Here is a 72089-nt window from a genome sequence, read left to right on the forward strand (position 1 = left end):
ACTATATCTCAATTATTTATGAAACTCACTGTAAAGCTTGATGTTTAAACAAGATATGGCCAAATGTAAGAATTTAAAAAGGTGTTTTTTTTTTATCCTTTAAGTTCTCAATTTGCACAAGTATGCATATCTCAGGTGATTTTGTCCCAGTTTCCTTTACACTAAAAATATAACTAAAAACTTATCAAGTATTATCAGACTAAAGCAAACCCCACAGCATACACTAAAATGTAATTCTCTACAACACACTGCAATTCATGACAACTAGTATGACTTTTTAAATATGCAGACTAGATAGCTGGTAACTGAAGTCTTGAAAAATTGAAATGAAAAATTTGCTCTAATACACAGCCCTTTTATAAATGACCTTGGATAGGATGGGAAATTCCAGAAAATAAACAGCACTAGTGTTGCCATACAAGATGTCAGAAAAGAATGTCATGAGAGTACAGTATGACATCTACATCTTGACGGATAGCTGACTGAGAGAGGAGCCCTCGCTGACAAAAATTTCTTGATTCTAATGCTTGATTCTTTCCCACATGATAAAAAATCAAAAATTTTAAAAATAATTTGTATTTTTCATAACTAACAAACCTGCGGTCTTAACATTAGGATAAATCTTCTAGTGCCAGCTGGAACCGGTAAAAAATTCAATAGAACTGTATATGCAAGAACTGGTGGCATCTGTCCTCCGTCCGAGCTAGTTGGAACAACCGCCAACCCAAGCTGGGACTCGTGACGTATCGGTATTCTTCCAACCCAGGTTAAACTGTCAGAGGGGTGGTTAGAGGTGGGCCTTCAGTGTTAAGACGGAAGGTTTGTTAGTTATGAACAATAAAAATTATTTCAAAAATTTGTGATTTGTTCATACATGGAACAAACCTGGGGTCTTAACATTAGGATTGACTTACTCTTGGTGGGAGGTAAGTATCATTAACCGACTGGAGGTTTGCCACATCTGGTCATTCTTATTGTATAAGAGAAATCTAAGAAAGACGACCTACACCTCTGAACCTTAGATATGTGCATAATTTAGGTTCAGAACTTCTAAGTTTCAATACAGTGCCCAAGTTCATTGCATTAGCAGATGAAGAGCTATCTGTTCAAATAACGAACCAACGTAGTGACCTATGTAGGTCATCCCTCTCTCTCTCCTTGCTAAAGAGAGGAATGTTCTGCCATTGAAAGGTAACTTCATTCATTAATGATTACTCTAACAGCATGGCCACTGCACTCACCTGTATCATGCCTGTTCAAGCTCATGATGGAACAAACTCCACACTGCCCCATAGGTACAGAAGAAGGCAGAAAGGAGAAAAGAAAAGAGCCCAGTCATCTCATTCATTTCACTTTCATACCATCATCTTAGGCTATATACAAACTGTCCTGCCAGGGGCACTGGATGAGCTACACATTTTATTGAGCAGTCACCACTGGACCCAAGAAAAAATTGTCCAAGGACCTATGGGCAATATCCTTCAGGTAGAAGGAAGTGAAAGTGGTTTGGCAATGCCATGAATCAGCATTCAAAATTCTATGAACAGATAAATTCTCCTTGAATGCTAAAGAGGAACTCAACCCTCTAACATCATGTGCTCTTGCAATCACGCTATTGGCTGAAGCATGAAGGATGATGAATGCGTTCATGATCGTTTCTTGTAGCCAGAACAAGATTGTATTCTTGGACACTTCTTTCTTGACTCAGCCTGCAATAATAAAAAATCTTCAACATCCTGGTCTGAGATGTCGAGTCCTTTTTAGATAAGCACGCAGTGTTCTGACAGGACACAGCAACATTTCGTCAGGGCCATTGTCAACAAAGCCTCCCAAACGTACAGAAAAGAAGAATCTCTTATCATAAACTGAGGGATTTTGAGTCTTGGCAACGAACTCCAAGACAAATTAAAAAACTATTTTCCTCCAACCCCTGGTATGTTTGACATCATAAGACAGACCATGCAACTCGCTAATGGTAATAAAAACACTGCTTTCAGGGTCAAAAGTCTATATAACCCCCCTCTAATCTCTTCCCACTCTACCGACTTTTTGTTTGTAACTATTTTATTCCTAATGGTGTGTTTGTAACTGTCTATCAATTTGAAATTATCTAGCTTTCTGTTGATGGGTGTAATAGAGTTGTTTTCCGGGACTGTAATTACCTTCTTCCCTACCAAATGTTCCTTTTCTATCCTTTCCCTCTCCCCAAAATAGTTTTTCCTTGCTTTGATGTGTGCCCACTCCCACCAATACTTAGGGTAGCCTAATCTCATAAACCTCTCCCTCAGGTAATCCAGCTCTTCGTCTAAAAATTCGGGATTGCAAATCCTATAAGCCCTGATGGCCAACCCTGTCATTACTCCTATTTTTATTTCTTTCCTATGACTGGAGAACCTATGTATGTATGAATTGGTGTGTGTCTTCTTCCTATATACCTTGAATTTTAAATTTTCCCCTTCCCTCTTAACCAGGACATCCAAGAAAGGAATTTCGCCCTCCTTCTCTTCTTCTATTGTGAACCTGATGTGTTCATTTAGTTTATTTATGTTTTCTTGGAGCTTGTGTAGATCTTCCCTTTCTCCCTTGTAAGTAATCAAGATGTCATCCACGTATCTTACCCATTTTACGATATTTAAGTTCCCTTTATTTACTTTGCTCACCTCTTTCTTTTCAAACCAATTCTAGCTAATATTTTTATAGAATGGTAATTATGGTAATAAATGGCATTTACGACTGCGATAAATCGCTTATCGAAGCTGATAAATTGTCTACAGAGACTGATACACCGCCTACCAACACCGATAAACCACTTACTGGCACTGAAAATCTGGTTAACGACGTTGTTAGCCAAGCGTCGTAAAACTGAAACACTGTTAACTGATGCAGCCAATAAGTGGGGACTGCCTGTATATATTAAATATACAGGCAGTCCCCGGTTTATGACTGGCATTCCATTCCGACTATGTGTATATACATTATATATATACTGTATGTATATATGTATATATATATATATAGATACATACATACATACATGCACTGTACAGTTGCCAACTTTGCAGAAAAACTGCTAGATTTGGCAGATTCTCAGTGCTCTTAGCAGATTTTAAATAGCCACTGTGGTTAGTGAGGAATTTGGTGGTATTTGATTAACTTTAAGGGATTTACAGCTGATGGGCAGAAACAAATAAAATTTGTTATATATCACTATGAAATTAAAAAAAGATTACACCAATTCAAGGTTAATTAAAACTTTATAATATGCTAATTTCTGAGAATGCTTTTATCCAAAGTTATTTCAGAAGAAGGGACTGTCTTGAGATATATATATATAAAGGAAAATGAAAATTTGAGATGAATAGTATGAGAACGTCACAGAAAAGTTAGGAATCGAACATGAAATACACATGTTCATAGCAGAACCTGGCTGTTCATTCGATTAACTTGAACGAAGTTTCCTCAGTTCCTTACCGGTAGTTGTACTAAGTGAATCGGTGGTACATGCAATCTTACTTATTAGTCAAGATGAGTCCAAAGTACACTCAGTCTTACAGGAAAACCTGGGAAAATTTAACCGAGTTTAAAGACTGGCTGAAGGCAGTAGAGACAAATATGAGTAAAGCATACTGTTTGTTTTGCAAATGTGAAAAGATAGCAAAGTTGAGTGACTTGCGTAATCATGTTCGGAGTGCTAAACATGTGAAAGCTTCGGAACCATTTTCAAGTGCTTGGCAGCTGAAAATAAGTTTCTACAAAATTGACGATAACTAGAAATGTGCAATCAGCATGCTGAGGGAAGTTTTAATTATTTGTTGCACAGCATACGCCGTTTAAAGCTATGGATCACCTTGTTGAAGTTAGCGAGAAAGCTTTCGGTGACAGTAAACTAGTGTCCAAAGTAAAACTGCACAGAAAATGCAAGGAAATGATAGTAAAAGTGATGGGTCCTCATTGTACTGAGTGCCCGCGAGATGACATTGGTGATACTAATTATAGCTTAATTATTGATGAGTCAACAGACATAAGTGTGATTAAGTTACTTGGTACGATAATCAGGTATTTCAGAATAACACGGCAGAAAATACTGTCAACATACTTAGGACTCATTGAGACTGAAGCTGAAACTGCAGATTCCATTGTTAATGCTATCGTGAAACTTTTAGAGGAAGTAAACCTTGATCCCATTCGATTCAATTGGCCGAAACTATGCCAAGAAATATTGATTTTCTTGTAAGAGAGACTTATACCTGGTTTGGTCACTCATCTAAAAGGTAGGTGATTTACAAGCAGCTATTTGCAGCTCTCAAAGCTGGAAAATGTCCAATTCAAATACCAAGAATATGTGATACGAAATGGCTTTCCATTGAACCACCTGTTACTCGCATTTTACCTCAGTGGGAAGAATTAAAGCCCCACTTCCAGACTCTCAGGTCGTCAGAGAAGTACTATACCAGCAAATCATTATTTGAAATGCACAGTGATCCAGTTAATAAACTGTACCTTTTGTTCATGTGTCCCATTCTACAAGAAACTCAACGAACTTTGAAAGCCTTTCAGGGAGAAAACAAGGAGCCAACAAAGTTTTTTCTTGACTTGTCAAATCTTATCAATGCATTGTGCAAGAAAGTAATTGTCCCTACAGCTATGTCGATCCTTCCACAACTGATATTACTTCCTACATAGATCCTAAGGCATACTTGGCGTATGAATTTTAAAAGTTTGTAAGAATTCAAAGACTGCTAATGAAACTGGAAATAATAGTTGCATATCATTTGTTGTTAAGCTGTGCAGTGAGCTATGAAATAGACTTCCTGATAACTCTGAGATACTGCGGAAAATGTCCCTTCTTTCCATCTATGAAAGCTTAAACCAGGTAAAAGATCCTATCAGTGACATTGCAGAGTTATTTCATGATGATGTTGAAGATATTGAGAAAATTGAAAATCAGTGGTGCAACTTAACTATTGTCACTTCCTCACTCGAATGCAGAAGTTGAGAGGCTTTTCTGCCAGCTTAATATTGTTAAAGATAAACTTAGAAACAGACTTAATCCCAAATCTATTATTGCAGTGCTTTCAATTTGAAGTGGTCTAAGAAGACTAGAAAAGGACTGTTATACATATAATCTTGATAAAATCAGTACCTTGGCTGCATATAGTGTTCAGCAAGCAATTCCAGAAAGTTCAACAAGCACATCATACATAGAAACATTGGAGGAAGATTTCTAAAGTTATTTCATTGGGGTGCCAGCTGTGCCAAGGTACATTTTAAAACAACGAAAAAGGTAAGTAAACAGTGTTATGTACTTATCTGAAGTGTGAAGTGTGTTACTTTCATTATTATCTTATACTGAGATTTGGTGGATTTTGGGGGGAAAAAGCAGATTTTGAAGGTCTGTCTAGCAGATTTCAGGTTGTCACATTTGGCAACACTGAATACACATACATAATCACATATGTATTACTCTGGCAGTAATCAAGCTGTAGTCCTAAGAAAGAATTACTGAAATCAAAGGTACTTCCAGCTCACAAGTAGGCCAAAGTACCTTACAAATTAGAGGAGTCTTCTCTTCCTTGGTCCAAGAACTTGAAACTTGCAAGTTGAACAGAGGAAAGGAAAAAACTTACATTGTATCCGAGTCCTAACCCAGCTCTAAGCAGCTTCAAAAACTGGAAATAGATACAGTAGCATCCGAGAACTAGCTTTAAAGGATACACTTCCAAGATTGCCTCTGTTGTTTAGATTAAGTCAGCAACACGCTGGCACACTGCCTAGGTTGGTTGGTTCCTAAGAGCTCACTGTACAAACACAATTGCAAGTACAGTATACTGTTCGTGTTAGGTGCAGAGCTATTTAGCACTACAGTAAACAGTTTCCTAGCTTTCTTTTTCGACTGTTCATCCATTTCCCCCCGGCTCTGCTTCCATGATAACACACCTTACCATAATCGGTGTTAACTTCTTACTTGTTTAACAGAAGCCGAGGTAGAAGTAAACTAAAGAGTGCCAGTCAACGGATTTATCTCCAGTAAAAGGAAGTGAAACAGAACAACGCGAGCTAAGCACTGCTTAAATACTAAAGGAGAATCAACCTAATCACAGTTAAAACCCTAAAGTCTAAGCTGAGGAACGGAGATGGAAGGAAACGGCAATCTACAGACAATAACAGTAAGGTGAAAAAATGCCAGAGAAGGTGACATACCACGAAACGTCAGCAAAGATGTCACAGAATCCCGGTAGTAACTACTGGACAGCTGAGAGAGGGCTGGCAGGGTGGGGAAGGTACACGGTTCTTGCAGCCACCAGAGCCATCTGCACAATGCTTAAGAGGCGACTGCTGAGAAGTGAGAGCCGTTCTATCACCAGGCTACCTCACTCTAGATAGTAAGTGGCAGAGGAGGAAGCGCTGCTATCATGAAAGGGAATAACTGTCACAGGGTGACGAATTTGAGGTAATAGAGGGAAAAACTGAGTAACACGGGGGAGGCTACCAGGTAGGCTAATGGAGGACAATGAGAAGCAACACCATAATACAAAAGGAAAAGACTGAGTAGGCTTACGATGCGCCCTGACGAATTTTCTGTGTAATCTATCGGCCTCTAGCATCTTCCAATATGTCAGCTATATGTTAGGTAAGCTAACATATAGGCTACGTGGCCATGCACAACCGGAACATTCAGTTTCCACACACTCTTTCCAATACAGACTAATGCTTTCATCTCTGCCTGTTGTAGACGACATAATCCAAAAACAGAAAAGCACAATATCGCACAGGAGAAAATCAGCCAGATATCATCAAAATTTTTACTAATGCCAATTCACACCACCTGCATTAGGACACGGCATGAAGAATTCTGACAAGAACGGAAACATTCCTGCGCCACCTGGTGAGAAACAGGTGATTACAAAGACAGTACCAGCACGTTAGCCAAGCATTACTTTTTTTTTTATTTTGAATGTCAATCGCACCTAACGGCACGAAGATAAAAGCTAACTTGAACAGTAGGTAAGATTCATTCCAAATAATTCAATACAGTATATGGTCTTTGTTACTTATCAGAAAGGCCAGAAACCCAAACACATCTGTTATTAGTTATCAGGAAGGCCAGACCCCCAGACACATCTGTCAGTGGTGAGCTGTTACAAAAAGCACATCACCTGATGCAGATGAGACAGGCAATACTCTGCAGCATGGTACAGTACAGTATAAACAATTTAGGAAACATTGAGAAATGATAGAGCAGACACCCACATGCAGCAGAAAGGTGGCCCCCTGGTAGGGTACTGGTGTCATGCCCATGGTAAAGAATTGTAATGTTGACAAAGTACAAGGCATCTCAAAAAGGATCATTGTTCATGTGTACTTTTTCCAATTAAGGGTGAGATAAATGAAGAAAGGTGGCAGTGCCTTGGATGCTGCACTGCCTTACTTGTATCAGCTCCTAGCAACATAAGAGCAAGGGTATACATCCTTTGCAATGCTTCTATGGGGTGTTGATCCAGTAAGTAATAATGCCAAGCATCAACCAAGCACAAGTATAGGTCAGTGTTAGAACCCTGGAAGAAGAGACACCAACTCATATACTAATGCATGGGACAATGCACAGTGGTGTATAGATGACTGTGGTATAGTCCTCAAAACATGTGATGAATCCATCAAATCTTCTAGCGTTGGAAATTAAGTGTGAGTTATTAAAGCTCTACTTCACTGCTTGTGGTATGTGACAAGGGATAATTTGTCATACCCCAACCCCCAACAAAATAATTTCAAAATATTATAGTGTACTAGGAAGACAACATAATGAGTTTCCCAATGTGGACAAACTAGGCACAAGCATAAATTCTGACATAAGCCATACTGGGTACAAATTATACTGCGTAGGCAGTATAATTCGTACGGTCCTTCACCCGTCCAGAAAAAACTGAGCAGCAAGCTGGTTAGTCTTGTATGGATAAACCCAGATCAATGATTGAGTAACCAAGAACAATACTGGCCAAGAGCACAATGACCAACAAGGGAACGAGCTCTTCATGGCCATGGGCAGTGCATGAGCTAGGCAGTGTATGATTCAAGCAATAATAAAATTGAGCAGTATAAAGGTACTAAAGTGTATGGGTGTAACTGAGAATGATACTTTCCTTATGGTCAGTATCATCTACAAACACCCTCAGACCTTGTGGTCCAGGACTATAAGCAGATAAGAGGACAATAAGCACCCACGAATTACAAACACCCTTCAAGATACATTCCTGAGAAAGGCTTCTATTCCCAGCATGGAACCATTCAAAAGACCATTCCAGTGATAAAATGGTGAAAGAATAATACCTGTCATAAGGGCTGGTGGTGCAGGGACACAGGCTGTGCACAAACCCATATAGTATACCAGCACAATAAAGCAATAACTACAGTCACCATAATGAACAGTAACCAGCTTAGAGAAACCCCATGAAAAAACCAGAGGCTAACAAATTTTAATGGTCTAGTCATGGGTAGGACCTGACCTTCCCATAATACCAAGGCAAAAACTGGTTTAACATGCATGAAGGTGAGCCTTGGTGTACGGACGAGCAATCTTGAGTACACCAATAACCTTTTCTGGTGCTTGGTCTCTAAAAGGCATAAAAGGCAGCAAGATCACTGTTACTTTAACTGAAAGCTCACACCAAAGAAATCCTTTAGTAAAAGGTAAAAGACTCCTGAACCCATCCCTGTCTTAGTGGACCACAGGTTGGGAGGATAGAGGGTGGGAAGGAGAGGAAGAACTTATTTCTTCTTCTCACCAGGCTGCCTCTCATTCAACCTACAGCAGAACCAGCGAAGATGTGTACGTCAACAGTAGGAGCAGCAGAAGGATTCACTGCTGAAGCTGGGACCTGACAGAAAGGGCTTTTGACTAGAGCCAGGAGACCCCTTAATAGAGAATTTTTGGTCTGCCCAATGCTGACTGGAAAAATTCCAACTACAGAGACTGAAGAGGAAAATCATAGGGTCTTTGCAGGTAAATGAACAACCCTGCTGGTTGATTAACTAAGAATGCCAAGACACTTCGATGCTTTACAAAAAACTTCTCAATGCAATGGCCATAGCAAGGAGAAAGTCGGGCACATAAGATTGGTCCTCTAGAAGACCATGATTAGACAAAGCATAACAAGGCTTGTGATTTAGAGTAGGAAGGGGATGATTAAGTGTACTTGCACTCTTTCATCCTTTTCCACCAAGATCCTCTCCTAATACTCCCAGAACCTCCACGGATAAGGGGGAAACCACTCTGAACCTCCCATGGAAGTCTGGCCGACAGTCAGTCATGAACACTTGTAACACAACCAACAGCTTCTCCTAGTACTTAAGTTCCAGCAAGGGAGCAAAGCCTGGAATCTCTTCCACAGAAGAAGGGATGCTCATGGGAAATGCCAAAAGATAACCCGGAGGAAAGACTCCCAACTGGCCCCTCCCCCTTTAAAACAATCCAAAGACAGAGAAGGAAGGTGAGGATGGATGACAGTATCAGTGGGGAGCTCCTACTAAAGAACCACTCTTGCAAAAATACATAATGTATGAGAAAACTGCAAAAATACATATTGCCTGAGAAAACTCATAATTACAGATTTTGTTTTTCCAGCATACAAAGCTTAATATCTTGCATAAACAAGCATATAATTTATATAATAAGGCAAATCTGAAGATCTCAAATTGGTGTAACTTATATAATGCAAGGACTGCTGAAACTAGAGAAACATAAACAAATGCTCAAGTCAGTTCTAGTATCCCCAACATATGCAGCAACCATGACACTCAGTATATAAAAATTAAAAATCTATCTATAGATCTAACAACAGAAGTTGACATCTATGAACACAGCAGCAATGGACAAGTCTTGAATCAAGTACAGCCAACAAAAAATGGGGTGTTGTGAGTCCGGTGAATGGGTGATAACCATACACCTCACCTCCCAACCACTAGTAAATTACCTTCTTATCAAGCTTCAAGGACCAAGCCAGCTTGTACTCCCTATAAAAGATGAAAGTCCAGATTCTCATATTAACAAAAGATAATTAAGCAGATTATAAAAATAAGTGAAATACAGGAACAAATACATGGGTGAGGTAAACATGACTATCACCACTTTTCCAGTGTTGAAAGGAGCTGCTGACCGGAGGACAGGATTAATGGAGTTATAATAAAACAAAGATGCACAAAAAAGGAAACAATAAGCATTAAACAGAGAAGTAGGAAAACACAAACCAGCATTTCATACACACACACACAACAAATGAGAGAGTGTAACACGATGGAATTACTTCTCTGCATTAACTATGAAGCAATTTGTTTACTATCTAGTATACAAAAATACTACACACAAATGAAGCTGGAGAAAAACCTGAAAATACTATACCCTCCCCCCTCCAAAAAAAAAAAAATCACTGCTACATGTAGAATCTGTCATAACATAAACTTGCCATAATGAAAACTATGCTTACACTTCAAAAAAATAAAAAAGGAAAAGGTGAAAGTGAGCCGAAAAAAGCATGGTTAGCTAGTAAAGAAGTGAAATGATAGGAAAATAATTCAAAATGAACACTGGTGACCCATAACTGTATATATTATCAGGCAAACACCTTGGGAAACACTAACATGGTAACATTGCTACAGGCAGTTAATATTTTACAGTCAATTCCAATGGTACAAGCGTAACAAGCATTCTTCTGTTTGGAAGACTACAGACAAGTATCTCTGAGGACATTCTAAACTATGAATATGACCAATGGGGTGGTGATGAAATGTAAATGGTTACGATTAGGTCTTTAGGAAGCCTCTGAACACATTCATTTCACATTTAAACTTCTGCCATAAGTTATTCTTTTTTAACTAAGTTCTTTTTAAATATTTTAAAATTGATGGTCCTTGAACATTTTTTCTCTTCTTTAGCAATAATTTAGTTGATTTTGTTGGACTTACTGCCTTCTTGTACACCCCTTCTGTCTCCAATATTTCTTTCTGTAACTCTTTGGGAAGTTCTCTGAACACACCACAGTCAATACCATCCGGTAAATGACCACTGACCTGTGTACCACTTTCTGTATCTGACTCACATATCTCAGCCTTAGTAGGAACACAAACGCTTTTCTCTCTAACATATAGAGTATTTGAGCTGTAACTACATGATGGACCACTGTCACGCACACTATGGTTACTACTCGCTTTCTTCTGAAGACTTTCATTCTCTGGAACACTTTTGTTGACTGGTACCAAATATCCCTCTATACTTGCAGACTTTTCTGTCTGGCTGCAGATTTTACTATGCTGACCTTTAACTGTGCTGGAAAATTTACTAGTTCTGGTGTCAAAATTTCTATATGACGAGAGAATTTCATCTTGGAGTTCTTTAGGCAATGCATTATAAACTTCAAAATCAATATCGCTAGGTAAAGAAAATGAACCATCGTTCATGCCCATTAAATAATCACTACCGACCTGATCTTTGCACAATTCATTGTCCTCAGTAGCAACTTTACAATGTGGTACATTTTTTGTTTTAGTGTTTATCATCTTAGAACAAGATTTCATCTGTTTTCTCTGTTTTCTGGTGTCTTCACTTTCTTTCCCAATTCCTAATAACACAGAAGACCTTTGTTCAAAATCTCTATCGTTTGATGTGCCATCTCCATTTCTAGATGTTGACTCTTTCAACTCTGAATATCCTTCTGACATATCAGAATCACTACAACTGAGTATTTTTCCAGAAATTTGTTCCTTACTTTTGTAACCTTGTCCTGTCTGAGAGGTAACTGAGGTGCTCTGAAAGAACTGAACGATGGACTTTGAATGCGGTACCTGATTTACAAACTTCGTCATAGCAAGCCCAACCATTGTAAGTTGAAAAGGCTTATTAACATCTACTAGTTTCTGGAAAGTTTTGATAATTATCTCCATCATTGCTGATTTTGCACTTTCACTAATATTTTCAACACCTTTTGAGAAGAAAGACGATGACAGGGGAACCTGCTTTGTATCTCGATGACCATACCTCTTGCTCAAGTCAAACTTCCGAGCAGAAACCTTCATAACAGACGGTTCCCGACCATCAGTGGCTACAAGTTTCAAAAGCCTTTCTAACAAAACTTTATATTTAACTTTAACTTTTTCAAAGGAGGTTTCTCTCTTAAATGCATCTTCCAAACCAATACTTTGAGGAAGAACTGTGCCACGAACTGGGCTCTCATCAATACCAAAACTCCAGTCCTTTAATTTCTTAACCATTTCAATGTCAAACTTTGTTCTTAGCGTTTTCAATGTGACACTTTGAAGTTCCTGAACCAATGATATGCCTAATTCATTGAGACCTTTGCTTGTTACAGTTCCTATTCCTGGTATTGATTTTACTGACTTAAGTGAATTCATGAGATCACAAACCTGCCATGGAAAAATAAGGGTCTGATCATTTGGTTTGTGATAACCTGACACTATTTTTGCTATCAATTTATTGTGTGCAATGCCTGCACAACAAGTTATTCCTGTTTTTTTATAAATTGCCTCACGCACTTCTCTAGCAATGTGGGAGCCAACAATCAATCGTTCATAGCAACCACAGCCACATGGATCACACTTTGGCATTTGGTTTTCCTCTTTATCTCCATACAAATGTCCACATATTTCTTTCCCATATTTATCTAAACACTGACTCACTCTCTCCGTGACATCCAGAAAATTTTCATCAAGTCCTAATCGTTCCACATAAGTTGAGAAATTCTGCACAATTTTGGATATGTCTGTAGAAAACTGTCTATAATGTGTCAGATCTGAGCCATCAACAAGTATCAACTCTGGTAACAACTTAAGTGCTTCACTTACAAACATACTTTTTTTTACTCCAAGCGATCTAGCGATATAATTACAGGTGATCATGATATTTTTTTGTTTGATGCCAACAGGCTCCCCATGAAGACTTGGATTCCGCACCATTTCCACCTGTGCGTAGAAACAGTCAATATCAATGTGCAAAATTGTTCTTTGGTGTTGTTCAGGGATAAGTGCCCACTCATCATCCAGACTATCAAAATTCTTGTCCATCTGAAATAGCATCAGTAACAAATTGAAATAAAACACACTACTTATCCTGGGCCTTAAACCTACAGTACAGTGAAGCAGCATATATTCAACTCTTCTTCCATATTATTATAAATTGCTTTACATATTAGTTAATGCAAAATGAAACAATAATCAGATTCCAAACAACTTAAAAACAATACTGTACAATGGAAAGGACCTATTTTGCACAGAAGAATCAAATGTCTTTACAGGGTACTGTATTACAAAAATCAATTGCATACACTCTATCTAGGCAAAAGATGCAAAAGTTATAAAATTTCAAGAAAGGATATGGCAGTCTGTTAAGGATTAACAAATTTTTATGTAAGTGTATAAAATTCTTATAGTGTACAGTATTTATGTTATACTGTCCAGTACAGAGATGTTACCCGAAAACCAAGTCATCAACAGAAAAAAGGTCTCGAGTCTTCCTCAATAGAAAGTTCCATTTATCACTGTCTCTCATAAGTTGTTGCTGCCTTAATAAACCAGAGAAAACCAATGAAAGGTTGTTTTTAACACTGGCATATAAAAATACAATTTTTTTTATCCATTTAAAGGACAAACCTTTTACATATTTTCTCAGATTTATGACTTAATAGAATGATGTCCATTTCTGACAAGATTACCAGATGCCTAGCCTTACACTTAAATTTTAGTCTCAAAATCTCTCTACAAGCTATTTGAGCAAGCTTTGCTACAGAACTTTATTGTCATAACCATTTTCCCTATAACCTGTGTCCACCTACTATGACCATCGATGAATAACATGAAATACCAGCTACCATTACATATCCCAGTAACTGGCAGTCAGTGAGATTATTTTCATTGTGATTCGTTGATTGATATGTTTAGTGGATGCAAAAGCTTGAGGGATGACTCTTTGCGATCAACAAGTCCTGCACCAGGGCCTGCTCAAGGAACTTGTATGGCGATTTTGTAAGACTTCATGGGACAGGCATAAAATCCCATTTGGGAGGGGGAAGTTATGACAATATTATAACTATCAATTACTGAAAAGAAGCCTCAATTCTCGTGAATTTATAGGATTCAATCTGAGGAAGATCTTCAAAAAGAGCTGTTTTATAGCCCCGGGCTGATGTAGTATGGTGTAATTTGTGCAATCCCTTGATGTTTCAGTATCATCGACATCTTACCAGCAACTTGCAACATAACTGAGTCCACAAAAGACTCAGTACCAGAATTTGCAGTAACCTCAAAATGCATTTCCCCTTCTCAATAATGCTGGTCTTGCACAAGTTTATGACTGAAGCTTAACAAATAGCAAATACTCATATGTAGCATACCAAGTTGTTCCATACTGGACACCTGCACATTAACAGCGGTAACTGCCAATCACCAGCTTCCTGAACACAGGTCAGTCAACAACAACAGGCAACTGGATACAGAAGAATAATATGTTTACTTGCAGATGGCCGCACATCCTGAGCAGTATTTATACACATTTCCCAGGTTATGATGGTTTGCCTCATGATATTTTGACTTTACAATGGCAACAGCAATAATGCATTTTCAGTAGAGACCATATTTCAAATTCTGAATTTAAATTTTTCCCAGGCAAGCAACAGACAGTACAATACTCTCTCGTGAATGCTGGGCATCCAGACAGCATCAGCACTTCTCATCTCCCAGTTTGCTATGTCATCACTAGTGTATACATTAGATACTCTTAGTTTTTTGTGTTGCTATGTTTTTTTTGGATACCCTTGTATTTCTACATTGTCTTTTTCAGCATCCATAATAGCTAAAAAAATTGCCCATCTGCCTCCTGCTACTGGTAAGAAGAGGAGGAAGGCAATTACCCTTGAGGAGAAACTAAAGATAATTGCCAAACACGAAGGCAGCATGCCTGTAATGCCCATAACACAGGAACTCAGACTTTTGCGATTGAAGATCTCGACCATCTTAAAGGAAGAGTATTCTTCACACATCCTTCCAGCCTGCAGTGCTTTCTTATGTGTACCTTATTGGTGGGTACCCTTACAACCATTCTGTTTTTCACTTTCAATATAATACATAAAACAACCTCTCTGAATCACCTTGCCCTACACCAGGGTAATGCAAACATTCTAAGCATATTTAGATTCACTAGCCTAGGCTAGGCCATGTTGTTCTTTAGGATAGATGTATCCACATGCAATTTCAACTTTCATTATTTTTACCTTACTACAGGTTTATTGGAATATAACTCCATCATAACTCTAGGAATGGCAGTACATTGTGAGAACTCAGTCTGGATATGAGACTCCATCATGCATGTTGCTCTTGCCTAAAAAGTAGTTGAATACAATTACTACAATACTGAGTATTTGAATCTGGAGTCCGTGCTTAAAACTAAATCTGAATACTTTACACAAAACTAATGTTATCCCTGCCCAGTTGGAGTTTATGACATGTTGTGGTCTGCCATATTTCCAAAGAATTTTTACAGAATAAGCTCAAATTTTTCCCAGATGTGAAACAATCTAGCAGCATATTTCCCGCAGGACAATTTTGCATGTCTCTTGGGAACATGTGCTTTTGCCAAAGTATATTTACATTTCAGGGGTCTATGCTTATATAACAGCATAATGGTATACAGGCAGTCATGATTTATCGGGCGGGTTCTGTTTCTGAGGGTGTGATGATAACCGAAATCGCTGCTAACCAAAAATCAGCGTTTCAGCGATTTTTTGGCGATTTTCGGGGTTATCGGCGCCAGCACCGATTTTCATTATCGCGCCTCTGTTAGGTATGCGTATTGGCGCCAATACCCAATTATCGGCGCCGAGATGGAAATCGGCAATTTTTGGCACCGAAAATTGCAGATTTTCGTCGCTAGACAAGCCCCATAAAACAGCATCGCTGTTAACCGAGCCCGCCGTTAACCGGGAACTGCCTGTATTGTAAATCAAAAGTCTCTGCTTCTGTTCAGCATCCCGACATGCTTAAGAAACTTAAATACAGTGGGTCTTGGAAATGTTCGCTATAAAAAGGGAAATACATGTATCAAGAAAAACAGGTAAAAATTTGTGAAATTCTCCACTAGGACAAGTTTAATAATAATTATCCTTGAATAGCTGTTACCAGCATAGGAGATAAGAGATAAACCATGCCTGCCCTCTCCAAGCATTATCCAAGTACTAACAGCATCAAAATATTTTTTTTTATTTCTACAGATATCATTTGATATCTTCCGAATCTCAAGGGATGAAATTTGCAAGACCATTTGAAGTTATCATTCTGAAAGGACTAATAATATTGAATCACCAGAATATAAAATACACCCAACTTTCAAGTGAGAAAAGCTAGGATTATGAATTTGGAAAGAAAAATCAGCAAAAAAATTAAGGCTGAGTACAGTGTATCAGGACAGGACATAATTAAGGAAGAAAAATATTTAAAACCATCCAGGCAAAACACAAAACTAATGATTCATGAACTTCATGAGAAGTATACAAAATACAATGATAACATTTTATTCATAGAATCTCTACAAATTAATCAGAGGCCACAAGTGGTAAAGCCCTTGATTCTTCTCTCTCTTGTCATATACTATCAAAGTAACCAGAATTCTGCTAATATACTAGCGTATTTGAAGAAATTATCAAATAAAAAATCAATATATCCATTTCATACAGAAAATATGAAAAAACAAGAGATAAAAATAATGAATACTATATCTTATAAATAGCCAGGGCTGTAATGATATTTGTGACATACAGAATAATGGGCTCCCTTCAGAAATAGTACTCAGCTTGAGGGAAGACATAAGATTTCTACTGATTATAGATGACCATGTTACCAAACACGCCATTCACACAATGGATGTTTCCTCTATGTATGGCTGCATACATATAGAAATATTAATCGACAATATAAAAGAACTTCTCCAGTAGCACACACCTCGCACTAAACCAGGTATAACAAATTAAATAAGCAGTATCGTAAATAGTTAATTCTGATTTTATTCAACACACCAATATTAATATAATAAAAAAAACCTGAGGGCTAAGAAAATGTATCTGATTAACAGTGGAAATTTGCTCATAACAATATGCCAAAATGTTAACCTCCTCATAATGACTAAATCTCAAAATTTATGAACATGGAAAGCTTCATATCTTTAGAACAAAAAAATCACTTCACAAATACTGTAAGGGGTAAAAATTAATGAAAAAAAAAATCAATAATTGTGTCAATTTCTCAGCTATATTTTCTTAAAGTATTTCAAAATAGGGGAGGACTGAACATTTCTTTGGGTTGTAGATTGTAAATCAACAGCTCTTTGCAAACCTGAATTAGTTCTTTGGCTTCTCTTCTCATCTAAAATTTCCTTTTGTAACTCTTCTGGTAAAGCATTAAATACATCATAGTCTACAGAGTCCAGTAATTCACGGTCAGCATCATTAAATTTTATGTCTTCTGTAAACTTCTTAAAAGATAATGGGGAGTGTTCATTTTCAGGATTCCTTTCATTTCCTAGGTAACTAGCTCTAGAACTGCAAGGACTGATTTTAGTAATGGCATCTTTTTTTTCTTCCCTTGGATTCTTTTGCTTGTTGTCAGGTAAAGCATCACTAGAATGCTGTTTAATTCCTTGCATGAAATAACTCTCAAATGATGACCGATTATTACCCTTCTTATTATAGGGAATGGTCACAGGAAGTTCTGTAACAACTGTTTCACTTTTTACATCCAAATTACTGGTTGCCTTATAGTTAACTAGAACCTCTTCTTGAATGTCTTTTGGTAAAGAATTGAAGACATCGGGGTCAATAAAATTATTAGAAGACTGCGAATGGATTCCAAGTTATTTAATCTATCTGATGATGAATTTGAACTGCTGCAATCCCTGCCTAGGCTGTGACTCAATAAACTGCTATTATTGACAACCAAAGTCTTTTCTTGCGCTTGTATGTGGCTTTTGGATGCTACATCCATACTGCCACCATTGACCGCCTCAGTAAATTCTCCATCAGTATGACGATTCTTATTAATCATACTTTTCCCTACATTTGGTTCTTGTAATTTACTTCCTTCCACAGAAGGAGGAACATCATTCTTGGGGAGTTTAACCTGCTTTTGTTCCTCACTTTCAATCCTGGTTTCTTCTGAATGGTCATGGGGTCGCTTCTTAAAAAACTGTGCTATGGATTTATTTTCAGATGGCTGTTCTATCAACTTTGTAAATCCTAGCCCAACAAGAGTAAGGCAAAAAGGCTTATTTGTATCTACCATCTTAAGAAAGGCACTAATAATCAAATTATATAATGAAGACTTTGTATTTTCACTTATTATACTTACTCCTTTTGAAAAAAATGAACCAGATAGTGGAATTTGCTTTGACTCTCGAGGTCCAAACTTTATTATGCCATCTGATTTACGTACAACTACTTTCAAAGATAATGGGATTCTGCCATCATCAGCTAACAATTTAAGAAGTCGTTCTAAAAGTGCTTTATATTTTGACTTTATTATTTCATATGAAGTAACTTTTGTTACAGTAAATGCATCTTCTATGCCTAAACTCTGAGGACGAACACTTCCACGCACAAGTCCTTCATCTATTCCAAAACTCAGGTTCCTCAATTTTCTACATGTCTCCTCATCAAATCTGGTTCTCAAGATTTTCTCATTTGCCCTTTGTAAGGCTTGGACAGAAGAAATATTCAGTTCTTCTAGAGTTTTACTTGTAACACTTCCAATACCTGGTATACTTTTTACATGATCTAATGAGTTCATCAGTTCACAAACTTGCCAAGGAAATATAACAGTCTGCTGATTTGGTTTATGATAACCTGATACCATTTTAGCAAGAACTTTGTTGTGAGCAATACCAGCACAACAAGTGATACCTGTCTTCTCGAAAATCTCCTTCCGCAAGTCACTTGCAATTTGAGTACCAACAATGAGCCGTTTGTAACACCCACAACCACACGGATCACTTTGAGTCACATTACTTATTTCTTTATCACCATAAAAATGTCCCACTATTTCACCGTTACATGACTCACATGATTCTCTAACTTTATCCGTTATATCTATGAAGTTTTCATCTAAACCCATTCGTTCTACATGTGGAGTGAATGTTTGAGCAATAGACGATATTTCATTTGAACACTGCCTGTAAGGTGTGAGGTCTGAACCATCAATAAGTATCAGTTCTGGTAAGACTTTCAATGCTTCTGTCACATACATTTGCTTTTTGACACCAAGTGCTCGAGCAGTGTAATTGCTGGTGACCATGAGAAACTTTTGCTTGACTCCCATTGGTTTGTTTCGTAGCTCAGGGTTACGCACCATTTCCACTTGTGCATAAAAGCAATCTATGTCAATGTGTACAATTATTCTCTGATGTTGCTTTGGATGGAGAGTCCAATCAAGTTCGGTTGAGTCCAAGTTTTTATCCATCTGAAAAAGATCATCCACTTGTTAAAAAAAGCTTATACTAATGTAACATCTTTTAAGACTAATGTTTTGGGTAAAACATTTTCAGTCAGCCCATCATCCTCTTCACCTTCGACATTCAGACCTCTGCCTCAAGTATTTTCTTATGCTGTTATTGTTGCTTATTTTAAGCTACGCTTGTGCCAGCACTGGCTCATGCTCCCAGAGATGCCTGCATTTCAAAGGTTATACAACCTATATTTCTTCAAGAGGTAAGCCTAGCATTATTTTGAGACATTAGTTAATCCACACCATTATGCAATAAAATGTCATTTCTCACTTTCTCAGAAACCAGGACAGATTTGAAATACTTAAGAAAAAATATTTCCAAGATTTCTTTACTTAACATATATAATTAATCTCTATATTATCCAGATTGATAGAGCCAAGGCCCTGTTGGATATGGGCGAAATCCAGATAAAGGTCAAGTAAAAAATTCTATGGTGTAACACAGCAACTTGTAGCCTTTCTCCCCCTACCTTGTCAACACTGTGCATAACCATAAATACTCAATATACTTGTAAATAACAACCATCACATGTTAAACTAAAAACTTTTTGATAGCGCAGTCGCCTGTTTCATCCTCAAGGAGTTACCCTTCCATAGTCCACCAGAGCTCCATGGTGACCAAACTAATATCAAAGAATTCTCTTTTAGCTGGTCTCGTGGCCGCGTTGTGTCGTAGTGATAAACACTACAACACACGGAGTATGTAATGGACTCAAAGATAAAGGGGCACTTTCCCAAATCTTACAGTGAGCCTGTATACCCAGGTTCTTCCATCACCAAAACCTGCTAGAGAAAGAAGTGTTTACTATGCATGCGCCGCCCGCCACACTGTCGACAACACACTGACACAAAGACCAAACAACCATTATTCTTCGTCGGTGATCCAAAAAATTAGACTTTTTTCTCCGTTTTCATTGGCAAGGATCATGGAAACATCTGAAATAGCAAGCTAAGTACTTAATTTTAAGTTCCAATTAAAGTTTTAGTTTTAAACTTTTGAAATTAGTACTGTAATCAATTTGTATGTGAAAGCTGGAACCCGGCATTTCTTGCCAACACATGGTTGGCACTTACTCATGATCGTTGATTGCTAGTTTTGTAAACCGCAAATCATTTTAAAGAATTTGTCCTAACTCAATGTTTTAACTAAAAGATATGTTCCACAATTTATAATCAATATAGAAAATCCTTTCAGATATGACATCTACAATAATCTAGGCAGTAAGTGAGAATAATATAGACTAGATTAATAATGGACATTGTCTGTAGCCTATAACCTAGGATTACATATCCTAAAGTGGCCTAGCTTAGACCAAGGACCCTAGGATTATATAATAGCAAAATAAATCGGTAGTCCAGCTATATGGCTACATATTAGTCAAATATTTTCCTTTTAATAGGCCTAGAATAGTCAGTGGCCTAGAATAGGTTAACAAGAACCTCTAAGAAATCCTCTAATATTAACCTAACCTAGATAAGAAATCCTCTAATATTAACCTAACCTAGATTATGTTAGAAGCATTAACCCTTAAGGAATGGGCTAATTATATATCATGCAAACCCCCCCCAGACCAGGCAAACTTTAAGGCTGGCCAATTTAACTAAAAACACATCAATGGAAAGTGGAAGATATGCAAATGCACATGGTTTAAGAAAAAAAATTCTAAAAAATTTTCCCTACCTTCCTCGGGAAGTTTGAAGTGACAAGCCTGTGTGGGGCCTCTTTGACAAAACACTCATAAATTTTACTAAGTTATACATGTTTTTTCTAATAATTTATTTTATCTTATTTTGTAAAATTATAATTACAGCTCACACAGTATCATAACAGATAAGAACTAAAACCAGTAACAAATTCTGGGTATATTTACAAAAATTTACTGAGATCGGGAGATGCAGTAACTCTTTTGGGGGTATGCATGTGTTTTCTAATATTTCTTTGCAAAATTACAGTTATAATTGACATCATATCTTAAAAGATAAGAACTAAAACCGACAGCAATCCCTGGGCATATTTATGAGCAAATAAATAAAAAGACATCATGGGAGAGAGAGGATCAATACAATCCACCATCAAGTCATGAACAATACTGATCTCCCTGAGATGCCAACTGATTGAGCTGAGCTGAATTCTAAAGTTGCCACAATTCATTTATGGGCCACTGAAGTGAAGGAAACTCTTTCCCACTCAATACAGTTAAATTGTATGGCACGTAATATTAATACTCCTCAGAGGGGATCCGTCTACCACCCAAAACCTGTTTTAGATCCTCTCACGAGGGGATCTGTCCACTTAGGGTTACCCTATGCCATATGAAACAGTAGCTTGGGTTAGTTAAACAAATTAGTTTATAGCCGTGAGTCTGAATGGCATGACATTCAAAATTAAATTTCACACAGCCCTTGCAAACGGACTAACTGTGTATAAGTAATACAGCTATATACTGGTGTCAAAGCTAACATAAATCTTGGAGGGTTTAAGTTAACATAGATATTTAATAAAATGTATTACAGCTACACATTTGTAATCAAATTAGCTTGTAGTATTGAATAAATTATCTATATAAGGACTACAGTCAATTAATACTAACTAGTTTTCTAATAACAACATACAAGTTACTTTTAATTCAGATAGGTAGATTATTACGCATATCATTTACTGCTAAAGTAAACAGTGTGCCACTAAGGATGCTTCCTTGTGGAACAACATTTTCAAGTGGAAATGTACTTGACAATACATCATCAATCCTTGTGGAACACCATTTTCATGTGGAAATGTACTTGACAATACATCATCAATTCTATCTTGAAAAGTGCGATTTGTCAGAAAGTTTTGGATAAACCTAAGTAAATGTCCACGGATGCTGTTTTTATGTAATGTTTTTAATATTGCATATCTGCATGTAGTATCATATGCCTTTTCAGTGTCAAAAAAGACAGCTATAGTAATCTATTTTCGTTCAAATCCTCTTCGGATGTGGTCTTCCAAGTTAGACAGAGAATCCAGTGTAGATCTGTTACACTGTGACCCAAATTGAGTGGGAGTCAAAATTTTATTTTCTGACTGTGCCACATTAATTGAGCATTTACCATTTCTCTAGTAATCTGCATAAACAACATTGAAAATTGGTCTGTAACTGTTTACATTGCTGGGATTTTTCAGGTTTTGGGGATAGGAATAATTATAGCTTTATGCCATTCATCAGGAAATAAATTTCAAAATATAAGTGGTTATAAAACCTAATAGTATGTCTTTCCCAAAGGTGCTGCATGGCAGATCATTTCAAAGCAAATATTGTCACCACAAGGGCAGATTTATTGCCGTTCAACAGAGCAAATTCACATTTTCATATTAAATTTTCTGTATAATATACATCTGCTATTGTTTCAAAATTTATTGTTATTAATTCTATACTATTTTTCTTTGTTTTGAAATGCTCATCTAAATTTTGTCCTCTTACTTTAAATTTTCTATTATCTTGGTATTACTATTTCTTTGGTATCAAAAGTATTCTTTTCCCATCTTTTATTATGGCATGTCTAGGTGGTTTAACATGGGTACCATTTATTTTCTTGAATTTTCCCATATTTTTGTTGTATGGGTGTATTATTAGAGATCTGATACATATTTCCTCATGAAATGATTCTTCCTTGAATTACTTCTCTTTTAAATATTGCAGATATTTTGTTATATAGAGGTTTTAATGCATCAATGTCTAATAATAGTATAGTCATTTTTTGTAAAGTTCCTTCTAATAGCTGTAATTTTGTGTTTATTTTACCGAACTTTCTATTCAAATTATCTAATCGTCTTCCAATTTGGTGTTTTATTCTTATTAATTTTGATAGTTTTCAAGACCTCCATGGGACTTTCTGTTTTGTTGGAGATTTTGATTTTGGTATTGCTCTATCAGCAGCATTTTTAGTGAAATCAACAAGGAATTTGTTAATTTCATTATGGTCTTTTAAATATTCAAATGGTGGGATATTCCTGGTGTGGTATTCATATTGGTCCCAATTTGCTTTATAAATGTTTTATTGAGGGACATGCTTGGAGGGATTATTTTGTAATAATGAAATTAATACTGAGAAATGATCACTTGTATGCAAGTCGTCAACTGTATTCCAATCCAATCTGACTACTTTGTTTGTTGTACATAGGGCTAAGACAATTGAAGAAAATGTTCCATGTGTTTTAGAAAAATATGAGCTGATTTCATTATTTATACAGCACATGTCATATGAATCAACAATTCTTCTATTTTACTTCCTGCTCTATTTGAGTCTGTACAGTGCAATTACATCGGGTTGTGAGCATTAAAATCACTGCCTACTAATGTAGGTTCCTTGGCATTATTAAATAATTCTTCAAGTTTGTCAATGTCGTAGTTTTTATTAGGTTGGTTACATATAAATTATAAATTACATAACTATCGCTTTTTATTTGAATTTTAATACCTGATATTTGCAAGTCAGCGATGTTTACAGGTATATTGTCATTAACTACTTCGTTATGTACATACAGGCAGTCCCCGGTTTACGACGGTTCCGGCTTACGACGTTCCGAGGTTACGACGCTTTTCAAATATATTCATCAGAAATTATTTCCTGGCTTACGACGCATGTTCGGGGTTACGACGCGTACGCCGATCTGACGGAAGAAATATGGCCCCAAAATGGCAGAATAATCATAATTTGAAGGTTTTTTTGATGTAAAACTCAATAATAATGCAGTTTACATCGTTTTCAATGCACCCAGAGCATTAAAAGTAAGGTTTTCTTATGATTTTTGACGATTTTCGACGATGTTCCGGCTTACGACGATTTTCGGGTTATGACGCGGCGCAAGAACGGAACCCCCGTCGTAAACCGGGGACCGCCTGTATATGGCTGTACCTAAATATCCTACTTTCTCTCGTGACGTTGATGCTAGGGTATATTTACCTATTGTTGACACAGTTTTGTTGACATGTTGTCAACACAATATCATTAGTTCATATTCTTTTAATAACCATTGTACTTCTAGGTGAAATCTGGTCTGTAGACCATTTACGTTCCATTGTATAATACAGCGGTTAAGTTTTACTCTATTTTTGTATTATCAACTTGGATTTTTTCTAATACTTTACTCACAACATTTATTTGCTTTTCTTTATATATTAAGTGCTCAATGCACATGCAACCTTTTTCATGGACGCTTAAATCAGTGGTTTCTTTTTTCTATATTTCATAAAATTTATTATAATGTTTATTAAACTATCATTTTTTATGTTTTTGTTAATACTACATAATGCAATGAAACAATCATTACATCCACATGTGTTACCATGTATATTTCTTTATTTGCTCTTGTTGTACCAGTTATTGGTGATGGAGTAATCTCTTCTCACTTGACACAGTCATTGTTACCTATGGTACGGTTCTCTTCCACTTCAGTGTTTTCGATATCTGTGTCTATAGGTTTCACTATTATTTTAGGAGATAATGGTATATTCTTAACTTGTTATTGTTTTTGTTCTTTCTTCATATCTTTTGTCTTTGGTTTGACTGATGTTTCTCTAATAATTGTTGGTTTCTTTGTTTTGGGTGGTGTTCTTCTCAAATGCCTTTTTTTATCTTTAATTTCCAGTCTATCATGACCCTCCTCTGTTACGTCTGTAGTAGCATCCTCCTGTGTTCCTATTTGCATTAATATTTCAAATGAATTGGATAAAATGTTATCCATATCATTTGTACCCGTTTCTTTATTCTTTACCATCTTAGTTTTTTCCCCTTGAGCATTAATTTCTTCTTGTGATTTACTTTTCTGCATTCTATTTCTATGCATTTTTGTTTCATTATTGGTTCCTGTTATTGAAGAATGCGTATGTTACTTAGATGGATCTTGAATTCCTCTCACTTTTAATTCCAACTCAGCCTCTTTTATAGACATCCCTGTTCTTTCTTGTAACACTTTCAATTCTGTATTGTATATATAGTACAGCACATACATTTTGGACCTTGTATGATGATCTTGTCCACATTTACACATTTTGGCTCACTACATTTCCATTGTGTGGCATATTCGTCAGAACCACAATAAGCACATACAGGTTCATTTCGACAGCTTTTCTTCGTGTGTCCATATTTACTACAATTTTGACATTGTAGTGGCTTCAGAGCATAAGGTCTCAGTTCTCTATTTTGGCCCAAAATGTTTATTTTGTGAGGTACATCTTGACACTCAAATTTTATTTTTGCAATTCTTAATACCCTGTACTTTATTATTCTGTTTACTTGATATTACACATACCTCACAATCTTGGACTTTAGGATATCTCATTTAAGAGAGTCCAACGGCATATTCTTATCAACTGGTTCATCATTATTTTCAGGAAGTACAAAAGTACCCTGAATGCTGTTCAGTGTCATGCTTCTTTACTTTTACATTCACATTGTTGATACTTTTTATGGATAAATAGTCTTCAGACTGGTTTTTTGTTGTGGCTTCTATAAGCCACATCATTTTTATTTGTCTTTTTAATGAGAAGTTTTCCAACTTTAGGGCTGAAATTTGTTGTCTGTTTCCATGGTTAGAAACCTTGACCAACTTCCACTCCCAAACAGGGAGTTGAAATGAGTCAAGGTTGGGTCAAAATGATATTTACTTCTTTTGGATTTGTTTTGTACTGGAGCATAAGGTTCCAGTGTGATTACATTAGGACTCGTTTTTTATTTTTCTAAGGAAAGGTTGTTAGAGGAGGTTCCAGCGGTTGTCAACTGTGCCAAGTCGCTACCATCAAAGGAACCAGGGTGCTCGAATCTTTATTTTCACTTATCATACAGATTTGAGGGGAAAAAAAAATTAACCTGAAAACCTTAAAAAGATATCATCAGCTTTTCATGGAGTGTTATTCTTCCACCAATGGCACAAGTGAAAACCGACTCCCAAATGTCCGCCCCTACCCTACCCCACAGGGGGATGGCACAACATGATTAGAGTGGCCCAAGTGTAAGCCAAACCCGCTTGCTAGGACAGAGTATTACAGGAATACAATCATCCCCACCCTAATCACATTATGGGCTGAAATTTGTTGTCTATTTCCATGGTTAGAAACCTTGACCAACTTCCACTCCCAAACAGGGAGTCGAAATGAGTCAAGATTAGGTCAAAATGATATTTACTTCTTTTGGATTTGTTTTGTACTGGAGCATAAGGTTCCAGTGTGATTACACAAGATTCGTTTTTGATTTTTCTAAAGAAAGGTTGTTAGAGGTGGTTCCAGCGGTTGTCAACTGTGCCAAGTCGCTACCATCAAAGGAACCAGGGTTCTCGAATCTTTATTTTCACTTATCATAAAGATTTGAGGGAGAAAAAAAAAATTAACCTGAAAACCTTCAAAAGATATCATCAGCTTTTCATGGAGTTTTATTCTTCCACTAATGGCACAAGTGAAAACTGACTTCCAAATGTCCACCCCCTACCCTACCCCACAGGGGGATGGCACAACATGATTAGAGTGGCCCAAGTGTAAGCCAAACCTGCTTGCTAGGACAGAGTATAACAGGAATACAATCATCCCCACCCTAATCACATTATGGGCAAACCGACTAGAATGCCTGAGAGTCCTATCCCCACAACCAGACCCTCCTGGAATCCGTGGTCCATCCCTAAAGAACAGTCCCACCTTTGAGCTATCAATCTGATAACTCTCAGGTCCGAACATTATCGGGCAGTTGATGGTCCTTCCACAGTTCTCACTATTTAGCTTTGGATATACTGTAAACCCAATCGCAGCTATAATATCTTTTCCTATTTAACAAGTCCAATAAATTTGAGCAAAAGTGGAAAATTCCAAAAAAATTCATCCAAACAAATAATAATCACATATGAGACTCTTGGACTCAAACCCGGGAACAAATTCCTGGGGTTCAAAAGCCCCCTCACCACATCACGGTGGTCTCACACTGAGGGGGATGAAGACATTTAGAGCGCTGACATCTACCACTGGTCTCCATCCTCCTGAAGACTTCGGGACCATGAACAGGCGATTGTATAATCCCTCTGATTCTCAATCGTAACTTCCTCTACTGCTCTTTTTTGAAGAAGGGATGAAACTTCCTTCGACAGGGCAGAAAACCTTGAGCCTTTTAAATAAGCAGTCAAGGCAATGGGCTTCTTGACTAATGGTGGATATTCTTCGAAGGGAATAGCCTAAAGTAGCTGTTCTTGAGAATTTCTATGACCCACTGTTCTGCTCCTCTCTTCCTTCATTCTTCCCAAAAATGAAGGAGCCTGGCACCCACTACTGCACGGGGAATACTGTCCTCACTTCTTGGAGGAAGATTTGGTTAACGATTTCGATGGCCTTGGAGGAAAAGCGGACGTTAATTCTAGGTCTTGGTTGAAACCTTTGCCTGCCCCCTCGAAAGGGCTGACGCTGCAAAGGTGAAGATGACTTGGTACTGAAAGAGGATTTCTCCTAAGCACGTTTAGAGGACTGCGATAGGAGGTCCTGTGTAGACGTCTTTTGTAAGTCTGAGGCGAACCCCTTAACCACCGACTGTGGGAAAAGGAAGTCATGTACTAGAGGGGAGAAGAGAAGGACCGACTTCTGTGCTGCTGTAACCCCTTTTGAGGTAAAAAGAGCACCAGAGCTATCTTTTCTTTAAGATGCCCATTAGCCCTTTGTTAGCCGAGTCGGTTGAGCTTCAGACTGTCATTCGATGGGCCGGAGTTCAATTCCCGCGGCCGGCTGATGAAGAGTTAGAGGAATTTATTTCTGGTGATAGAAATTCATTTCTCGCTATAACGTGGTTCGGATTCCACAATAAGCTGTAGGTCCCGTTGCTAAGTAACCAACTGGTTCTTAGCCACGTAAAATAAGTCTAATCCTTCGGGCCAGCCCTAGGAGAGCTGTTAATCAGCTCAGTGGTCTGGTAAAACTAAGGTATACTTAACTTTTTTTAAGATGCCCATTGAAGAGGTGGAGACTAACTCGCGAGAAGTGACTCTTATCCCTCTATCAATGCAGGATAGAATGCCCAGAAAATCTGAAGAGAGGTCCGCAGGAACTGAAGGATAGTCCTGGATTTTCTTGGCAAGGGTGCCTACTGCCCAATCCAGGAAGCTGACTGCTTCAAAAACCTTGAAGATATTTTTCAGTAAGCAGTCATTCGGCAGATGAAAACATCACAGCTGCTGTAAAGGCAGACCTGCGAGAGAACTCACTGAGACCTGGTAAGTTTCCCTGGGAGGAGGCAGACACACCCAGGGAAGGAGCTTCTCTGGTAATTTAATAAGACTACAGTATCTACTTCACAACAAACATGAAGGGGTGGGTAGCAGAATGTAGCCTTCCCCTGCTCTCTCTTGTCTGCTAACCAGTACTCAACTTCGCTCATAGTCTTCCTAGCCAAAGCAGAGGGCACCAATTTAGGAAGCTTGGATATTTCCAATAGAAGACTACAAATCTGGAAAGCGGAAACTGGAGAAGAGGCCGCTGGTAAGAAGAAATTAGGAAAAGTTCAAAGCAGAAAACACAAGAGAACTGAATATGCCATAGTGGGAGTTTCTTCCTCTGGATCCTGAGCCTCGTCTTTGGTCAACGAAACTAGAGACAAGGGTGCATCTACAGCACTAGCAGGAGGAGGCCGAGGTTTAAAAAAAACTCAAGCTGTCCCCCAGTTGTTGTTGGATGACAGCCAGAGCCAGATCTGCAACAGTTGGCGCCGCAAGAGACAAAGCTGTTGCCGAACGATGAGAAGAGGGAAGTTGGGGCTGTTGGGCGCTTGGGAGCTACTGGGCACTCGGAAGATACAGAGCGCTTGGGAGTCACTGGGTGCTCGGAAAATACAGAGCTTGAGAGCAACTGGATGCTTGGATGCTATTGAATGCCTGGGCAATATGGCGCTTCCGAAGCCTTGGAGGTTGAAGGAATAGCTGACACTGTTACACTTCAAGATGCCAAAGAACGTCTGGAGGAGTGTGTGGGAGCTGAAGGGCGCTTGTCACTAAAGCGTGCTCAGAAGCGGAAGGAAGATCAGGAGCCAATGGGCGCGCTAACACAGCGTGCTTATGCTTAGAAACTGTTGGAGACTGTTTGGGCTCTGAAACAAGACACTTCACAGGAGAAACTTCTGGCAAAAAATGCTCTGGGCTGTCTCAAAAGGTACACTACGGTTCAGCCTCAACTTTCTTACGAGGCACCTGACGGGTGCTAGACACATCCACTGCAGACCTTTTCAGTGGTCTGGATTCATCCTTAAAACGCCATTGGCGCCTGCATTCAGGACTCAATGCTTCGGAACTGGAGGAAAGATGGTGTGCATCCGAAAAGGAGCCTTTCCGACGGTGTTCTGCCGTCACCTGGGATTCGACTACAGGTGTGACTGAGGAGCCGAATGCCTGTGGGCAGATAGACAGCCAACTCCTTCACTAACACTTCACTTTGAGCACTCTTTTCATGGTCCATAAGCGCACGAACTGAATCACCTAACTGGGCCATAGAATTCACCAACAACTCAAACTTACGATCAAATTTCGTTTCTAGGGTGGCAATGGCATTGGGGTCAGAAGTATGAGGGCTGGGTATGGGAACAGGTGGTATAGCTGAAGGACTGGGAACTGGGGACATGACAGAAATAACAGGAACATCAGAGGAAGATTTCAAAGATTCCTTGTTAGCTAATGACTTGTCACTCCTAACAATCACTTTCCTTTTCCTATCTCTTTCTAACTTGGAAAAGTGAGAAGTAAAAATTTTCCATTGACTAGGGTCCCAGTAAACACACTCGGCACAAGTCAAATCTAATGAACACACTTGACCACTACAACTCATACATACTATATGCAAATCATATTTGGCAGAAGTCAACCTCATATTGCAGCCCTTCCTATCCTGCTGGAAGAACCCGCAGGAGAGGGAGGCTGTGGGCAGTCACCAACCCGCGGTAGCGATGGCAGCACAGATCTAGGAGAGCACCCATGCCATGGCGAGGTGCTGTTCCGAGGAGAGGACAGAGGTTCACACGAACATACCCGAACACTTTCCTCCGGCAAGTGGAGCTGATCACACGAACGTGAATGAGGGCTAGGGCACTGCCAGGTGTGAACTTGTGCTGTCCTCCCAACATGCTCTAGTGTTCTTCAAGACTGAAGCCTCCTGGCTTCTTCAAGACTGAAGCCTCCTGGCTTCTTCAAGACTGAAGCCTCCTGGTGGGAAGAAGACTACACAGGGGACCTCCTCACTGCATCTCCGTGTGCTTGGACCATCGAGTCTGAAGCAATAGGGTGGGAACGGGTCTGAGTAGTCAAAGAAGTACCCACAAGAAGTGATGACGCACCTGCAAATTTGTCGCTTTCTCTTGTTCTGTGCCTGTACCAGACCAAGGAGCAGACTCCTCAGTGCTGGTTTGGGGTACTCGAGGTTCCAGAGCAGGAGTGCGAACAGCAGTCTGGTCCACCACAGCTGGGGTCATGAGAGTCAGAACATGCGTCACGACTGATATGGGGACCTTGGTGAACACCAATCATAGTCACCATGGTCGTGGTGGAGGTGACAGAGGCTTGAGTCACAACCATAAGCTTAGGAGGGCATGAAGCCTTCAGGTATGCCAAGAGACCTTGCACAAGAGAGCCCCAAGGAGACCAAAGTCTCCCAGAGCTCATCCACCTGACCTGGAGAAGACAAAGTCGGGTGAGGGGAGGGAGACTTCTTGTGCTCTGAAGGAGAAGCTACCCACTCGGAGCGAGTGGAGACCCCCCAAGCCAAGGTTGTCCTGGTCACTCCCACAACCCCGGCAATCTTCACCTGACGAGGCAAGTGAAGACGAAGAGGGGGAGATTGCTGCCAAAGGAGAGACAGCCATGCACGGAAGTTTAGCATGAGGGAGAAACTAAGAAGAAAGGTTGGCAATCAAAGGCACAGTTGGCGGTGCGTTACCCCCAGACGACACTTTGGAAGTTTTCTTGTACTGCCTCCTGCCGGTAAACTTCACCCTCTGCACAAGCGACCAGGAACAACTAGTGCAGAGGACATGAGGGTCAACATCAATGGGTGAGCAGGAGTGGGTGCAACCCTTGCTGTCAACACCAGGACACACACGCTGGGTAATGGTCTTCCGTACAGGTTTAGATGATTCACGGGTTTGCATGTTGCGTAAATATCAAACACACAAGCAGATGTTATGATCAAAAAAGAACAATACAAGAAAGATCCCACTGGGAAAAAAGCAAAACAGCAATCAAGGCAAAGTCGGGAAACATGTCTGCATCGTATGATGGCCAAAAGCAAATTGGAATGTTTACATCCAGGCAGGCAGGACTCCTGCCTACTGGATGGTAGTTAACTACCTAACCAACCTGTTCAAAAGTTGAACAGCTGTTCCAGCTTCACTGAAGTAATTTCTTATGTAAAGGACCGTTGGTTTGTATATTGTGTGGGAACAAATACCAGCTTCCTTCTTGGTCATGGTTCCTTAGGTGCAAACATGTCCTTTAATTTGAATTTTTCTAGTGTTTTTTAATGTTTCTGACATTCATTTAGGTAGCACATTGGTTATTTAAAGATACTTGAAGTCTTATGTCCTTCAATTATGGGAAAACACCATGGGACACTGGGGTTTTAGGTGGGAGAAAATACATAAAAAAATGACAAGGATGTATTCTAACAGCCCCATGATTTTCCTATGTTTTAGTGTGTGTTTCAAATGTTTTTGATGTTCAATTTGGCAATAAAATAATAGGGTAGGCCTAGTTTTTAGAGAAACTTGATCCCAAAGTGGGCAATGTTTTTTGGTTGGGGGGAAATACAAGAGGGATATACAAAGGTGTATTCTAACATCCCAATAAAACTTTTGGAAGTTCTGACTATAATTATCCTTGCCTAAGATAAGATTTATTTTAGAATTTTGTAGTAACATCATGCACGACATAAGCAAGCCTGGTATATGTTACTGGGAGGTCAGGTAAGGACCCAGCACCATAAGTTTGGTAAGGTTAATATTTGTTTCAAGTTAAGTTAGACTTGGCAGGGGGTTGGTAGGGTATGACCTAGCACCCAGGCATGGACCCAATGCCTAGGTTAGGTTTAGTTTAAAGCCTATATTTTTGTTTAATATACAATGCCCTAAGTTAGATTAGTTGTGGACACAAGGGAGACAAAGCCCTCCAGCCAAGTCAGGAGCCTGTGCCCAAGGTCAGGTTAGGTCAAAAGCTTTTTTTTTTTTTTTTTTTTTTTTTTTTTTTTTTTTTTTTAACTTTAATTTACACTGCCCTATTTTAGGTAAGGTGGAGGTCTATGCCACCTGACCAGGTAAACATCTGGCACCCTAGGTGAGGTAAAGTTAAATAAATCCTTGTAGGCTATGGAGACAATGTGGATAATGGGGTGACTTGGCCTGACTGGTGAAACCAAAGACTACTACTGCACTCCTCTGGTTCGGTAACTACCAGCTTACATACAAAATGGGATGTGTGTTGAGTACCAACCCACCAACCCCTTGGGGATGAAAGTAAAATAATAAACATAAGACACTAAAAATCATAAACATAAACAAGAAATATGAACGCAAACAAAAACTTAAACAAAAGGTGGTAAACATTCCAGTCGCTCACTGGAAGGACCCAGTTCCCGGTAATCTTCAATTTTACCGCCTGATATCGGCTATCCCTTATGTGTAGTTAGTGTTTCAGAGGAAATACGACATAACCTGACCTACCTTTTGTAAAACTATAGAACAGTTGAATGGGGTACTACCTTGGAAATTGACGTTTTCTGCAGTATTTTGGTTGCTTATCAAGAATTTACCGTTATTTTTTGGCAGTCGACTATAATTAACCTTAGAACTGATAAGTTACTGTATGCTGGCCATCCTGGAATGATAGGGGCCTATCACAAACGAGCAGTGCTATGGGGGAACCTTGGTAGGAAGTGGAGTTTACTTCACCTGGGGGGCGCAAGTAACACAGCCTACTAGGTTAGGGTACATTAGGTTTGTATAGTTCCTTTCATAATAGGTTTCCTTAGCCAATCCCTTCTTGAACATATGGCTCCCTAATGACTTGCACATGCACGGAACAATTCCATAACAGCATGACAGTCCAGTCTTTCCCCCCCGAGCAATATACCCCAACCAAAACCCCGCATTCCTAAACACTCCCCAACCATGTTGAATAGAGATATGAGGTTAATAATAATTGACTGACAATAAACAACACCATATCCTTCATCAACAACTCTAGAAATATAGGAAAAATCAATTTCAAAGGTACCAGGCTAGTCCATGCGGAGCTGTTCTGGTTTTAGCAGATCTTTACCTAACCTTACCTCAGACAATGTGCCCTTGTCCTAAACTAGCCTAGGGTAAGCTATTTCCCTCACTTTGGGTTTATACCATCACAAAAACTGCGGTTTAACCATTGTGGTCACCCAAAACTGTATGCAAGGGGGTCCACTACCTCTAAAAATTATTCAATGCTAACAAAACGAAGGTCTGAAATGCTCAAAGCGCACACGACCACATACGAAAATCAAGTCCCGGCCAAACTGCAATTAGACTATGATATCAAGCAGAAGTATGTGGATAATACAACTATAACAATGAATAACCATTCTTTTGCTTTCAAATAACTGTCATCAAATTCACCCAACTTCTGGATTACAGAAAGTATTACAAATTTAGACTAACCTGGCCTAGGGATTAAGATGGGCTTCACAAATTTCTACTGTAATTAGTGATTAACATAACCTTTGACATCCTACGACGAGTTCGTAGATCAAATTACAGTATTGCAGATACTTACCTTGGATAACAATGTCGTAATTCCCTCTCATCGAAATTCTGCTTTACGGTATTTATTAGTGTCGTCCGTTCCACCTGCTTCGGGTCTTGGGTTATGTTTTGGTCACGTGATGTAAACAAACTCTGGAGGCCATTTGTCCTTACGTAAGTGAAATACCTCCTTATGAAACCTTCCACCCTCCTCAGATTACGCAAATCATGTCAGTGAATTAAAAGTTATCACTATGAAAATATTTTTTTTTTTTAAATATACAGTTGTATCAGTTCAGATTCGATAAAAAATAGATTTATGTTTGGGCACATAATGTGTGGAGAGAGCAACACTTTCTTCGAGACGAAATGAAACATCAGAAAAATTGAAAATTGCGCCAAGGGTAAGTTGAAGGCGGTCTCCAAAATAAAACTGAAAACATTCAAGTCAGTACAGAGAAACGAAACTTCGCCAGGCCACAGCTCCCCACTATCCTTGAATTGCTAGTTCCAAAGTCCGTGGAAATAGATGAATTGTGAGGGAAGATTGGACAATGCTACAGCCACGACGAAAATCTGCAGAGTAGTAGGGCGAGAGTGTGAATACGCAGGAAGATTTCATTGAAAGGGGTCCTTTTTTGAAAATAAACTTGAGTAAATTGAGGATGTTATGGCGTGCATTAATTAATATGGCCTTGTCCGAATCTCATGGTTCTCATGCCGTCGTAGTCAGACTATAGCTCCAATCGTAACTCGAAACGAAATATACTTCTGTCGTTGAAATGGTCAAGTTGAGGAAATCTATTTATTTCTAGTTACTGCAAAACCTTATTTAGAATATAAAAAATAATTGCATACCAGTTATGTACTGATTCGCCAGACTAGGTTAAATATTTGCATTAGTCTATTGGTGATTATTGTTGAAAAAATAACTTCTGCATGTTGCAATTATACATTATTAATAATGACATTTAGCAAAATGAAAGTGAAATATAAAGTATACATATAGCTTCTGAATACAGGTAGGCTCTACCTAAAACTAGTACTGTATAGGCCTAATCATACAGAAATTAACTTTCTTCCGTTGATAAACTTTAAAAGTAAACAAGCTTTAAAAATCATGTAATTTCAGGTAGCCTATATCAAGAATCTGTTGAGCGTGCACCATTTTTATATATATATATATATATATATATATATATATATATATATATATATATATATATATATATATATATATATATATATATATATATATATATATATATATATATATATATATATATATATATATATATATATATATATATATATATATATGCAATGCAAACGTGTTTGCATAAGTTTTCTGATCAATTTTTGTGAATTATCAAATATATTAGAAATTGTTGCTTACAAATTTCCCTTGGAAAGATATATACAGTAAATTTTTTGCTTTAGTGAAAACTTTCAGAATGATTCTTTCAGGGAACTATTCTTGTTTTTATAGACTGGATAGGGTACATGAACATATCTAAATTTTTGCAGCATTTTATCATTTTGCTGTAAACCTAAAATGGATATAAATACTTTTGATTGTTTTGCCTGATCTCTAGGATGTGCACCTTAGCTGGTCTCGCGGATTCAAGATTCTTCTTATCAAGTGGTAATATACGGGCTACTGTAGAGCAAGAGCCCGTGCCAGCGCAAGGCTGGCTAAATCTAAGTAGTAAGTGGTAATAATGAAAGCAGTACTAGTAATGGCAATTGTTATATACGTACACTATCAACAGCACTACCATCACTACTAGTGAAACATAAGCTAATTCGATTGCCATCAGTACTATTACCAAAACTTATACAACTGGAAAATATGTAACTGCTGCTGTCATTAACACTATTATGACTGCTCACTAACGCTACTATCACTGTAACTGTCATTAGTGTTATCATCACTACTGCTATCACCAGTATCACTTGCACCATTACTACTATTACTGGTACTACTAAATACTACCGTCATTAATACTCTCCTTCACATACATGATAAACCTGTCAAAAGAAGAGTTGGGCAAAATAACCCGAGAATGTCCTCTGACGATTCACGGCAAGATTAATTGCTAATATTTAAAATAAACACTTTTTGTTCTAATCCTTACCAATATCCTAAAGGCAAATGATATTACTAATGATCATTCATCAAACTATGGCATCTCGTCCCCGGGAGAAGTTCAGGAGCGTTGTTTAGTATAATTTGCTTTCCTATTGTCTATTGAAGTGTCATAGGTAATCTAACACCTAATTAACCAAAAATAGTTACACATATATCTCACGGTTATTGGTTAAACAGCAGAGAAAGCCTGTCAATTACAAGCGCTGCCTCAAGGTAGTACCTTGCCGTTACTTATTTTTTTAAAGCTAAGAGACTGAGACCGGCAATACTATACCCACAAAGCTCAGCTCTTTGAAAGCAAAGGGAGAAAAGAAGGGAAGGAAGTTAAGGAACAGTATTTCTCAGGTTATGACTCATTCATTAGCCTCTTAAAAAGCTGCAAACTGAATGACTCGGGGAAAACCTGACGGGGGCAGTTTCGCTATTTTTATGTGAGGGGATGAATGAGTTATCAAATTGGTTTATCATGAATTCACCATTTCCTGTTTATATATATATATATATATATATATATATATATATATATATATATATATATATATATATATTTATATATTTATATATATATTAATATATATACATATACTAGTTGACCAACCCCGCGCTACCTGGGAAAACTCTGAAGGACTCCAAAATATTTTCTTGCACCTCCTTGTGCTGACTGTCCCTTTTATCCTGATATTACTGTTCTAACTGTCCCATTTATCCAGATATTACTGCAGTGACTGTCTCATTTATCCATGTATTACTGTGCTGCCTGACCTTTTTTATCCAGGTATTACTGTGCTGACTGTCCCTTTTATCCAGATATTACTGTGGTTATTGTCCATGTTATCCAGATATTACTGTGGTGACTGCCCCGTCCCCCAGGTATTACTGTGCTGTCTGTCCCTTTCATCGAAGTATTATTGTGCTAACTGTCTCTTTTTTCCAGGTATGACTGTGGTGACTGTCCATTTTATCCAGACATTACTGTGGTGACTGTACAATTTACCCCCACTAAACCTAAACACACCCCCACTTAACTGAAACCCCCACTAAACCTAAGTACACCCCACTAAACCTCAACACACCACTAAATCTAAACACATACCTCCACTAAACCTAAACACACCACTAAATCTAAACACATACCTCCACTAAACCTAACTACACCCCCACTAAACCCAAAACACAAACGTTGAAACAGAATTATTAATCACGGAAGTAAAGCATTTTCAATAATATATTTCTATGGCACCGAGTACATGAAATGAGGTATGATAAATCCGTACAGTTTATTTACCATATAAGTTACAAAGGGGAGGGGGGGGAAGGGAAAGGGGATACGGGTTTGAAACCTACCCTATTATCTAAGTTGGGTCAAATGATGGCAACCTCCCAAATTTTGTCTAGATCAGTCAAGCTGTTGTCACATAAATTACAAAGGGAAGGGGGAAGGGGTACGGGTTTGAAACCTACCTTATTACCTAATTTGTGTCAAATTCTGGCCACCTTCCAAATTTTGTAGATCGATCAAGCTGTTATCAGTGATAAAATCACCGTGGATACCGATAACTAAAAAAAAAAAAAATTAAAAATACATATCCGACACTTTGCTAAAAAAGGAACGATGTGATTCTGGATACTTATATAAGTACCTCTTAACAACACTGCAGCCTCTTAGATGAAATCTAATTTACTAAAAATATATTTTACATATAAAATGATAAACTAGGTTTTTTTTTTTCTAAAGCAGGCCGGTAAAACTACTCTTTAAAAAAATATGTATTGCCTGCGTTATTAGCAGAAACGATCACAGATATCAAAGAAGTTCTTGAAGGAAATAATGTTTATCAATTGATAAGTGAATTTTAGCAAACGATGGCAGCATATTTCGTAAACCTACTGAATGTAATGGACTGCTGCCAATGTTTTTACCTTAACAGTTATCTTCTTTACTTTCCATTAGTATCTACAAAGGTTATGAAATGTCAGAGGTAAATAACTGCACACTTTGAAAAAAATAAATGTACAGATTAAAGAATGTTTTCAATACAAAGCAGTTGTTTAGCGGGCAATCCAGACCTTATGTATACACTGAAAAACAAGTAAACTTCGGCGCAGTCGAGTTTTCTGTACAGCCACTACAGCATATAATCAAGGCCACCGAAAACAGATCTGTCTTTCGCTGGTCTCGATATAATGCAGCATGAGCCGCGGGCCATCAAACTTCAACCACGGCCGGGTGGCGGCCTATCCTATAGCATTGCCAGAAGCACGATTATGACTATCTTTAACCTTGACTAAAATAAAAACTGCTGAGGCTAGAGGGCTGCAATTTGGTATGTTTCATTATTGGAGGGTGGATGATCAACATACCAATTTGTAGCCCTCTAGCCTCAGTAGTTATTAAGATCTAAGTGCGGAGAGAAAAAGTGTGGATGGACAGAAAGCCGGCACAATAGTTTTCCTTTACAGAAAACTAAAGCCTGTATAGCACTTAAAAGATGATAATCTTTTATTTAAACAAAATCATCCCACAAATAATAAAATCCCTCCTAACATTCACGGAAAAAAGGATAATTACCATCATTTCCTTTGTGGATTTTGTCTTTATTTATATATATATTCATGACGTTCCATATTTTCGTGATACAATTATACATACATATACTTGTATATATAAGTATGCAGTGCGAGAAGGACAGGCATGCCGTTTGTATGTACTTTATTTCAATAAAAAAAAAAAAAATTTCCGATCCACAATACTCCCATTTTCAAGGTCGGTGAACTGAAATGAAGTAGGCTACACATGACTGGATGACAAATCTGTCGTTCTCTCGCTGACGATGTTTACTCTGGTTTTGACAACTAACCTCTATCTATCTATTAATATACATATATACATACATACATACACACATATATATATATATATATATACATACATATATATATATATATATATATATATATATATATATATATATATATATATATATATATACAGGACATTACAAGGAATAGCGGGAAGTGTCAAGTTCCAAAGGAGGCGCCTTTCGATCGTATTGTCTTATTGGACAAGAAAGCTGGTCATCGCTGTGCAGTCTGCATTGTGGTTTAAAGTGAAGTCATTTTCGTTGTCATTTTTTTCTCTTATCTCGCGTCCTGGAAAACTGTCAGGTTGTTTCTGTGATTTTTTTGGGATGGCGGAGGAAGGGAGGGAGAAGCGAATAAATTGACTATCTCCTTGGACAATAACTCAGTGCCAGGTACCGCATGTTTTCTTTTCGAAAGCTTTGTTACAGGAGAGCTGCAGTATCGGCAACTGCTTAATTTTTTTCTTTCATTTTTGGCAATAAAGACGCATTTTTCAGAAACTTTTTTTTTTTAGTTCTCAAAAATTCCCCATGGATAGACCTCAGAATAAGATTTGGACACTGCTTACGTTTTTTCTCCCTTTGCAATAAGGATGCAATTTTCAGCTCTCAGGACTCCCTCATTTATCGTAATGACAGTTCTTGAAAAGACCTCAGAATAATTATATATATATATATATATATATATATATATATATATATATATATATATATATATATATATATATATATATATATATATATATATATATATATATATATATATATATATATATATATATATATATTATTCTAAGGTCTTTTAGTGTATATATATATATTATTCTGAGGTCTTTTCAAGAACTGTCATTACGATAAATGAGGGAGTCCTGAGAGCTGAAAATTGCGTCCCTATTGCAAAGGGAGAAAAAACATAAGCAGTGTCCAAATCTTATTCTGAGGTCTATCCATGGGGAATTTTTGAGAACTAAAAAAAAAAAAAGGTTTCTGAAAAATGCGTCTTTATTGCCAAAACTAAAAGAAAAAAAATTAAGCAGTGGCCGATACTGCAGCTCTCCTGTAACGAAGCTTTCAAAAAGAAAACATGCGGTATCTGGCACTGAGTTATTGTCCAAGGAGATAGTCAATTTATTCGCTTCTCCCTCCCTCCTCCGCCATCCAAAAAAAATCACAGAAGCAACCTGACAGTTTTCCAGGACGCGAGATAAGAGAAAAAAATGACAACGAAAATGACTTCACTTTAAACCACAATGCAGACTGCACAGCGATGACGAGCTTTCTTGTCCAATAAGATGATACGATCGAAAGGCGTCTCCTTAACTTGACACTTCCCGCTATTCCTTGTAATGTCCTGAAGGTGGGCTGGGCGAAGACCCTGATTCCTTCGGGAATTGGAGGATCCTGACAATAACAAGATTGTGGGGGCTTTGGTATATACTGAAGTTTAGGAAAATTGGGTTTATGGTTACCAATGGCGCTCAAGGGAATATTACTATTCTTGTACCCTAGAGGTGGGCTGGGCGAAAACCCTGATTCCTTCGGGAATTGGAGGATCTTGACAATAACAAGATTGTGGGGGCTTTGGTATATACTGAAGTTTAGGAAAATTGGGTTTATGGTTACCAATGGCGCTCAAGGGAATATTACTATTCTTGTACCCTGCAGGTGGGCTGGGCAAAGACCAGATTCCTTTGGGAATTGGAGGATCCTGGCAATAACAAGACTGTGGATGCTTTGGTATATACTAAAGTTTGGGAAAATTAGGTTTATGGTTACCAACGGCGCTCAGGGGAATATTACTATTCTTGTATCCTGAAGGTGGGTTGGGCAAAGACTCCGATTCCTCCGGGAATTGGAGGATCCTGACAATAACAAGATTATGGGGGCTTTGGTATATACTGAAGTTTAGGAAAATTGGGTTTATGGTTACCAACAGCACTCAGGGGAATATCACTATTCTTGTATCCTGAAGGTGGGCTGGGAGAAGACCCAGATTCCTCCGGGAATTGGAGGATCCTGACAATAACAAGACTGGGGGTTGCTTTGGTATCTACCGAAGTTTGGGAATATCGTATCCTAAGGGTGGGCTGGGCGAAGACCCCGATTCCTCTGGGAATTGGAGGATCCTGACAATAACAAGACTGTGGGTGCTTTGGTATCTACCGAAGTTTGGGAATACTGGTTTGTGGTTACCAAGCGGTGCTCAGGGAAATGTTATTCTTGTATCCCGAAGGTGTGCTGGACGAAGACCCATTTCCTTTGGGAATTGGATGATCCTGGCAATCACAAGACTGTGGTTGCTTTGGAATGGAATGGAATATAAAATTAAGGCCAAAGGCCAAGCGCTGGGACCTCTGAGGTCATTCAGCGCTGAAAGGGAAATTGAAAGTAAATCGTTTTTAAAGCTGTAACAAAAGGAAAACCTCACGCTATGAAACAATTGTTAGGAGGGAGTTGAGGAGAGTAAGGTGGAAATGAGAGAATATGAACAGAGGTGAAGTCAAAGGATTGAAAGCAGCTGCAGCTTGGGGCAGAAGGTATGCTAGACTTCTCCTTCTATTTATTAATTTATTTTTTCTTTTTTAATAAGTGATCTCTTCTTTCTGTATTTCCCGTTACCTTCCGTTACTTCTTTCTAATGAACACCATAATATTCTTTGGAAGCTTAAATTTCAAGTAAATGGCCCCTGTTGTGGGTTTGTTGCATATGAATAGGGTTCATCCTCTGCATAATAATAAAAACCAACCCAACAGAAACCAAATCAGCAACCGCCTTGGAAAAGGCACCTAGAAAAACAAATCATGGCGACAAATCTAATATAAAAATGTTTAAATTTTTAAGAGGTTAGTTAACTAAGTACAAATTTTCTTTGGCCATCAAATTTATGTATATATCTTAGGAAAGAAAACTCTGGTACTAAAAGTAACACACAAGGAATGAATATCTATCTATTTTTATATATATATATATATATATATATATATATATATATATATATATATATATATATATATATATATATATATATATATATATATATATATATATATATATATATATATATACATATACAGTATATGTATATATATATATATATATATATATATATATATATATATATATATATATATATATATATATATATATATATATATATATATATATATATAGAGAGAGAGAGAGAGAGAGAGAGAGAGAGAGAGAGAATTGTAAGTCATTAAAATATTTCAACACCCGACAAAACAATCTCCTTCATTCAATGAAAATACGTCGAAGCATCTGAATTAAATACAGATATAAATCAATTTCCCGTCTAACATAAATTCAGGGAACACATGCCAACATTTACACATCTACAAAAAAGGTCTACTTCAATACCTTGAACAGATTCTGCTTCCCTCAAAATCAGCATTCATAAATAGCAGCTGGGTGAAATCATACACTGATAACCATCTTTAACATACATGAACGTAGACCCTATGAATAGCTTTAATCATGAATCTTTTTGTTCCTACGTACACAGACAAAAAATCTCGAAATACTGAGGGTCAGAAAGGCGTGAGTACCAGCAAACCCAAAAAGATTTGTTTTCAATACCAGGCTTGACCTAAAGTAGCTCATGACAGGATGGCCATCAGAGTGAAAGATGAGAAATTATTTGTTTCGAAATATAGATGAAATACAGAAGTCCGTGAAGTCTAACCCCTGTAGGGAGGTAGTGCCATCAGTGCACCTCATGCGGTGCACTGTAGGCATTATTTAAGGGTCTATGCAGCATGTCTTCGACCGCTAGCATAAGTTTGAGGTATTACTGCTGGTGAAGCTGTGGATCCGGCACTGTGAATGGGAGGGGGTACACTGTGTATATATATATATATATATATATATATATATATATATATATATATATATATATATATATATATATATATATATATATATAAAATATATATATATATCGAGAAAAAGTCGGCATTATTTCCCTTCGAAAAACCTCTAACAGACCTCGTCTAAATGTCCCTGCAGGTGATGGTTATGCAATCCTCGTTTTTTCTTCATTATCTTAATCTTGCTTTCTAGCCAAGTTCTTTCAATTTGTTGGGTATGAGCAGAAGTATTAGGATCTACAAAATTGATCTGATGGTTTACAGTGTGATGTACATACCCCAATTGTGAAAGTCTGCGATATGCAGGTCATTCTTCAGAGTGTATATCCATGACCCACTCGCTACTTCCCTTTCAATGATGGTTAACAAAGTTGCTGCATCTCTCTTTTCTACGTAGAAATATCGCACATCATTGCCCTGGCATAAACCAAAGACTCAAGGACTATCTATACGCTTACCATGATTGCAATTGTTTGACATTTTCTGGATCTACTATAGCTGATGCTTGGTCTCCTTCCAGAATCCGACCCGTTGTATTTGCGCCGACCGGTGAATCTTGATTCATTGATTTGAACAGCATTGTTTTCTGTTCCAACCATTTGCCCTCTTCAACTGATAGAAACTATACTAGAACAAACTTCCTGGCAATAACTGAACCAGTCAATCACAGTAGCGGATGATAATCCAGTATATTTTGTAACCTGTACTACTGATAGTTCCATAGACCACAAAAAAATGAGCTCAACGATTGCACAAAGGCTCAAGTTGCAATCTTATTTTCCACTTAAATCAGTATACAAAAAGGAATTATTGCCTTCCTCACTGAGCTGACTGCTTGGCAACCCTTTCTCCTGCATCTCCATACTGGCCAATCTTTTCCTCGTGATTTTTTAGTAGTTTGAATGACAGGTCCATCACACTTTTGACAAATATTCCTCTTTCAGTAATCCATTTTCAATTAGGAAGGTAGTCACAGCGCTTTCACTGGAAACAATGTTAGCGTTCAAATCCCAAAAATACATCTTGTATCGATTGTATAAGTCCTTTAAGAGTATAAGCAAAATGTTGCAATGACTGAAATATATTTACAAAACCTTTGAGCGCAGCATTTTGGTGATGAGTTGTCAAGTTATCTAAAAATAGAAGGACAGTTATCTAGATAGATAGTTTCGAGCTATCTTTTGGCGTTTGGTGGTGAGTTGTCAAGTCATCTAAAAACAGATAGAAATATAGTTATTTACAGATGTCATTACTTGGCAGTTTGGTATTTTGGCATTTTTGACTTTGGTAGGGATGCAAAAATTTCCAAAACAGGATAAGTTAAGTGATGTGGCTCTAGTTTTACCATACCACTGAGCTGATTAACAGCTCTCCTAGGGCTGGCCCTGAAGGATTAGACTTATTTTACGTGGCTAAGAACCAACTGGTTACTTAGCAATCGGGACCTACAGCTTATTGTGGAACTGAACCACATTATAGCGAGAATTGAATTTCTATCACCAGAAATAAATTCCTCTAACTCCCTTTGAACAGTCGTGTCAAGGGAATTGAACTCGCCCATCGTAGTAACAGTCTGAAGCTCAACCTAGTTTCCATTAACAAAGGCATTCTAAAAACAGGAAATTCAAAGGTAGGACATACAAGTGGCACTGATTTTACTTTATTCCTATTATTATTATTACTATTATTATTATTATTATTATTAATATTCAGAAAATGAAACCTATTCATATGGAACATGCCCACAGGGGCCACTGACTTGAAATTCAAACTTCCAAACAATATGGTGTCCATTAAGAAGTAAGAGGATGTATAGGGAAATACATAAAGTATGATAGTTTACCTTTGTATACCCATTTTACATTTATGCACAAAAATAAACATAATTCCAGTAATATATTCGTTTCTTTTAGCAACTAAAAAATTTATTCTTATTCTTTCACTAGTAGGCTCAATCAGGTGATCGTCATAACAAACATCTAAAATGCAAATGGCATATGATCGGTTTTTTATATATGTTACGACGATGATGATACAACAGGATAACAATACAGTATAAATGGATTCAGTAAGTAAAATAATTTAAGTACCATTACAATACCTTTATCCTAGATACAGCTGCAATAGCCTATATGACTTATGCAAATGCTTACTGTGAGTTTCACACCTAGCCCAGGTCAATAATGTAGTTCACTCATACATTTGTATCTCCTATATGGTAACACAACATGGTAGCAACTTATACGAATGTTGTATAAAAATACATTAATGGTGATCAAACTTTAGTAGGCTGTGTATAAACACAGGTAAGCTACATAACTTCTGAACTGTGTCATTTATGAGAGAGAGAGAGAGAGAGAGAGAGAGAGAGAGAGAGAGAGAGAGAGAGAGAGAGAGAGAGAGAGAGAGAGAGAGATTTTTTGAGAGAGACAGTGTACTTCTGCAGTATATTTCAGGAGGCTTACAAATATGGGAAAAAGGGTAGTTAAGTGCCTTTGGCATAAAGCTTTCAGTTTTAAGTATGATGGTTGTTATTTATATGCAAATTTCGTGTTTACAGTTATGTGGTATTGAAAAGGTTGGGTGAGGAAGGGTATGTAGTTTCCTCAGACTTTTTACAGGCTCTTATCTGGATTTAGCCAATATCTGATGGACTCTTGTCTATTAATCTGGATAATTGAAGGATTACTGTTATATATATATATATATATATATATATATATATATATATATATATATATATATATATATATATATATATATATATATATATATAGTCACAAAAAAAATTCTGGTGCACAGGATTTTTTCACTTCAAACTCTGCCGATTCTAAGGGGCTCCCAGAATGGCAGGAAATACTGGTCAAGGCACGTCATAAACACAACTGTTATTGCATATTTTGGCTGAAATGGCACGCACTGCACAGTATGCAACGTCATGTTCGTCCTGTCGCTTGTTTACGTGATTTGTTGTGAGTTTGGGGTCCTTACGCCCGAGTAACTAAAAGTAGCTTAGTCCAGTTAGCAACCGCCTGGACAGGGAACTGAGACTGCTGTGCACTTGTCTCTTCCTTGTTGGTCCTGAGATCTCATTGGTAGCTGACGTGAGTGTTGGGCTCCCAAAGATTTGTGTTAAGTAGTAGCTGTGAGTGTTCCTGCATAGTTGTAGTGAGAATGATTGGGTAAGAGTAGCTGTTTGGGCATTTGTGTACTGCGGTGGCTTTGTGTTAATTACCAGATTCCAGTGGTTTCTTTGAGGTTGATCGCAGATTAGTGGTAGAACACGATGTTCGTTTTGAGAAATGAGGTTGTAAGTTCTTTAGTGTGTGTGTTTTTTTATGGAGGGTTGTGAGAGTGATGACTGAGATCGTTTTACTTTTTGTAAATAAATTGAAGAAACCTGGTGCGTGACTTGTTTATCCTTGCATAAATAAGTCACTTTGAGATCATGGGTTGATCGTTGCATTCTATCGGCACAACAAAATGCAGACGTCTGTCGAGGAAATTCCCAACATTATATATATATATATATATATATATATATATATATATATATATATATATATATATATATATATATATATATATATATGTTATATATATATATAATATATATATATATATATATATATATATATATATATATATATATATATATATATATATATATATATATATATATTAATATATATATATATATATATATATATATATATATATATATATATATATATATATATATATATATATAAAAATCAAGTTGAGTATCTTTAGTTTAACTACACACTGAGCTGATATATATATATATATATATATATATATATATATATATATATATATATATATATATATATATATATATATATATAATATAAATCATGTTGAGTATACTTGTTTAACTAGACCACTGAGCTGATTAACAGATTCTCCTAGGCTGGTCCTAAGGATTAGTTTATTTTACATGGCTAAGAACCAATTGGTTACCTTGCAACAGACCTACAGCTTATTGTGAATCCCAAACCACATTATACAGAGAAATTAATTTCTATCACCAGAAATAAATTCCTCTAATTCTTCATTGACCAGCCAGGGTCTCAAACTCGGGCCTAGCAGAGAGCTAGCCGAGAACTCTACTAACTCGTCCAACGAGGAACTTATATACATATATAGATACAGGCGGTCCCCGGTTTACGACGGGGTTCCGTTCTTCTTGCAGCGCCGTAACCGAAAAATCGCCGGGAACTCGGAAAATCGTCGAAAATCGTCAAAATCATAAGAAAACCTTACTTTTAATGCTCTGGGTGCATTGAAAACGACGTAAACTGCATTATTATGAGTTTTTTGGCAAAAAAACCTTCAAATTATGATTATTCTGCCGTTTTGGGGCCAAATTTCTTCTGTCGGATCGGCGCACGACGGCGTCGTAACCGAACATGCGTCGTAAGTCGGGAAATAATTTCTGATGAATATATTTAAAAGCGTCATAACCTCGAACGTCGTGGCGAACTGATATTAAACCGGGACTGCCTTATACTGGTGTGTGTATATATATATACATACATATATTATATATATATATATATATATATATATATATATATATATATATATATATATATATATATATATATATATATATATAGGACCAAGGGCAGAGGAAGACGTCCATAATAACGACATAAATTTATTTGTGCTTACGTTTCAAGACATCTGTTTCATTATCAAAGCTGGAATAAGTAAAATATAAATATAAAAATCAGACTCATACTTAAAATTACAATCAAAAATAAAAAAAAAAAAAAGTTATACAAAAGAAAGACAAAATTAAGAAGACCGTTACCGTTTGTGCGAGTATAAAAGTAGAGTGACATAAAGAAAGAATTCAGGCAGGCCGTAAACTCACGTCAGGTACAGAGTTGTTGAGGTAGTTTGGTTGTTCAATCAAGATTGAACAACCAAACTAACTCAACAACTCTGGCGGTGTGTTCCCGTGCAACGTCTGGGCAACGTCTATTAATGTCCCAGTGTTGAGGCGTCGGCGTCCTTACCTGGCTCGCCGCTTCCTGCAGGAGGGCGTCGAAGAAAGATCGCCCTTGCCGGTCGATTTCCTTATCCTCCGTTCTCGTCTCGGCCTGGTAATGTTGAGAGTCCCTGCAGTTCGTCCCAGGCCTCTCTGGGTGATGCTTCTCTGAGGGGCTGGGATGCCAGGTTGAGTCTTGGCGCGCTGTGCTCTTTCCGTCACGGGCATTGAGTAGGTCTTGATTAGTTTACCTTTTAATGCTGAGTATGTGACTTCGTCTGCGTGCGCGTCGAGCCAGGGGGAGATCCTGTTGAACACCTCAACTGGGAGCGCTGCCATGGTGAAGTTAGACTTGCTTGCATTGTCTGTTGTGCGTGCCATGCAGAAGTGCACTTCTGCCCGCTGGAACCATGATGCTGTGTTTTCACGCGAAAACTGATGGAGTTTGACCACGTCTGCTTTTTTCAGTGAGAGAGGCGGACAGACGTTTGCGTGTTAGCATTGAATTTCATCTTCTGCCATCTTTATTGCTCACGCACCAAAACGTGGGAAAATGCGCTATGTTGAGTCTGTTAATGATGCTGATTGTAGTGCCAAAACATTCCCTTTGGTGGGTACGCCGTATTTAGTCCATTAATGGCATGGCTTCCGCCAGGGAATGAGCTATCGGAGGCCTAAACTTGACACTGTGTTTAATCCGTTAAGGCTCTCCTGGATGGCAGGCCGCGCTGTAGTTGTCCGTTAATGTGGCTGGGGCAAACCGCTGCTACCTGTCATTTCCGGGGTCACCAGTGTGAGGTTGGTTCAAGAAAGGTCAGAGGTGGACTGATTCTTTAGCTGTTCACGACAAGTACTTATAATTGGCGAATGGAAGTAGCGGGCGACCTCATTTAGCTGCGTCCATTACAGAATTATATTTGTTGAAAGACATAAAATGACATACAGGCATTACAAGACAGATATATATATCGGCAAACTTTTGCCAAATGAATGATAAATATAATGAGATACATAAAGAATCTGAAACAATAACAAGTGACAAATACGACATTATTAATGTGCAAATGTGAGAGCAAAACACAAGGAACAGAGCGGTTTGGCCTTACTTACAATATATATATATATATATATATATATATATATATATATATATATATATATATATATATATATATATATATATATATATATATATATATATCTTAACAACTAGCTTCTAAGCGAAACCAATTCTGACAGGGTTGTCAGCAAGTTGCCATATGTGATAGTTCAGATAACTTCAAATTTCACTTGATAAAATTTTTTTGCAGGCATGTGATATATACATACATAAACATGTTTATATATATACAGTATATATATATATATATATCTATATATATATATATATATATATATATATATATATATATATATATATATATATATATATATATATATATATATATATATATATATAAGTATGCCTTAGTTTTACCAGACCACTGAGCTGATTAACAGCTCTCCTAGGGCTATTGAAGGATTAGACTTATTTTATGTGGCTAAGAACCAATTGGTTACTTATATATATATATATATATATATATATATATATATATATATATATATATATATATATATATATATATATATATATATATATATATATATATATATATATATATATATATATATATATATATATATATATATATATATATATACTATATATATATATATATATATATATATATATATATATATATATATATATATATATATATATATATATATATATATATATATATATACATACATATACATATATACAGTACATTATATATATACATATATATATATATATATATATATATATATATATATATATATATATATATATATATATATATATATATATATATATATATATATATATATATATAGATGTAATTCTAATAACCACAATGCCCTCTTAACTTCTCGAATTCTTTGCACTTTTTGGATATGCTTGCAACTACGAAACTGAAAATATCCAAACAGAAGAAATTGAAGAGCCTGTGAACGCCGGTCGCGGGACGTGGTCATGTCGGCAACCCGACCTCCTTGTGAATATGGTAATGAGGGTTCGCTTCCCGCGACCGGCAAGCGAACCCTCATTACCATAGTCACAAGGAGGTCGTGTTGCCGACCTGACCATGTGGTCAGATCGGCAACCCGACCTCCTTGTGAATATGGTAATGAGGGTTCACTTCCCGCGACCGGCGTTCACAGGCTTTTCAATTTCTTCCGTTTGGATATTATCGGTTTCGTAGTTACCAGCATATCCAAAAAAGCACAACGAATTCGAGAAGTTAAGAGGGCATTGTGGCTATTAGAATTACATATGTGTCTGGTAAAAGTGACCAGTAGATTCTACATATATATAGATACATATATATACTGTATATATATACACTTTTATGTATGTATATATCACATTCCTGCAAAAAAATTTTATCAAGTGAAATTTGAAGTTAATCTGAACTATCACATATGGCAACATGCTGACAACTCTGTCAGAATTGGTTTCACTTGAAGTTAAAGGTTAAGATTATATATATATATATATATATATATATATATATATATATATATATATATATATATATATATATATATATATATATATATATATTACGTGTTTATGTATGTATATATCACATGCCTGCAAAAAAATTTTATCACATGAAATTTGAAGTTAATCTGAACTATCACATATGGCCACATGCTGACAACTCTGTCAGAATTGGTTCCACTAGAAGTTAAAGGTTAAGATTTTAAGTAAAAAAAAATATAGAAAAGATATAACAATGTCACAAACAATATTGTAAAGGTAGAGAAATTGTACTTAACATCAACTCACATACAGCATCTCTTCCAACCTTAACATATTTTCAGTAAATCTGTTTAATTAAGGAGTGTTACTTTTCATAAGTTCTGGGTTTTGCCCAACGATTAATCATGTTATCAACCAATCCACCTTTTATTCCTAAAGAAAATGCAGCCCTGAGTTATAAGGTTAATTTCACTACAAAAGGAGAAAAAACATCACTTGAATATATGAAAGAAATAAAAAAAATATCAGTGTCGTATCAGATATCATCTGCAGAATTTCTCAAATTCAGCTACATCCAAATCAGGCATAAAAATTCATATCTCTTTTACTGAGGGCTTAGTGAAGAGGCAAAGACCTGAATGTGCTTATTCTTGAATCAAGCATAATAACAATGGTTTAATTTACAATTGATAAAATCACAGCCCCCTGAGGTACTTGTGCCTACTATAGAAATTCTCACCAATAGTGAATCCTTTTTGTTTTCATTTTAATTTTTCACTTCTTTCACAGCTGACCATTAAGGTATGACTTGTGTGTGTAGCATAAAAGCTGTATCAACAATACATCTCAGGATTTGGGGCAGGATGAGCCAGGATTGAACGTCTCAATCATAAGAACACTCAATTCACCCACTGTCAGTTTTCTCAAACAGCCGACAAACTTCAGCTACTCTCTTTCCTCGGGGCTTTTTAGGAATATGTATTACTGTGGGCGTGCCTTCAGATTCCGTATAAAACGAATCACTTTTTAAGTCACTGCTTTCTGTTCCATTCATAAGAGAGAGTTCTACATAATGCTTGGCATTTGCTGAAGAAGGATCCTCTAAAGCTGTAGGACGACTGCTTCGGCAGCATCGGAAAAGACCGCAGTTATCAATCTGTAAATAAATTACAAGAAAACAGATATTTTATGTGTCAATCCGAGGCACGCTATTTTATAAGATCAAGTATAAAAACTTATGTACGGAGCTTTGAAGCCATATCTGCAATATATGATACCTATCGATCTTAATTCAAGTGAAAGTACCTGTACAATCAATACAAGATAATTTGGATTTCCATAGAGCAAAAATATAAAACACTTGTCATTGCATAAACTAAACAGCAGGTGAGCTTTCCCTTTCTGTCTATAAAATGAAACTATTGCTTAACAGCACAAATAATAAGGGATCTTTTTTCTAAAAGTCCTTTACTGTGTTGAGTGATATAAAAATAAATGAATAAAAGTACTTATAAAAGTGATGACATTAGCCTACAGCAATGAACCAATGCCTTTGAAATTATATATCTTTGACAAAATGAATATAAAAAGTTATTCAGTTCATATTATAAAGTTATTCAGTTCATATTGTATCCTGCTGATGGTTTTAGGGAATAGTGTATAGGTACTTTTTCCCCTTAGAATGAAAGCTCTAGTAGGTGTAATTCTTGACCCTTCATGGGTATAGCCAAATGGGGCAGGAAATATACTTGCTATCCCTAAATTTTGGCAAAAGACAGATGAATTACAAAATCACATGTAAAAAATTGACATTGATACACTACAATCTAAATAAAAGCTGTGGTACAAGTTCTGTAATTAACCCTCACAGTCCGGGCTAAATATATATTAAGCACACCCCTGGCCCGGGCTAAATTTAAGGATGGCCAATTAAAAAAAAACACATCAATGGAAAGAGGAAGATGTGCATTTGTATGGTGTAAGAAAAAAAACTCTAACAAATTTTCTGTACCTTTCCTGGGATGTTGAAAGTGAATATTTTCAACCACCCTGCATGGGGCCTCTTTAACAAAAGACAGTCTTAAAAATATGCTAATTTTACCGTGTTATAAATTTTCTAATATCTTTTTTTTTTTATCTTATTTTGTAAAATTATAATTACAGCTCACAGAATGTCATAAAAGATAAGAACTAAAATCAGTAACAAATTCTGAGCATAGTTACTGTAAAATATTTACGAGATGCCCTGGGTTAGGGAGCGGCAGTATGTTGCACTATGACATCTCAAGTCAGACTGATCTCTATCCTCTACTAAGCTCCAAGAGACAGGCTGTGTGAGTTGCCAAAAGTCAGTTATGGCCCACAGAAGTGATGTAAACATTTCTTTCACAAAATTTGTTCAAATTGAATGGCATGAAATCTTGAACATAGACTGTTCTGTAAGTATGCTAGCTGGACTTCACCACAAAGCTATACGTAAACATATATGTGTGTTACCCATCCACAAGGGGTTAAGAGCCAATACCAAAGTATTAGTAATACTTTTTTTTATGTAATAACAACAGAATTTATGTGCAGTAAAGTTATCTTCCCCCAACTGAAGTCCTGCCTAAATTCAAGGTTGGTTGAGTGGCCTATGTGCCAATATCATCTAGCATTCTCTCTTAGCCACCTGTCCAATTACTGACCAGACCCCTTGTCAATTCACTTCAAGAACTAAAATTCCCCATCCTCATCCTGGCAATGTAATGCTGAGAGCTTTTTTTTTTTATACTGGAATACATACAAGCTGTTAACTTCTCAGTTACCTTGTATTTTTGGATATATCTTCAACTGAGAACCTTGAATTCCAAAATAGGAAATTAAATGGAAAAGACTTTCCTTCCACATCAGAATTCAAACTGAGGTTAAAAGGAGCATGCACAACATTATAAACATTGTGGTACTACAAAGGATAATTTATTTAATTTTATTTATGATCAACTTCTGCTCAATTAAGATTGTAATACAATGGTGTCATGTTTGGCTCATCTACTCAGGAGATAATAACTACTGGCAGATTGTACTCATCAAAGTGGTCTATCAGGGACTGCCCTCAAAACAGCTCCTCTTGTAAAGCAAAATGCTACAATAAATTCCACTGACTGAAAACACTGTATTCTTCTTTCTCTAAAAAAAATTCTGGCACACACACACACACACACACACTCTCTCTCTCTCTCTCTCTCTCTCTCTCTCTCTCTCTCTCTCCAATAAGGCATACAATATGTAATGTTGGTCAACTAAGCCAGACTGGATATATCTCAAATAAACAGATTATATAATAAAATCATAATTAACATGCTTTTAGATGAATAAAAATAAGGGAATCCTCTAACATCTTACTAAACACTTCAACTCCCAAAAAAAGTGTCTAAATGAAATTAACAACTAAATTTCTAGAACATTAGAGTAAATGAGAGATTTTACTACTTTCAAACCTGCAACAAAGAAACATAACCAGAATGACTTACACAAAAGAAAAAATAATCCATATCATAATTTTTATTTTAACAACACATCCACATTAGAGAAAACTTGGACTTACACAAAAGAAAAAATAATCCATATCACAATTTTTATTTTAACAACGCATCCACATTAGAGAAAACTTTTCTGACAATCTTTTTTTTTATCAATTTAATGTGTTGAGGTTATCTGTGCTAATGGTCAGCTTTCCTGGAATGCTCTCCACTAGAAACTCACAGTGATCCTTGAACTTTCAATCTTACACTGTATACATAAGCAGGTGGCTTGTGGGCCGTCTGTGTCCTGAAATCCACCTACACAGGTACAGATAGCATCTCTTAACTTAAGCAAATACTGTTACTAGCATTCCTTCTTGATCATGCAGCAGTTGTGCTTCTAGAATTTCTTACTTGCATAACCAATTGGACACATGCCATTGCAAAGTCTTGTAGGAGCAAGCCTCTAAATCCATTCTATTCATATGTCCTCACAACTAAAGTATTATTGAAATCTAGGACTCACAGTATCAACATTTCATTTACGTCTTGGTTTTTAGCAGCAGTGCACTCTGGACTATCAACAGCTTTGCTTCATCCAAAGCTATCCTACTGCACCTGACTGTGTGTGCCAGGAATTCCATTTTGCTATACTTGTTGTAGAACTTGGAAGGCTGGATAGTTGTTCCTACTTCTCTCACTCTCTAGAATAGACTCTTTTGTCCCCCGACTCTCTGGATTAAGTTCTGAGTACCTGGATGTGTTCTTTGCATGATGCTGTATGTTCTTAGCTTCAACTAGCATCTTCCTCATCACCATGTTGAAAGTTGCTACCAAATTCATTAATCCGCATGGCATCCTCCTGAACTGGTAACATCTACCTGAAACTGTGAAAGCTGTCTTCATTGATGTTTCTTCCACTGGGATCTGCCAGTATTCCTTGCTCAACTCCATCTTGGGATCTCCTGTCAGTTTGTTATCAAACTGTTTAGTCGATGGTAATCCAAATGAAACCTGTTTGATCCATCTCTATTCCTCACCATCACTGCTCATGAATAGTATGTATAAGTTCACCTTTCAGTGATCCCCATTTCTAGTATCTCAGCAACTTCTTCCTAATCAGTTCTCTAGTAGCAAACAGTACAGGATACTGTATATTTTTGCTATGCCTTCTTGGTCTATCACAACTTCAATGCAGTGTTCTCACAGTGAAGTCTTTCTTGGATTCCTACTTAATATGTCATGATAACATTCCAGCAACTGTAATACCTGCTTCTTCTGCTGCTTGCCAATGTCACTGCTAATGCTGACATCTTGGTATTTCTCCTCTTCTTCCTGTGGTAAAAGTTCCAACCAGTCCTCACCATTACATAGCCTCCTTTGGCTTCCTTCTTGATAATGGGTGTACTCAGGTATCTCTCCTCTTCAGTGACAGCTTCTGCTGTTTCATTCACTTCCTCTCATTGTAGATGGTCAAGATGTCGGCACACAGTCTTCAGTTCTACACCAACATCAATCTCGTATTCCATGGTTAACAATTTCCTTGAACTCACGTGGCCCTCTCCACTGCAATGTCAGCTTGTTTGCCTCTGATGGTGATAACACTAACACTTTCTGTCCCACCTTGAACTGACGATCTCTGGTGTCCTTGAGCAGTTTAGAAACTCTCCTTAATTAGTCAACACATCTCTGCCAGGCAATTTTTTCAGCACCAACATACAGTAGCTTGAACGGTAAAAATCTGGTGCTGGACTGAATTGCTTTTCAGTATGCAAAAAAGATAGCTGGTAGATACCAGTTCCAATCCTTTGGTCACACAAAATCTGTTACATCTTGTGTTATATGGCATCATTCACAGCTGCTTGATGCTCACCAGATGGCTCATCCTCTTCGTCCTCTCATAAGTAGACTGGATACCTTGGTTGCTAAGCATTTCCTTGGGAATTCTACCCTGCTACATACTGTGCTAATGCCTCTGGGTATCTCATAGTAAAGTCCATCACTGACAAGAGGTACCTGTTGCCCCTCTGATAATGGCAATATAGGTCCAATCAGATCTACCACTACTCTCTTGAATAGCTTGTCCATTAATGGCATTCTCCATAGTGTTAATGTGTTGGTAAATACCTTGTTGCTGTCTTCTGGCCAGTGTCACAAGACCTGAAAAATCTGGTAACATCAGCAACCACTCCTGGCCAATGGGAACTGCTGACTGTACAGTCGACAGTCTTCTTAGCTCCAAGATTATAACTTGACTATGATTCATGGGTCAACTTCATTGCTTGGGCAAAATACATTCCCAGAACTAGGACTTACTACAATTAATAGCAATCCTTCTTGGCCTGGAAAACACAATGCAACCATTCAGCTGAATGAGTTTCTTCACTCTATTCTGCATCAGTCTTGGCTGTTGCTCACTCCTAGACTAGACTGGATCCTTCTGCAGGGCTTTATTTAGTTAGTCTGTTCCTACAAGCAAGATGCTAGAAGTTACTGCTATTGGCTTGATGCTGTGTCTCTCACTGGACTTGGGGTCTGGTCACAACTGCTGCTGTCTCAGTACTAGCCCTTTCCGGATCCATCCTACATCACTTTTCTGTGGCTCGTCCTTTTGGTCTTTCGTCCCTATAGTTTTCAAGACCATCTCAGCCTCAGCTTTAGCCATTTCTTTGTAGTCCTTATAGCTGGAATGTTTCCAAGAATAAGATCATAAATGAGACTATCTAGGCACACAGCATGTAATTCCCCTACATAGTCAGGATATCTAAGGATACTCTTTATCAATGAGTGCACAAACCAATTTCTTATTGGTCATTTGGTCCTCAGTTACCAAACTTCTATATACATATGCACTTGCTCCACCTGTATCTCATAGTGTATTTACTTTCTCCTTGCCTCCATAACCTTCACTAACTTGTAAATTATAGTGTCTTCCTCTGCTCCTCAGATATGCATGCTCCTAGTGCAACAGGTATTTGAGCTCCATCTGCTAGCTTTAGCTTACCCTCTTCAACATAGTCTTCCAATTGGGCCATGTTGACATTTCCATAAATTATGATAGTGATCATCTCCATTGGTTCTGCCATTACCGTAGCACTGGCTGGATTTTGCTTAAACTTCTGCTAGTCTTTATTCATAATAAGCACAGGTTTTGGCTAAGTATCTTGGCTGTGACACACAAAGCACCTACCTTCACTCTTGTCTGCCTGCTTCTGCTCAGCCATCTTTTAAGTCACTGGGTTTCTTGATGCTCCTGCTAGACTTCTTCTTTAGCTTCTGGCATTCCACAAAGCTTATCCTATGAGCTTCTAAGCACCACTCAGAGAGCTTGAACATCTCACCAATGTCCTCTAGTACTCTTTCCATGCAGGATAGTGCTATCTCGGTCAAACAGGTGCTGACAAACTGTTACATGATGATTATGAAGAACAATCCCAAAGATAATATAGGATCATTATGGGTAAGCCTTGGTATACAGGTACTGTTAAAAAAACACTTAAAATCCTTATGCTTTATGGGGAATGCTGTCCTCATAGTCAGATGGAATGAAACTAAATCAGAATTTTTACTTGGACAGATTATCTATACATGTATCACATTCCTGCTTGATCTTCTGGCCACCTGACCATTTTGGTTTGCTACAGCTGTGCCACCTATCTGCTGCTCGATGGTCTGGTTAAACAAATCATTTATAACTAACTATCTGGCCACCTGACCATTTTGGTTTGCTACAGCTGTGCCACCTATCTGCTGCTCGATGGTGGGTGTTAATCCTGGGTGTGCGTCACAAAGGACAACTACAGTATTTGGCATTCCAACAGTTCAAGGAATAAGCCAGGATTATAACATCCCTTATGAATTTGGAGAGCTTAGTTTCTCTATGAACATGGCTGGCATTAATCTTATACTGTATAAGATTTTAAAAGATTGGTTTCTAGGCAAAATTGGTAAGGAGTTAATTGAGACACCCTTCACAACCCTGCATTGCTTTACCTTATTGTTTATGTATCAAAGTTTACTATCCTTAAAATTCATTGTGACTAAAATCCAAACAATGTGTAGCTAATGTATTGTTTCTTTTATTAACACAAAAAGCTCTTTGGTGCTCCGTGTTGTTTTTCAAGACTGCTTCTGGTCTCCCCAGCATAAGCCTAAAGGCAACTGTTATAGCTGAAGATGGATATTCTGGCTTCATTTTCCCCTTCATTTTACCTTTATGTTTTTAAAACATATTGTAACATTACAAAAATAATTACTGACCTGCTATCTTCACTGCTGTAAAAGTTGCATTCACTTACCGTTCTTTTGAAGATCTCATTAAGTTCTCTTCTGACATCTGCATCTAAAAATATTCCAAATAAAACTAAGCTGGCCCCCTGGAGAGAATTCATAACAGTGAAGACTAATGATAGATGGATGGAAGCTGAAAAGAAAGTGACAGATTGTGAGGTACCTGTTATTGCAAAACTGTAAGCATCTACTACACATGAGAATATGTAGTTTGCTATAAATTAATGGAAAGTTGGAATATGTATCAAAATGAATATTGCATGACTTGTCTAAGGGACAAGACATATTAAGCCTTACATGACATTCTTCAGCGCCGAACATATTTGCCAAGGTTTGTAACTATGGTTTAATGCAGACAACTTGAATGACAAATGTACATATTTCAAATCATAAAAAGCATCATTAACATCAGGATGACGATAATACAGAGCTTATCATGTCTTTGAAGACAGTAAGGGAAGCTTTATACTGAAATACTTCATGCATTTTTCCTTGTAAATGGGTACCCTCTTAACATAAATACAATGTTAATTCTACATAAGGTCATAAGTATGGAGGAGGTTTTGGAAGCTGAAACTCACAAGCACTTGTATATAGAAGTGAACAATAGTGAAAATTTAGACATGAAAATTCTAGTCAAAAGAGCCTAGTTTAATTGCAATGGATTACTTACTGAGAGTGCATACAGATTTTGTTCATCAATGGTTACCAATAATTTATCAATGTATCAATGCATGGGTTTAGAAAAATTAAAAAGAAAAATTTACCTTCTGTGAAGTAGAAAAAGCCAAAGATCCATGTGAGTCCAAGAACAACAAATATGGTTAGGGATCCCAATAGTTTATGGCAGGCGGGTTTAGTGTTTTGCATATGTGAATCACCAACTAATCTGCTTTTCCAAACGATGCACATCACCATGACAAATGCTATCATATTAATCTGTGGATGATATGGATTGTAAGTACTATTCTTCTTTGCTGCATAATTATTATATATATCAAATATATAATAGATTTAATACACATTTTTTCACAAAATTAATTTTTCTTCCCTCTGGGAGAGTATGCAGGGTTGACATTCCTAGCCCCAACCCACTGCATCTTGAATCTAGCAGATAATGGTACCCATTTACAGCTGGGTGGAAAGGTGGTAGGCTTGGAGTGATCCATAGGCCTATCCAACAAAAGTCAAGTGCTGCAACCATAAGCCAAGGGGACACAGCAAGCAATGGATTGACTGAGGGCCAGCTCAAGGTACAGGCAATTCGGGCAGTCGCCCGGGGGCACCATGTGTTAGTGAGCTCCATGTCATGTGTTTGGGGTCTTCCAAATAAGAAGGAAAAAATGTGAAAATAAATAAAAAGAAATTAAAAACCAAAATGGTAAATTTCTTGAGTGCAGTGAAATTTTCGAGAACCTGATTATAATTCTTTCTGTTATTGTGATCAAACACAAACTATTAAAAACTAACAAGACAAAGAATCCGAGAAGCTCTTTATGAACTGTCAGAAATGCTTGCTTCTGCTCCTAGAATGCAACATGAAGAAGACTTGTAACAAAAAAGTAATGATGACTGTCTGGTATGACGTCTTAGCCAGAGTAAATGTTATCAGCAAAACTATGCAGAACACCTCTTTGGAACTCTCTACCATAGTTTCATTAACGAACAGTGTCATTGATTACTTAATTAATTATCATGCAAAAGAATAAGCAGGAAAAGGAGGCTGTTTGAATAAGAGTGCATTAACGAGATTCCAAATGCAGATGATCCAGAAAAGAAACTTAAAAATCATGTGTTCAGTGTAATATTTGACGGAGCTATTAATTCTTTATCAGAGAGATTTGAACAGTTACAAAGTTTTCAATAACACATGGGGGAATTTTAAATAACCTAAAAGATCTGCCAGATAAAAATAAACAGTAGCCATGTCAAGGTTGGATAATAAGTTAAGGTACCAAGAAAATAGTGATATTAATGGATGTGATCTCTTGACTGAACTGGATACTGCAAAAGAATTATTTCCTGAAGATGTAAAGCTCCCAGTAGAAGTCGTTAGGTTTTAGACACCAATAAGTTACAGGATGTCATGCCAAATCTGGCATTCTATCAGGGGGGGGCCTAGGTGGGGCCACGATATTTGTTAGGGGCGGCCAAAGAAAATTACACAAAACTAATGCACCAATTCTGTAGTTAGTAAAATATAATATTCTTGAATGTATACATCCAAGTGAATGAAGGAAAATAATAGTATTAGTAAAGCTCAATTTTCAATTAACTTTCAACTCTTACTTTATGCAAATGTATCAAATACTGTAATGTAAATTTCCTCAACCTTATATTTAACACTAGCCTAATTTCTGTTATCAAGTTTTAATTTTCAATTGAAGTATAGTAATATCCTTGTCATGTAAATATATCAAAATAGTGCATATCATCAATAACACAAAAGACTTTTGACCCTCCAAAATCTCTTAAAAATTTCAACAGATCCCATTCCCTCTTCTTCACCTCCTCTCCCTGCAAATTAACTCTAAGCAGCAATAACAAATTGCATTGCACTTATTCAAAACTTTAACTTAGTTTCAATCACTTCATACATAACTTGATAACATTAAGTTGGATCAAAACATCATGAATAAACATGTCTTTAGTGTTAAAAACCTATAGTAACAATAATTCTGCTTTTGACCACCAAAGGGTTTAAAGTTTAGCTACAAAGGGAATTTCAACGGGGGGCCCAGTGGGGGCCAAACATCTGACTGGGGAAGCCCAGGCGCCCCCTCACCCCCCATTAGCGATCCCACTGATATTTACGGTCATCCACGACTCAAGATATAAAATTCTTTGGTAATTTTGTTGATACAAAACAACCTTGTAAAGAAGACAGATAATATTGTTTTAGGTACGATAACGAATATTTTTCAGCATGTGTTCTTTTGCTTATACTTTTTATTAGAAGAAAATTTGTTACGGGTACAGTTCTTTATCATTATGAACTTACGGAATACAGGATGCTTCTCAGTTTGTTCAGATCCTGTATAGATTTCAATGGTTTGTTTTTGTGTTTGTTTATAATTGTTTTTAACTTGATATTAAATTCTTAATTCGCTTCTTGTTTTGTACCAAGATTGCAATGGGCTAATTTATCAGCATTCTTTAACTATCCCACTGAGACTGACTAGCTTTATTTCTAAGTCATATATAAACATAAGTCATGTAATTTGTTGCAAGCTGTCCAAATAATTAAAAAAAATTTTATTGTTCAGTGTTTGTTAAAAAAAACAGTAGTTTATTTCCAGGAAAAGTATATAAAGGTCTAGAAAAACACCCCATCAATTTGTTCCGATTCTGTACCGATTTGAATGCCTCATTTTTGTGTTTGTTTTTACTTATTTTTAACTTATTATACCATTAATTCACTATGACTACCTCTGTAAAGGAAAGTCTCAGAGGTTCACTGAGAAGTGAAATGAATTGGGTACATGCTCCTACACTTGTAGCTTTTGTTCCAGTGTTAGCCACCTTCTTCTTCATAAGGATTAAGAAGCTCTTTCTCCAACCCCCTCTCTCCTCCTCTCTCTCTCTCTCTCTCTCTCTCTCTCTCTCTCTCTCTCTCTCTCTTTCTCATCTATTAAAGGCTACATGGTGGTTCTCTCAATGGTTACCTCTCAGCATGGAGTGAATTTAGAAAATGATCCGAACATTTTGGACCTATTTTGCCACTTTGCTAAGTTGATTCCTACGTCTATGATCAAACCTCTGAGTTATATCTTGGCATTGCTTTTGCACAGCCCCAATAGTCACTGCCTCCTTTAAGTATATCAATGAACATACCTTGACAGGGGAAGTCTCATTCTCACTGCTTGTCTTTTGTTAGACTCTCATTTGCTCCAGATTTTGTAGGCAAGATCCAGCTTTCAGGGAAGTGTGACTCAGTTGCTTCCTTTGTTATTACTGCTTTACCTTCTGATGATGAGGACTGTCACCTTTGTCTGATAAGAAACATCAGGACTATCACCCGCACACACAGGACTTTGGATTGTCTCCTTCTAGCCTCTTCCTACACCGTAGCTATAAGGATTTACTAAAGAATAAAGTCTCAGCCTGGCTCCATCAGCTGATCTCATGTGTTTACTTGGATGTTCCACACAAAGACATTATTCACCTCAGGATCAAGACTTATGAAGTTCATGCCCTTCATCTTTCGTAGCTTTTAAATACAATCTGGAACTCTCTGCCATTCTTAAAGCAGGTACTTGGAATGTCAGTTGTAACCTATAAGTCTCTGATGTATACTCATAGTGGCTGATCATTGCCACAAGATGTTTTACTGGTTGGAGAATGTGGACCAGTCATTCTTCTTCTAATGAGTACAGCCTCCTTCGTTCAGTATGAACCATCAGTAAACACAGCTTCAGGCCGTTTCCTCCTCACTGCTCTAGGAATCTACTAAACTCAAATAATGCAATCTCATTCCAGCTCAGGTGACCTTCTATGATTACTTGGACATTTCAAGGAAGACCTTACCCAGCTCAGAATGTCCATGCCCTTTTGTCTATGTTAGCCTTTAAGCTCAATCTGGAGCACTCTGCCATAATTAGAGCTTCACCAATTTCACACATTAGCTTTAATACATAGCTCATACAGTAACTGGTACCCCTCTGCAGAAGGAAACTATTTATAGAGATACAAACTAGAGCTACCTAGGGACACCAGAACTCTTTCAAGATTTTATTTACATGATGTGATCTGTTGTTCTCTTAATGTTTACTTACTGGGACAAAATGCTGTGGCAGAACATGTTTTACTGTTTGGTAGGGAGCTGACTTATTCATCCTCATTCCTCATGTTGTTGGCATACATTGGAGGTGTATTTTTGTGGAGTATCTACCTTCACCCTCATGTGAATAGTGAGTGGCATGCACTTAAAGTGCCTGACTACTTTCTACTGCCTGTTTTACAGCTTCCAGTCCACTATAAATACCACAAAATTTGCTCTACAACATCCTGACTCCATCAACAGAGAGGGCATACTGTTCTTACATTCTTCTCTTCTCATCACACTCCTATCCCTTATCTTCACCCTCACTTTTACACTACAGTTCAGACTATATTTGATTAATGAGTTTGTAATGAACAAATGTTTTTACAGTTTAATTTTACACAAACCATGGTGCCCTCCCCCCTTCTCTTACACTTTGAGGTGAGGTTGTCACAGAACAAAGTCTGACAGACTGACACAATATGGTCTGACCAGGTGCAGAGGGGCCTTTGTCATTAAGGCTTTAACAAGTTGTTGAAATTGCAGTGTAATTTGCAAAGAAGCAAGGTATTAAATTATTAATGGGGTTGTATGAACAACATGTTTTGTTTTTAGTAGACATTTTTTAATTACCTGACATCACCATCAGACAAAAATATATTAAAAACCACTTTTTACACCAAATATTGTCTTACCAGTATAATGGTACCAATGGTTCCAGCAAAGCCCCAAAGAAGGCCTGAAGGCTCCAACCAGCAACTGAAATGGGAAACAAAATGTCACCAAAGAAAGCTAGGTGAGCCTGCTTAGCTATGTATATAAAAGTAGTAAGTTGTACATAATAGTATGACTGCCTTGAAAATGAACTTATATACTTATCTGCACATTTTATTTGTTCTATATTGAAATTTTTTACAATGGAATAGAAACACCACTTTCATCACTACATTGACTCAGATAGCCTTACACTTCAGGTTCACAGTATTAACCACATATCTGACTTATTTGATAAAAACTGTTCACTCCCCTTTGGAAGGTTTAAAAATCCAATGGCTCTCACCTGCTATCTTCAGTGTTTGTATTCTAATTTTCAGCTAAACATCAACTTGTCTATTCAGTAAATGTGTCCTTTTCAGCTACTAAAGTGGAGAAATTTGAGAGACTGTAAGAAGGCTTGCATTAGAGCTCTTCCCGGAAAGATCACACTGCAACACTTATTTATTTATTGCCATGTCCCAGGATGACGATTAAGTTGGAAAGGCAACAAAAACCCTGAAGTCAAAAGAATGTCCTCCTACATCTATGGAATCCTTTTCCTTTTATACTCATCATCCAGTCTGAGAAGCTTCTTGCCCTAATTCATAAATCTGACAGCATGTTGAGAAAGCTGGTTATGATGTTTTGTTGCTGACTGGACCAAAAAATTATCTTCTGTAAGATATGAAAATGTAATTTTGAATCTATTGTGAATATGAAAGTATTGTAATTTTGTAGTCAATAGTAAATATATTTACCTATCTCTAACTATGAACAAGTTTCTGAATCATCTCCAGGTGACTAGTCTAATCTCCATGATCCATAATGCTTAGGGAAGGACAAATACCCATCACTAATCTGAGCACGCAGTCAATTATTTAGATTTCCCTCTGACTACAGAGATTTCCAGTTGGCTCATTAGAACACACAACTCCAGTGGATTGTTTATTAATTTGGCAAACATAGTATCCAAGTCAACCACATGATATCAAGTCTCATAAGCTACTCAACGACCTCTGTAGGGATGAGAAAATTTAAAATAGCAACAGTATGATTATATAACTCTGTGAGAATAGACAATATCTTGGAAGTGTCCTACACCTTAATAAAAACAAAATAATCTGTCAATGAGATCCTGGCAGATTGTTCTATGATACTAGTGTTTCCTTTGAAAGCCAGTATTACAAGATCATCATACATGCAATTAACACTCACTAGACAACCTCTCTGTGAGAGGAATTTGAAACACTCCATGGAAATACAGCAAGACATTGCAGTAAATTTTGGGGCAACAACCTTCTTAAAAGGAGGCTCTCCTCAGCTATAAACCCCAAAATTCTCTCCTTTAAACACCTCTCTGTAACAAAAATTGTCTATTTCAGGAAATGAGGAGGAACTCAATCCACATATCTTTAGCACCTCGAGGTGATCTTCCGTTTGTTACATGCCAGAGATAATTCATTCTCTCACACTCTCTCTTTCTCCTCAATCAAGGTTGTCACAACATACTAATACACTCACTCTGCTAAGCCAGTCCATTATTTGTAAAACAGGAAGAGCTGTTCACAACTTGGGTCAACAAAACACACCAATTTAATGCTGCCTCCTTCCAAAACCAGCAGCCTGGAAGGTGGATACACGATACACACATGGGATGATAAGAGGATTGTATTTCCTCCATTCAGCATTTTGAAACTTGTGTTGCAGGAGATAATGATCTTTAAGAATCTCAGTCTTTTACTCATATCATACATACGGTCTGAGCGTATCTAACTAGATAGCTCTCAGTATGGCCCGGTTTTCTTTGCCAACCTCAATGTTCATCAGTTTCATCACAATCTTGATGCCATTTATCTTCAGGATTGGAGGTTATCCAAGTATCTTCCAACTCAATGATTTTTACACTGAGGCTGGCAAGCTTGTCTCTAACACCCTAAAGCCAAGGCACACAAAGAAGTTTTTCAGCTTTTTAATCTCCCCCTACTCCCTTTTACTGGTGAATTTCTTCACCTACCTTAGAACAGACTGTGCTATCAAAAGCTCTTTTATATTATGGACTGGACCTCACAAACTTTCTGTAACTAAGAGCCTTTTTCAGTAACTTTGAGAGAGAATATCTACATAAATTCCACCTTTAAGATGAGACTTAAATATGGTCCTCCACAGTTTCATGAGGGCTTCAAAGTCATGAACATATGGAGTAATCCTCACTTAAGCATGTATCCACCAAAACTTTTCTTTTAACCTTTGCTTAAAACAAATATAATAACAAACTACATGGATCATTCATAAAGGTTCCCACTACAAAAACTGGCAATCACTGAGTCTTTCCTCCCATGACTTCAAGGCAAAATTCCACTGGCCAATGGGTAGGATGAGTACTTGAGCTCCCAAGCCATCTCCCTGCATGAATCAGCAGACACCAATGGAAATGAGGCATTCCTGTGTCCCACCAAAGAACTAATAAGGTAAATTCTAGCTATTAGCTCACTAGACCGCCATGTCAATACTTATCTACATCTCCAACTCAACTAATCCAGCATCCAAAATTACTGTTATCTTCTGTCTTAGAGAAGCTATAAGAGAAGCTTAGGCATCTACTCAGAAAGAAGTCTCCTCATTCTCCACAATTCCAGATCTTGCTGTTCACATCCTATCTACTTCTACTATCTTGTAACGAACTTGTTAACTGAATAAGTCAAACTTGTGGCATGAAGATCACAATCTACACTCTTCCTCTAATCAGGGATTTCTCATAAAATTACATCGATACATCTTTATATCTATGTAAGTCTCTAGTAGGGTGGGCATATAATATTTTTTCCTCACACCCTCATCTTATCCCACACATCTGTTTCAAAGTTAAAAATCAGCCAACACCTAGCCTTCCTCTCTAAGTGGATAGATGATCCAGAACTGTGCACAATTTCATAATAAGCCTATGAATTTCCTTCGTAGGGCTAGCCATTATCTCCCAGGATAGACTGATTCACCATGAGTAAGAATCTTCGTATAATCTAAGGCACAGTAACTTCTTGCTAGATGACTTCGTCCTAATTCAAGAGCCAAAATCTACAACAGTTTGGTTTCTGAAGCACAGGCTATCTAAGCCTGCATTTTAAATTACATTTCAGAAAGCATGTCCACTCTGCCTCATTCATTTTCTGTGACACTACAAGTGTGTCCAACAGCCTGTATGCTGTCAAAGCCTCTGTAAGCAGGGATTTTTTTCTGTTGGCTATCCTTCATAGTGTTGGATATTCATTTTCAGCCCTTTTATGTGCTAAAACTTTATCATTCATCTTTTAAAAAGATATATATTAGGGAAAGGAATGCCAGTAACAGTGACCCCATGAATACATATCTAAAAAGATATATATTAGGGAAAGGAATGCCAGTAACCGTGACCTCATGAATACATATCTACATAATGAGAAATTAGAAAAAACAACCCCAGTGCTTGATTAGGTAAGAGCCTATATACTTTTTTGATATTAGATTACTTTACTATAACAAACTCATCAGATGCAAGGTGAAACTGATTAAATCAACAGCTACTTACGCTTTCTTGGTCCCATAACCATTAGCTTTGTTGAGAATTAAAGTAGCCCCAACAGCATAACTGGGTACGCTGTAGCCAGCAAAAAGGTACCACTTGGGAGCTATGTTGACATCAAAGACCTGGAAGGTGTGAAACACATGACTGAAATACATAAGATTTTCACTGAGAAGACAAAACTGAATGCAAGCTATCTCAACACAATGTATATACAGTATAACTTATGCAAAATGCGCGAACAAAGTCTAAAATGTCGGAAGAGTTTTTAAACAATGTTACTGTTTAGCTCAACAATGGAAAAGAAAGTAAATAAATGAATACAGTCCTCAATATTGTTCTTTTGTAATCTTGTGGAATACTACATCCTATACAGTAAACAGCATGGCCAAATTAACTTAGTTTCCTGCTTTCTTTTTTCATAAAACAGAAACCCTAAACTTGTAAATGAAATATAGATTTGCTTAATTCTTACCTTCCATACTGCCAAGTACAGATTGAAAGCTTCAATGGCACTCCATGTAAAAGTGGCTAAGAAAAAGTAATGAAGAGTTACAGCTACTGCAGTACAAACAATCCAATTCTCGGTCTGTTCTAAACCAAGAAGTAGAACTATCTGAGCTAACATAAGGCAAATGCAAAAGTGAAGTCTAATCAGGTACTTCCTTGATCCAACAAGACTCTTATTTTTATTCCGAGCTACCTTAAGAAGCCAGAAACAGACAACACCTATGGCCAGGCAAACTACTGATGATGTGCATCCGACCTTTGTTGTTAGCTCAAGTACCTTCCACAATGTCTGAAAGAAAAATACTGTATGTTCATCCAACTGTTTTATCACGAGTAGGTGGAATACTGCTATAAACTTACAAGTGTAATTACTTCTAACTATAAATCAGTGAATGGCAACTCTTAAGTAATATCTAAAATACACTTGGTACACAAAAATTTAATTTACTGAACAAAAAGAAGCAAAACAATCATAAAAATTATTACAATACATACTATGTAGAGTACTGTACTAAGATAATTTCTACTGAACTTCCAGTCTTTGCAGTGATAATACTAACACTAAAGCATAATGCCAAATTTACCACAGACTTTAGGTGTTAAACCTAAGGGGGAGACAAAAATTTTTTAATAAAGGGATTTTGACAAAGGAAAAATCTATTTCTGGAGAGGGGACTGTCACCCTGTGAAAAGTCCATTCAGCACTTATTTTCTAGAGTAATTCCAGTGTTAGATCAGAGAAAGCTAAATGACTGGAGTTTCAGAGCGAAAGCCCATTGATGGGAGTCGTGTATGGAAAAGGGCAGAACTAAATAAACACGGAACCCTATCTCTGTTAAGATTCCCAGAAGTCAAGAGATCACCGAGAGGTGCCATTTCAAACCCATGCACCACTCGCAGATTGTACATAACGACGCTAGCACGTTCCATGAAAGCACCACCCCAGGGAATGTGATGTCTTTGGAGGAGACAACATAAAAATAGTGGTCACGGGTGACATGGTCCCTCTCCAGAAATAGATTTTTCCTTTTATCAAAATCCTTTTTCTGATCGGGTCCCCGTGTCAGCCGGTGAAAAAAATAACAGAGAAATAAATACCATTCTTATGCTGTAAGAGATAATAAAATGTTAGGGGAACAGAAGACCAAAGGTCCACCAACATGTTTAATTGCTAGCAATAACAACAAGTAATGTACAAATGGAACTGGTGGGCTTAAAATTAACATGACAATGTAAAATATACTTAAACAAAACAATTATACAAAATTGTAAACATTATAAAATAAATGTCACTTGACAAATATACAGATAACATGGTCAGGGACAAGATCAAGGTATGCCTGGATTGGGGATAACTGTAAGGGATAACTGAGGCAGTGGAGGAAGAACTGACTAGGAATCGAAAGGGTTCTAGAGGGAGGGACAACGTTCCTGCCACGACTGTTGAGAATTTATGGCTAAAGATTTCAACAGGACGCTGAAACTAAGGAGACTTCCAACCAGTGTACTTGGTAAGATCCGAAATTCATGCGTAATGGAAGTAGTTAGTGGAGGTGGCCACAGCTCACAATATCATGAACTCTGGGACTGAGTCAGGATTAGCCTGTTTGATGAAGTACAAGATCTGTTGTCTAATAGCAGGCATAAGAGATATTACCCTCAGGCCTCTCTTTATTAGAAAAGGGGGTTACTGTCACTGTCATTGTGTCTGCTATTAGGCAGCAAGTTTTGTATTTTCTTAATACAAACTCTTTTCAGGATTAATTCCAATGCTCATGATATTAGAGCAGTGGCCACTTACATTAATTATTTTCATTACATGAATTTCGAGGACCTTACTAAATGTTCAGGGTGGAATTCTCACTGTTTTCCAACATCTCTATTTGAAATCTTTAGCAGCTCTTAAATTCCCTTTCTTGATTCTTGGTCATTTTCCCTTCACTGCCCTGGTTATTCCCTTACAAGCAGTTCATTGTCTTTAATACTATAAGAATGATATTTATTTCTCTGTTATTGTTTCATCGGACACGGGACCCGATCCAGAAAAATGATTTTGACAAAGGAAAAATCTGCTTTCCTGGGAGGCCCAGTATCTACCAGACCCACCCCTGTTTTCGCCTCTCCTCCCATGGTAAACATCATTCTAGTGGGGTGGGTGCTAACATGGAATTTTTGCTAAGTATTAACTTATGCAGTCCGCGAGTAGTGCATGGCTTGTCGCACCTCTCTCGTTGGGACTTTGACATTGGGAATCTGCGCAGGGTCCATGACGACAATCCACCCCTTTACTGCACACTCCATTTCTTGAGCTCATCAGAGAAACCAGCTTTGCATTTAGCTTTTCTCTGGTATCCCCTAGCAACGAATTACCCTAGAAATAAGTGCTGAATGGACTTTTCAATGCCTCCTTTAGTGTGAAATTTAAAATGCCATTCCTCTTATAACTTATTCTAGAAAAGTTACAAAATATGTATAAATACTTCATGAAAATATCAGCTCCACAAAGTTACACTTACAGGAACAACTGGAGTAATGTGAGAGACCTGATTTTATGCTAGACATTTGAGGTCGCATCATTTTGAAAAATCTCTTCTTTGATAACTCTGAATGCTATTTCTGTTATGAAAAAGCATTACATGTGAGCTTTTTTCAATAGGCACTGTATAGTGTCAAACAAAAAGTGTGACAATCATGGTCCTGAATCATACAAAATATGCACAGAAATGGTCTTGCAACCTCACTAAGGCTTTTGATCCAAGGCATATAATATTTGTTCTAAGGACACAAATCATTTAGAAAATTTCTAGTAACCACTTAAAAAATATCTCTAAAAAACATACTTAATGACAGTTCTTGGGAAAAATGAAATTTCTATAATAAAATAATGTTTTATATATGCATATCAATTAATTACATAGATATTGTTTTCACCATGAGTAGCAGCTTAAATTCAAAATTTTGTGGGTAGAACTTCGATAGTTTGTGTAGGTGATCAGCCCGTCCCACTTGTGGGAATATTAGGAACAACTTAGCAGGCAATTGTCATTTGTTTTATCCCTTATGTCCATCAGAGGGGAGGAGGGTGGGCTCTGATTCTGTAATTACTTGGTAAGTATATATAAAACTTTATTTTATTATAAAAATGTCATTTTTACATAAGTAACTTACCAAGTAATTACAGTACACAGCTGAATCCCACATTGGCAGGGGGTGGGATACATGGACAAAACACTAAGTCATGTAATGAATTTGAAAAAGAAAAGTTGCTAGCACTGAATACAATGCTTGTCATTCCTTAACAGTTAAGAAAGTCTGCAATAAAAAACTGCATCTGGTTGTCGCTCAACTTAACCTTCAGTGGCGTGGCAGTTAAGACATGGAGCGCCTCTACTTAAGTGGGAGCTTTGTAGCCAAAGAGTACTCCGATGGAAGTTATGCAGCCAAGGAGCTATTTGATAGCTAGCAAAACTTTAAAAAACGCCCTTGCCCTGGGCACAGTACCAGCGTAAAAACCAACCGGAAATGCTGTCACCAACACTGAAATAACACCACTGAGAGTAGTGGGTACTCCAGGTACTTTGTATCTTCTGGCTCCTAAAAACTCTATACCTCACTAGAAGGTGAAGAGATAGTAAGAGAAAATCCTATGCTTCCTGCTGCCATACCATGCCAGTCACTATTTTGCATTACTGCAGCACTTCAAATGCCATGTAGCCGGCACCAGGCTAGCTGTAGTAGCTTGTGGATGCTGGTGTAACTATCGCTGGGGAGCCAGACTTGTATCTGGTGCCAGCTCGCTAGTGCCAGGAGAGCTAGCATCTCGAGGATCTGGTAACAGACCACAGCTTGTGTCAGAAGACCTGGGCGCCAGGAGAGCTAGAAGTTCAGGGCACTGAAAGCCCTATAACTGGGGCCAG

General features: G+C 37.3%; 4 protein-coding genes across 5 annotated transcripts in view; 1 reads left to right on the forward strand and 3 right to left on the reverse strand.

The window, feature by feature from the left end:
- The window catches only part of unc-104 (kinesin family member unc-104), a 184289-nt gene extending 184209 nt beyond the window's left edge, over positions 1-80 (forward strand). Inside the window, exon 39 of the mRNA XM_067083286.1 lies at positions 1-80. This exon is cut by the window's left edge and continues 2875 nt beyond it. The gene's annotated coding sequence lies outside the window, so the exon portion shown is untranslated.
- Positions 81-10579: 10499 nt separating this feature from the next.
- LOC136826198 (DNA polymerase iota-like) lies at positions 10580-34884 on the reverse strand. Of its 2 annotated transcripts, none has more exons than XM_067083270.1 (2): positions 34331-34884; positions 10580-13068 (listed from the first exon to the last, which is right to left on the reverse strand). In XM_067083270.1, exon 2 carries the CDS (start codon positions 13066-13068, stop codon positions 10867-10869), a length of 2202 nt encoding a protein of 733 aa, XP_066939371.1. In that variant the 5' UTR covers positions 34331-34884; the 3' UTR covers positions 10580-10866. The 2 variants fall into 2 exon arrangements, with proteins under 2 accessions (XP_066939371.1, XP_066939377.1); XM_067083276.1 differs by having other exon boundaries at positions 10580-12966; positions 34331-34463.
- LOC136851611 (DNA polymerase iota-like) lies at positions 16552-31005 on the reverse strand. Its single transcript, XM_067125964.1, has 4 exons — positions 30871-31005; positions 29964-30263; positions 18394-19500; positions 16552-17881 (listed from the first exon to the last, which is right to left on the reverse strand). The coding sequence occupies exons 1-4, from the start codon at positions 31003-31005 to the stop codon at positions 17297-17299; spliced, it is 2127 nt and encodes a 708-aa protein (XP_066982065.1). The 3' UTR covers positions 16552-17296.
- Positions 34885-50880: 15996 nt separating the features above from the next.
- The window catches only part of LOC136851612 (latrophilin-like protein 1), an 86774-nt gene continuing 65565 nt past the window's right edge, over positions 50881-72089 (reverse strand). Inside the window, exons 18-23 of the mRNA XM_067125980.1 lie at positions 68138-68461; positions 67669-67787; positions 64046-64109; positions 59356-59527; positions 58597-58721; positions 50881-51951 (exon numbers count right to left, since the gene is read on the reverse strand). Of these exons, the coding sequence (XP_066982081.1) occupies positions 51700-51951; positions 58597-58721; positions 59356-59527; positions 64046-64109; positions 67669-67787; positions 68138-68461 (1056 nt within the window). The 3' untranslated portion in view covers positions 50881-51699. The remainder of the gene's footprint in view (positions 51952-58596; positions 58722-59355; positions 59528-64045; positions 64110-67668; positions 67788-68137; positions 68462-72089) is intronic.

The sequence above is a fragment of the Macrobrachium rosenbergii genome, chromosome 3 (assembly GCF_040412425.1).
Source record: "Macrobrachium rosenbergii isolate ZJJX-2024 chromosome 3, ASM4041242v1, whole genome shotgun sequence".
Taxonomy (NCBI): domain Eukaryota; kingdom Metazoa; phylum Arthropoda; class Malacostraca; order Decapoda; family Palaemonidae; genus Macrobrachium; species Macrobrachium rosenbergii.

Coding starts and splice junctions, on each gene's coding strand:
- LOC136826198 (XM_067083270.1), bottom strand. CDS start 13,068: ATGGACAAGAATTTTGATAGTCTGGATGATGAGTGGGCACTTATCCCT.
- LOC136851611 (XM_067125964.1), bottom strand. CDS start 31,005: ATGACCCCAGCTGTGGTGGACCAGACTGCTGTTCGCACTCCTGCTCTG. Junction 19,501..29,963: donor GTGCTCAAAGTGAAGTGTTA/GTGAAGGAGTTG, acceptor GATCTTTTTCAG/ATGGATAAAAACTTGGACTC. Junction 17,882..18,393: donor GTTCATTTTTTTCAAAAGGA/GTAAGTATAATA, acceptor ATCCATTCGCAG/TCTTCTAATAATTTTATTGA.